Source organism: Zophobas morio, unplaced genomic scaffold, assembly GCF_036711695.1.
Source record: "Zophobas morio isolate AGI-343-1 ecotype UQ-CSIRO unplaced genomic scaffold, CSIRO_AGI_Zmor_V1 ptg000339l, whole genome shotgun sequence".
NCBI classification, from domain to species: domain Eukaryota; kingdom Metazoa; phylum Arthropoda; class Insecta; order Coleoptera; family Tenebrionidae; genus Zophobas; species Zophobas morio.
In genome coordinates this window covers 1-65,071 of record NW_026972443.1, presented here as the reverse complement: position 1 = coordinate 65,071, position 65,071 = coordinate 1, and the positions used below count along the sequence as shown (strand labels likewise).

Genomic DNA, 65,071 nt, shown 5'->3' with positions numbered 1-65,071 from the left:
TTAATGTTCCTATTCATAAAGATATTTATAATTATAATATTTAAAATTTAATTTAAACTCATAAAACAATAAACTTCTAAATAAACATATAAATATAATGTAGTATTTTAGCTCGTGCAAGAATCGATTCTGTTCATCATATTAAGTTTTAAAGCCACTGAAGAGAGTTCAAAAACGTATTTTATTGGTGTTTTGACTAGTAAAAAGTTTGTTTGTAAAAACACAAAAACATTATTACTAGAAAAAAGTCAAATTAGATTTAACTTTGGTTCATTTTATTAAGCTTGTGAGAAGTTAACTTTATTAAACACTGTTTTAATGACATTGAATAAGTAAATAGTGGTGAGAAGTTAAAATGTAACTCATTGCAGTTAACTGTCTTTATTTAGCCTTAAAGTTGAAGTCGTACAGATTTCTCTTACAAAAAGTTTTTTTACTGATATTCCTTAAAATAAATATATGTGTAAAAAAAGATTTCCTTATTTATTTTACAAATACTTTTATAAACCGTGTACTATTTAGTTCAACCATCTATAATCTTGTAGGTTAAACCAAAATTAAAACCTACAACACTAAATATTAAGAAAAGCAGAAGTACTAAATGACCGCTATTGCTTTATGGTTGTGGTTACTTTATATATATCGTTTTCAAGGGACGATAAAATGTGACTTCTATCACAAAGTAAGACAAAGAAAAAAATGTTATACGGAATTAAATAGTTCGCTTCACATCTGCTCCTTCCAAAATTTATAAAGTACAGCCGTCGCATTTTCTTCTCTTCGCCTTGCATTGTTCAACGGTGAAGCTCCTATCTTAAAGGTTCGGAGAGGTCTATGTAGTTCCTATTGCTATTGTCCTACTACGAGTATTAGTAATAATAATAATAAATAGTTAACTAGTTAATCTAGTGATAATTTTTTTCTGTTTGTTGTGAAGCGTACCCGTCAAAAAGTTACTAAAAAAAGGAATTTTTATGGTTATTGCTTATTTGAGCTATGAATTGCAACTATAAATTAAATAAATCTATTTATCAAAGAAAAAGATAGTGTAATATTTACATTTTCGTAGCAAAAGTTTTTATAGGAAAAGACAGGCTGGTCACCAAAAATTTTACAAAAGCCGATTATACGTTGACGTTAGGGCTACTATCAATTCGCCGATAGGTTATTGACTTAGAAGCAATTGAAAATTCTCTAAGGCGTTCTAAATTCAATAAAGATTTTACTCACTAAGCCGGCGATTTTGAAAAAACTTCTTTATTAAGGAGAATTTGGTAAAAATGTAACTATTTAGATAAACGCTTAATCATATACGATCCTGAATTTGTAATTCTAGTTGTTCTAAATTAGACCTAATATCATATAGAAAATTATAAAAACTTAGTTATTACTTTTTTGCTTGTCACGCATTTATATTTAACTAGAGCTCTTAAAGTTTTACATTGCATGGCATTTGACAATGTCAGGTTCTTAATATAATTGTAGGCAAGCTGATCCTTTTAAGAAGCAATTTCTAATATGGGCAGTAGACACACTACATAATTTTTAATCTAGTTATTCGCTTCCTTTTGTTATAAATAATAACTTAGTATTATTATTAAACAAAAAAGTCATACTAGGCAGACATAAATAATAATTTTTTTTTTAAGAGCAAAAGTAGCTTTCACCTCGAGTGCTAGAGAAGACCAAGCTCAATACTTAACGGATATTGCAACACCTCTAAGACCCTTTTTTTACTGGATAGACGCATAGGTTCTTTCTCATAAACCCTACAATATATTTATTCATTTATTGATGGTTCCTGGTGCTCGATCGAATTAAAACTTCGAATACTCGAGCCCCCAACCAGGAGATACCCTACATATAGAGACCTGAAGTTATTAAATAATAATACAAAGCCCCAACCCAGCAACCCTAACATGCAGAGTTTTTTTGCCACTGTATGTTAGCAGAATGTTTCGCATGTTCGTAATGTACCCTAGCATGTTCCTTATTCTAGGGTACAAATCTCTTCTCCGAAGGGCTCGCAAGAGGTGTTTTCCTGGTGAGGGTTGGAGCTTGCCCAGGGTTGGAAATTGTGTGATAGTTGATTCAGTGCGTGTTTGTTTGTAAATCTGGCGAGCAACGCAATAATAAATGATACGTTATCCTTCCCTACCTTTAACAGGCGCTAGAGTTAGACTCTACGCGCGAAGAGTGTGGGTTTTAACAAACAATTTCATTTTCAAATTATATACAAGCACTATGATTCATTCAATTAAAGAAAGAGGTACGTCAGGTTCTTGTGGTTAACTTCGAGGAAGCGTTGCGCAACCCTCCCTTTCAGCAGTAAAGGATGATGGAAAAGGTTTGCAGGGATAAAGAAGAATTAATTTAAAGTTTCGATAGAGGACTGAGTGCTTTAAGGTTCGAGATTAATGTCAAGCGAGGATATTAAAACCTTGCGGGGCGTGATTAAACCAATGACTGCCGGTAGACACTTGAATTTGGTTTTTAAATTTCAGTGAGTTAGTTGACAAACATCACATGGATGTTATAGTGGCATAAATTAATGAATAGCCGAAAACTGTTACAATTCTGGTGATCATAAGATTCTCTGACGATAAAAAGCACCCAAAAGTGAACTTATAAGAATTAAAATATAATATAAGGAAAAAAAAAAACAAAGAACAAACTAATTAACCTTAAACAATAATAATTAACAAAGCTAAGATCTTAGAGCAAGAGTGGAGCTAGAGCACAACTATATCAAAGCTGTGCACAGGCGGAAATAGAACCTAGAAATTGGACACAGAAGCAAAAAATAACTTTATGAGAACACAAGCCACAGAAGCTTTACATAAAAAAAAAAGTAATCAATTCAGCATCCCACGCTCTAAGGTTGGAAGCCTAAAATATCTGTTAAAGCACTAAAAACGCAAATCACAAAATTTTCATGCATTGGCGCAAATGTAACTACTCGGAAGTGAGGTCTAAGAGTTGAATATATAGAAGCCCCTAGAAACCGTATTTTTGGCTTCCCTTTTCTCACTCTCTTGTTGTGTTGGACCTCCGGCTGAATATGATTTGGGACTTTCTGGTGTGTAATAATATACGGGACAGTTTAATAAACTATATATATAGTTTCTTAGTGTTAAATAACATTTATTATACTTATATGTCACTTTTTATACAGTATTATCACTAAGAAAAGTAGTACCACATATTAACATCCAAAGAAAATGATGATAGGAGCGCATGCTAGATTCATAGCAAGAACCCTACTGAAGAGCTGGTGGAAGCGGTAAAGTTGATGACCACCAATCTTGGACGAGCTCGTCCTGAGAACATTGGGGGTTGCTATACATGTGGTCGCAACTACTATGCTCGTTTTTGTTAAAACACGAAAAGAAATAATAAAAGCTTCGAGAAGTATCCTATTTAGTTACTGACTTTAAAACAGGCGCTTGCAAATTAAAAGAAAGGTTGAGTGTCATTTTAGTTAAAGGGAAAAAGCGAATAAACATAGTTAAAGGGCAGAGAAGAGAAATTGATTGGTTCTAGGGCGGGTGGTAGCTTTATTAGCCTCAGCGCATTGCCAAAGTTTAGTTTTGCATTTGTTAGAGCTAAAAAGAAGTTTACAGGTTATTGGAGGCAGTAAGTACTGGACCTCAGATTCGGTTTCAGTTAATTTTCTCTTAAATGGAAAACTATATGGACTCGTAATAAATATTGTATCTTATGAAGTTGCTCTGGGTATGGCTATCTATCTTGCTTGGAGAAGATTTAAAAATTTTTCCTTTCAGGTCGTAAAGTTGCCTAGTAAGGAAGAAAAACACCTGCCAACGGCATGAGGTGATAATAAAGTAGTGAGGCATTACGATAAAGTCCCTCAAGAACGTGATATTGCCGGCTTTCGAGACGTGGAGAGAGAAAAAGATTTGGTCTCACCTGTGGACGTAACAAAAATTTTATCTTTTTAAAAATACAAAACTTGAAATCCAAGAAAATCGACAGTATGGTGAGTAAAATATATAATTTGAGTTGGAATCTTGATGTAAGAAGCATAATATAAATAATATCACTGAGTTATGATGAATAATAATGTGTTGAATTCTTGGATTAATTATGAAAAAAAATATAAGACAAAGGCGTTGGTTATTATGAAAGAGTGCGAGAAGCTCCCTGGAGCAGGTTTTTTTTTTGGAAGATATCAACTTACCGGAAGTGGAATAATATGCAGGTTGTAGTTCGGGAACCTAATATAAAGGGAGCAAGCATTAAAGAGTTAAAAACAAGCCGGAAAGGTATATGCGTATGTGTGATGCTCTTCAGGGTCTCAAAGAGAGATGCCTGGTAGAGAATACCAGAGCGCTGAGTGAGCGTTTTATTAATATAGCGGAGAGTAATAAAAAACAATCCAGCATATTAAATAATGTAAAGGGCATTTACCAGAGAGAATAGATGTACATTCAGGATAGTATTATGCATTTACTATGCCTAATAGCAGGAGAGTACAGTGAAAATTGTCTCCTTTTGGGGTTATGTGTATTTACCCTTCGAATATCAATAGAAGCATGGATGTTTTCACGGCTGGCGTGCAGAACACGTTTACGAAGCTGATTGCTTAGTAACCACAGAATCTAAAGAAGACCACCATTAAGCACTTTGTAAACTCATGAACAGATTTAAAAGATTTAATGTAAGACACGGTTAAAGAAATGCAAGCTCGTCCAAGGTGAAGTGCGATGACTGGGGAGAGAATTTACCAACTTCTGAGTCAATGGGTGAAGTTCAGGCTAAAACCTGTTAATGTTTTAAAACCTTTTAACGCTGGTATTTATAACTTTTTTTTAATTGCTAGTATCTAAACTCTCACACGCTTCTATTTAAACCTTCAATCATTTGGAATTAACTTCACAAAGATATATATATATATAGTACAGATGTACGGGCGGGACTAAGACGAAAGCTGTTTTTTTAGCGAATTTTTCTTATATGCTAACAACTTAGCAATTAAGCAAACTTTAAAAAAAAAGAATTGCCTAAAAATGGCAATTTGCGTTAAAATTATGAACTGAGATCCTTTCTCAGCACAACCATTCAAAAAACATGCTAAAACTCAAATGCGAAGATAAAAATTTACTAATTTTTTGGTTTTTAAACTACTGGAGTAATTACATCTTTTATTGTGCTGTAATCACCGAGCCTCTGGGTAGTAAGGAGATTAATTTAACAAAGTCATAATGTGATTAAATCAGGAAATACGTGTTAAACTTAAAAATTTTGGGTATGAGTTAATTTTTCAGACAGATATAATAAGTGCTATGGGGGTGGGTGGCCTCCTATTTTAAGAATACTGTTGGAAATAATGTTCCGTGTTATTAGTACCCTTTAGATCACTAACTAAGAAATTTTGTTTATTTGCCTATTTGTTTTTAGTGGTTTGAGCTTCAATCGATTAATAAACTCTGCAGACAAAAACGAAAAACTGCAAGGCATATAAGCACGAAATAGGAGAAAAATCCCATCGATTTTTTATTAAGCGTATATGTATATGTATGGACCGCTGAGCAATAAGTACATATTTTTTAGATTAACTGCTCTAATTAATTACCGTCTACAGTCGATCAATCTAAACAGTGCATCATAGTAATATACTAGTGTTTTTTAACCTTCAGGCTTGGTTACCGAGGAATCTTTAAAGCAATTCTGTTGTTATATAATAACTACCATAGAACAGCAATTTCTATCATACAATTTTTATAGTGATTAATCATGTGTCCTGAACCAGGTGCAATACTTATATATTCTTGTGTAGCCCTATAAAAAAATTCATTCATCTCATTTTGCTTCTTCCCTTTGCTTAAGTGTATTTCTCATTTGAGGTCGTTTAATATAGTTATTAAATTATTTAATAAAATTAAAGGGGCCCATATGATCATATTTATTTTATTTATCTAAATTAATACCTTTTTTTAATTTTAAAATTTTTATTTTAGCTTATCGGATTCATGTTAATTTTTCAATAGTCGAGGCAGAAGGAGAGTTTTTAACTTATCTCTTTCATTTCTTTCGATTTTGAAAAAAAAAATTCCACTAATTTTTTAAAAAGACTAAGGTAAAAGTAAAGATCAAAAGAAAAACAGGAAGCAAGCTAATGGGAATATAAAGTCTAAAATCTTGTAAAGTGGTTTTTTAGCTCCTTTCCTTTATAGCAAATAACTTTTCAGGAGGAAGAAAAAGGTGTTACGAAATTGAGTCAGGCCTACTATTTAAAAAGTGATGTTTAAAAAAAGGGATACAACGGAGGTGGCCATCCCTAATAACTTCCAGGTTTAAAAGCTAGCTTTCTTGCCTTAGCTTTCGAACTAAGTTGTGATTGGGTCTACCTGCATAAAGTCCCTGTTTCAAGTGATCCGGCAATTATCTTTAGTCAGAAATTGAAGGCGCACAATATTTTTACCTTCTCCATAACGCTAAAATCTATTTGCCACGTAATTACTCATGTATTCTTTCGAGTGGGACTCATTACTTAATGAGTATAAAAGAAAGTCAACTTAAAACTTTTTTTTTGGGAAACTGGAGCTTTTATACTATACAACTAGAAAATATTGCAGTGTTGAAGAATGTGTAAATCAAATAAGGTTTATTGGTAGCCAGTACAGTGATCTGTCAGGGAAAAGATTTCGGAGATGGACCTGTTGATCGCTTTTTGAGGGGTTTTCAGAAGAGTATAGAGAAGTTATTATTGATGTACAATAGAGTCCTCAAGTTTCCCTTCCTCTCTAGCAGTCGTTGCATCCATTTTAGAAAAGGAGCTTCTGGAGATGTTTAAGGAAGATATGGTGATGAAGGACAGCCCTGTCCTGTGGCAACACCCAAGCTTAATTAGAAGGGAACAAGATTTTGAACTTCTAACATTTTTCTGAAGGCTTCTGGTCTAAATGTTACATTGTTTACTAAGTTCTCACGCCTACATAAATGTCGAATGCTACGTACTCGTTTGAACTTTATTAATAGCTGTGATTGTAAATATAAATTTACTAACGCTTATTTTTATAAGCAGTTTACTAATTGCATAATCTTTTAGAAACAAGCCTTATCGTGATATAGGAATTACGTTTTTTAGTGGACAATAGTCTTCATTTATTTACTGACTTGAGTATATTTACCTCTATAACGTCGGCTTCAACAACGAATATAACAGCCGACAAAGACATCGTATATGCGATCTAGAAAGGCGTTATACTTCCACTAAAATTACAAGCCTATTTTTTGCAGAGACGTTAAATCTAATCTTTTTCCAGTTAATAAGCTTTTAGAAAAGGGGTATACTGTTCAGCTTGAGAGTAATAAACTGGATAAATTAGTGGAAATGATATGAACATACCTTTTCTTTTTTTTCTTAATAAAAAAAAAAAAAAGAGTTTTGGAAATTACAGATTTTTATTGGTTATGCAGTGTCTACAAAAAGCTTGGATATTTGGCATCGTAGGATAGGTCATATTTCTGAGAAAGTCATGTTACCATTGCCAAAAATAAATCAGTTGCTATTCCATAAAAATCAAATCTAGTTGTTCTACCTGTGAGAATTGTCAACTGAGCATGTGTAAGAGAACAGAATTTTTATAGGTTAAGTGTGAGGCTACTAGTGTGTTTAAAACTGTACAAGCTGATATCCTCGGGTCCATCAAACCCGCAGCGCTAATGGGGTTATACGTACCCTATACGTTTATATTTATACAGCGGCCCGTGTAATTATAAACTTTATAGGCGCTAGTAAAACGGTAAGGTGTGGTCCCATAAACCTACACACTGACAGCCAAGAAATTTTTCGTCTTAATTTTTCATGATAAAAAATTGATAAGTAGGGTAGTCACAGTAAGTTACACACACCCCCATATACTCCGGAAAGAGATGGGGTAGGTTAAAGAAATAATTTGACGTTCTCTAACATAGTAGGAGTCATGCCGCTCGACTCTAGTTTACACAAACTGTTATCTGTGAAGCTTTTCAACACTGCTTTTATTCTTAATAATCTTACATCACCTTCATCGCCTTAGTCAATCGCACATTGACTATTGACCAAGAGGTTGCGATATTTTCTTGAGTAGCCTTCCCGATGCCTCTAAAGAAGTTTATACCTTTAGAATAGACAGACAATAAAACTTTTCATGTACTCGGAAGATAAGCGCTGTTCCTAGTTGTAGATAGATATAAATTGAGTACCTTTTCATTAATTCTGCAGATGGTATAAAACTTTCTTAAGAAGTAAATTTAAAAAGGAAATGAAATTTACTTGATTTTTATCTAGCGTTTAGTTTAGCGCAGTCCATTGTTGAGATAGATGGTAACAAAGGCTATTGTATATACAACATTGTTGTATTCCATATAAGTAAGTGTATCATCCACACAACTTTTGTAAAACATTTTATGGACTAAATTTTACTTATTTATTAATTCCATAGTATGCATAGTAAGTATTCAAAGCTGGTGGTGTAATGTATTCCATAGGAACTCTGTAACTGCCGATAGAGTTTGTCTCAAAAAATCAAGACTTTTTCACATTAACATGCATATAAAAATTAGAATGTTCATTTTTTACTTTTTACAAAGTGTTTTACCCTTTTTATATAAGAATACGTATATATAGATTGGAAATTCAAAAAACAGATGGTTTCTCGCCTTCTACTGAAATTTCCTCTAATAAAGGTTTTAGAACTGATTTTTTAAAAAAGGGAAGACACTTTCGAAGCATGCAGTTAGCTGAAAGTGTAGCCATTTTGCGCTTCCTGTCATAAGGTTATTGCAGTATGCTACTAGAGGTGTCTGTACGCTGGCAAGTTTTATAACACCCTCCATGAATTTCAGGATTGCATAATAGCTATAAGTTTTTTTATTATGATAATGAACCGCTATCTTTGCGTGCGTAATATTATAAGGGTCCTTATGAGCTTTAACTTTAAATATTAAGTGCATATCGAAATATGAAACTTGGCTTTTACCAAGCTTAAGTAAAAGCTCTTTAAAATCGATGTCCGGGCCCAATCTTAGTAATAAAAAATTTTAGGTAACTGCTTACTTTAGTTAAAATTGGAGAGATTAAAAGGAGCATTAGAACTGTAATAAGTACTCTTAATCTTTTTTATTACGTAAACGTCAACCAACCACTCAATATTACTTAACAAAGTTCTATTAAATTTTTAATTATGGAGGTGGGACCATTTATATGCACTCTTTCTTTTCAGTAAGAACAATCTCCCGCTGCGCAATAAACGATGATTGGATATGCTGTGAATTTAGATAATAATAAAATGGGCATTCTGCTGCTGGCATCTACGATCCTATGGCAATAAGCGTTCGCACTCTAAGTGCGACAAAATAAAGTTACTGCGCAGGAAGACTAAGGCGCAGTGGTTTGTGCGAAGTGAAGCTCACCTTCGGAACCTCCAGCTAGACCCATCAACCGCCGTCTTCCAGCACAATACCCTTGCCCTTTATGATCAGCTAGACTGGCATTCTAATCTTTTGCTGGCAAGCGAGATCACTTATGCGAACCATGGAACGGGAACGTTATTGCCATTCACGTGACGTGCATAAATCTCTTGTTGGTATTTTCGTAGGTATTTACTTGGGCTTTACTTGGAAACAGGTTTAATGGCTTACTCTTAGCCAATTAAAATGTCTCGTTAAGCTTTCAAGTGCGCAGAAATTTTGTTAATGAATTACATGCATTTAGTTCATGTACGCTTGTAAACACTTCACTCGTCCTAGTTTCTTAGATGCGAGTGTAAAGGAAATTCAATAAACCTATTTTATTTTCTCTTGTCACTCTAGGTATAGGCGCTACAGTTTAACTTTGACTACGCACAGGAGAAACTAGAATTAACACAAATGAAAAATATGAAACTGTCACAGGTCCGAAATTAGAAAGTAGTTTGCTTACGATTACTCCTGTTTAAGATTTCAAGTATTTAAAATTAGTTACTGACACCCAAATTATAAAGCTTTTCTTTGTACAAATAACAATTTTCGTGCTGCCTTTCATGTCTTATATACGGCTAACTTACCTCCGAGTATATTGCAATGTCTAGCTTTTCAACTCTTCTGACCCTTTGTATTAAAAGTTTTGAACCCAGTGATTATTAATAGATCTGTTTGACTGAGCTTTATTCTTTTGTTAAAGGCTGTCTGTTTAAGCCACTTGTTTTCGGTAGTGATACTGGCTTTCGAGTTACCGAAGCAACCCAATTAGTACATTGCAAGGGTTTTTGCTGTTGATGGTATTAAGCTTTAAAAGGACTTTTTATTAGTCATATAATATACAGAAGGCATGGAGTTTAGTAGTCGATAGTCTTTTAGTAATTTTATAAATTCCCCTAAGCAAAGTAATTTTTTCATTGTCTTCGATGTTAAAACCGTTAAAAGGATTTACTTATAATTTCTTTAAATCAAAATTAGTTGCTTTTATGGTCTTTCTTGCTTTTTCAAGATCATTTGTCCAAGTTCGAAAATTTTTTTAGTTAAAAGATGACAATACATTTAAAGCGGTGAAATTTGCTAGAGAGCACAAAAGGCATTATAATAGCTTGATTCAGTACTTTCTTTCTTAATTTCGTTGACAATAGTTTGCTAGGTATGAAGCTTTTTTTTTTGTTTACAGAAAGGGATTTATCTTTAGAGTCTCCGCCATAAACAAGGTAAAACCGATGGGTATTTTAACTAGTAATTCTAGATCTACGCCTGCCTTAATGTACGCATTGGAAAAGTCAAATTGTTAAGATATTATCGCTCGACTTCAATTTTAATTCAAAAAGCTTCCCAGGAATTCAGTTTACTTAGCAGCAGGTAATTAAAAGTTTGACTAAGCTTTGACCATAATTCCTAATAACTTAACTACTATAACATTTGTGTATTTGCCACCTAATTTCGTGTAAATTTGAGCGTAAACTTTTTGCATACTTCCGATAAAATTTTTAACGTTTATTTATTAGTACGTCTCATGCTAAAAATTGAAGTAGAACATATACAAGTATAGAATATCCGAAGAACCAAAGGCGGCATTGGCATTACGTTGAAAGACGACGTCAACAGGTGAAGAGCTTCATTTCGCACAAACCACGGCGCGTTTGTCACCCACGCAGCAATTTGTTCTGTCGCACTTGAAATGTCGACGCTATTGCAGTGGAGTCGTAGGTCCACACAGCAGACCCGTATGTCATATCCAATTGCCGTCTGTTTTGCAGAGAAAACTTATTCTTACCGCATAGTAAAGGGTAAAGCGCCTTAGTTGCTGCTTTAATTTTGCCACCATATAGTCCACGTGCGGCTGCCAGGTAAATTCGTTGTCAATGACGACCCCCAAGTATTTCGTTTGAGAACGCCACGGAATCTTCACCCCTCAAAGGCTAAGGGCGTTAACAAAGGGGCGCGTTTCTTTGTAATTAAAAACGCTTTTCTCTTCATCCCATTTGTAGAAATGCCCCAATTATGACACCAGTCAGCAAGGGCGTCAAGATAGTCCTGTAAATGCTTGCATAGCAAGGCGGAAGACTTCGACGTTGTGTAAACGGTCGTTTCATCGGCGTAGATGGTGATTTGTGTGTTTGGTTCGGACGGCAATGGCACGTCGCTCATGTAAATTGCAAATAAAAGGGGCGAGAGAAGTGGTCCCTGGGGTGGGCCTGCTGTTAGAGATCTCAACGGTGACTGTGCACCCCCCACTCGCAGGCTGAAAGACGCGACTATTTAAATATGACATCAGCACTTTATAAAAGCACGAGGAACGGATAACGAACGCAGTTTGTGCAGAAGACCTTCATGCCAAACTTGTTTACCGTCGGGGATGAAAGCGCCTATCGTCTTCTTAATGTTAAAAGCGAGAGTGGTTCATTCGGTTAAAGCGGAAGAGCTGCTGGGTCGTTGAGTGCCCTTGCCGATCCAAACTAAAACTACTGCAAGCCGTCCTGAGCGTCAAGGACCTCTTTAAGACGGCGCAGTAAAACTGCCTCATCCACTTTGCTGACCATAGGAGGCTGATGGGTCGGTACTTGCTAGTTACTAAGTGTCCTTGGCAGCATCAGAACGGGCGCCGTCTTCCATGGAATAGGAAAGGCGCTAAGTACCATCGCAGGTTTAACTAAGGTACAGATAATGCACCCCTGTTAACGGCGTTTTCGTTAGGTAGCTCTTCGACAATCGCTTGAACCTCTCCAACATTAACTAGTTTGAAGTGGTACGTAGGCATCTGGAAGCTCAGCAAAGGGAGCGCCTCAGTAACAGTTAAGTGAGAAGCTGGCACGTTTTGGGTAGCGAGGAGATTAGCAAAAAACGTTGCTTTGCCTCCATAACTCTCGGTCGCTTATTTCCTTCACGAAGGGGTGGTAGCGGTGAAAGTCCCCTTTTTTGATCCTTTTTAAAAATTATTATGAGGAGCAGCAGCTGCTGCCTGATTCTAATATATGGTGCAGCTTGGTCTCTTATTCATTGTTAAAATGGGTCAATAGCTTCTTTCTTATACATCTGTGCAGTCGATCAAGGGCAATTTTGTCTTTAACGCTCTGGGATCACATGGCCACTCTGATAAGACCTTGACGTGGGCAGGTAAGTACCTTTAGTTCGTCAGACAGGTAGTTGGGGCAGTACATACTTCAAGCATTGTCGTGGCAGTGTGGGCCATATTCAGTGCGCTTTTAAAGAAGGCAACAGCATCATCCAGCAGGGCGGGTATGGACAATACAGCTGGACAAGGAGGGAGAGCGGTTTCTAAAAACTCAGAATATTTGTCCCAATTGGTAAAAAGCGCATAATAGCCCTTGCTGTGCCCTTCTTCTGACCTAAGCCGAGAATAACTAAAAGGTGATCGGAGGACAGCTCGTTTAGGTTCAGTTGCCGTTAAGAAAGGTATATCTTTTAGTATGACGATACCCAGTACATCCATTGTGCCTGTATTCGCCAAGTGATTGGGGTCTAGTGTACACATCCCATGCTCATCAGCATAGGGCTCAAGGTTGTGGTCATTCGAGTATCGACTGTTTCCAGGGGGGTTCTTTCAATTGAAATCCCCGCACAAAACAGCAAAGTCACTCCCAACACTGGCGTCTAGTAGATTAAAATATTTCTTTCGTAGGTCGGCTTCCAGCCAAAAAAGGCTTATAAAGTCCAAGTATATAATATATGTGTTATTACTAAAAAAAAATGCAAACCTGTTAAAAGTAAACTTTTTAAAGCTTTAGGTAATATCTATGTTTATAATGTAAGAAGATTTAGTAAAGTCTATCAAAAAAAACGAGAAGTACACCCACCAACCTTAAACTTAACATATATACATGTATTTATATCGCCCTTTACGACAGGCTACCCAGCCACACCACTCGCCTGCTGGCGAGCGAACTTATTTACCAGCCATGGTACGGGCACGGTATCGCCGCCCACTTGACGCGCATAAGCGCTAGTTTTCACTTTATCGTTTGAATCCATTTTGTATTATGTTTGCGATCACCCCTGACTGAGAACTGAAGTATTTGAAGTATTTTGACTCAACCGAGCACCAGAAGATGTCATTAAAATAAATAAATAAATATGTTACAGGTTAAAACACTTAAAACCATCATACCGCGATCGAGAGTTGGCGTCTTAGCTCAGCGATTAAGATCATTGACACGCACGCATACTCAGGGTAGTGTGTTCGATTGGGTTCGCTTCCCACCGCCGCGGACTCTTTTTTTTGGTCTTGGATGGTAACGTATTTAACCTCGCCCTCATGAATTCTGATACTTTATAAGCACGCGCTCTGCTTGGGCTAAAGGTAAGGCACCCATGATCGGCTAAAGACCCCGGGCATGAGGGTTATGACATGGAGGTATAACAGGTTAACCACCTAAAACTCTCATACCATTATCGAAAGTTGTCGTCGTGGCTCGGCGATTAGGAGCATTGACGCGCAAACTCAAGTCGTGGGTTCTATTCTCACCGACCCAACTCGCTTTTTTGGTCATTGATGGTCGCGTTTTTAATCTCGCCCCCCCCTCATGAATTCTATTAATATCCATCCTCCTTCCCAATCAAGAAAAGACATGCATTGTGTTTAATTTTTATACAATTTGAATGCTTTTTCTAGCTTAAGGGCTCTGTTTTATTCTTTTTTTTGGTATTATTTATAATGACTGTAATAATATTCTTTTTGCAACACCCCAATAAAACGTTACTTCATGTGTTACAAGATCGCGCCGTCGATAAACCCTTAACTTTATATTATTATTTTTATAAACACATACATACCCTCATGTAGATCAATCAAAAAAAAAGTTTATAAAATAGCTGTTTTCACTGTTAAAAGTATTTGTCCCCTTTAATACATTAAAAAAAATATAATAATCCTATGTTAATTTATTGTGCTATGTTAGTGCACGAGATAAACTCTTTTCTACTCACATATATACGTGTTAATAGTAATGAGCGCTCCAAAAGGCCACTACCCCGCTAAAGAAAAGCCTGTCTACGACCAAGCTAAGACTGTTTTTTTTTGTTTTCAATTACTATTATTAGTTCCTAATCCTCCAAAGTGCATTTTACAGATATACTCTATCGCTTACAACAAAGAAGTGATGCAGGAAAGGAAACAAAAAAGATTTTTTGTTAAAACCCCATTAGCTTTACTCAGGGCAGATATAATTTACAAACTTTTCTATATATATTTGGCACTGCGCACTTTTTTAATAAACGTTATGGGTAGCTAATGAGCTAAAAGCAGTTTTTTTCCCTTATTAAAAAACCCTAATTATTTTAGATAATTTTTGATAGGCTCATAAACAGTTACTATGTAATCAGCGCCCCTTACCAAAAACCGAAGAAAAAAAACGAGTGCTACCCTCTTTACTTTATTTTTATTCATTATTGATATAATATAATCTATTTGATTGAAAATCTTTACAGGTTGATTCTTAAAGTATTTTTTTTATTTATTTAATTATTTATAGCATTGACTTAATACAGGCGTGATTTATAACTAATTGCTGCATAACCTACTTTTCCTTTTTTAATAGGGGAGCTTCCCTAACTGTTCCTGTCTTAGCTTGGAACTTTACCATTATTTCAGGGTTAATAAAAAGTTATCATAAGACCGATTGGGTGTACAACAAATCTTTAAATTACTATTATCAAAAATTATACGAAATTGTATATACCCATAAGAAAAGTCAGTTAAGTAAATGTTAAAACTTTATTAACATTTAAAATTGGTCGTAAATTTTATCCAGTCGCATTTAAGCTTAAGTGGTCAATAGGAAAGCAGCGATAGTCTTCCAAATTTTTGGTATCGTTCTCTTTCACGTGATATTGGCTTTTTATATGAGGATAAATGTTTTCTTTATTTTTCCTGGTTTCCATAACATACTCTCTACACTTTTTGTCGACAGTATACCTTTGTATACTATAACTTAGTAGTGCTACGATACATGAAAATATAAAGGTGATATAAGACCACCCAATTTTACATGCTCCCCCATTACCAAACCCCGTATTATTTCCGCACATTTTATTCTCTCCCAATGTTGGTTCCGACCACCACGTCGAATAATATATGGGCGTTTCACGTAAGGAAAAAGGAAATAAGCATGCTCCAACAATTATGGAAACCAAACCTATGGTGCTATGGAATACAGATACATCATAAGAATTACCCTTACTATCAGTGAATGAGTAAAGCAGTACCAATAAACTCATTAATAAAAATATAAACCCAGCTAAAATAAAACACACACTAAAAGCCCATATATTATTTGGTACGTTGTTAAGGAAACCGGTCCACCATAAAATTTTCTGGTTATCGAACTTCGTCTTCGTATGCCATTCCAGGGAAACATAAAGTATTCCAAATGCTATTTTTAGTACGCCATCTAAAACTATTTTGTTAAACTGGCAAATAAACTTTGTATTTGATGTTAAGACTGTTTTGGGAAGTTTGAATTCACTTTTAAAGCTCTTAATGAAATTTTGGGGGGAGGATACAGGGTGTTCCACTGTATGGGCGTTACGTTTTGTATCTTCAACTATTAGATGGACGTTTTCAATTAGTGTAATGAAGTTATTAGTAGAATTAACAATAAAATCGCCAAGTTCCAAGTTTGTAACCTTTTTACTAAAGTTCGTTACTTCATGCACTATCTTTGTAGAATTATAATAATAATCTACGACAAATAATTTAGTTCCGGCTATTCCAAAATAGTGGTCCAGGTTAAGCTTTTCTTTTTTTAAAAAAATAAGGGTTGTTTCTATGTTAGTTTCTTCCTTCTCAATAGTATATATATTTTTTAAAGGTATCAAATTAACTTTTTCGGGATAAAATGTATGATTTTTAGTAACCTTGCCGTCAGTCACAACGGTACTGGTAGAATTCAGAGTTATACCAGTCTGATTCTTACTGACGAACACTTCAACTTCATGAGTAAGCCACGATGTAGTGTAAATACTGACAGTTATTAAAATTACCGTTACAAAAAATAAAGCTAAATTTAAAATTTTTATGGTGTTCTCTTTTAATGTTTTCATTGTTGAGAACATCATGTGTTCTGTATGAAATATATAATAGTAAAACGAGCATGCTTGCTGTATCATACTAAAACTCGTAATCCCTGCAGTTAGGAAAATTACTAATTTTTTACTTTTTCTATAGACAAGTAGGCCACATAAACCATGATTAACCATAATCGCCATGCTCAGAATAACAAAAGATTTAAGTTTCACACTAGTCATAACACTATAAATAGATTTTCTTCCTCTAGGTCGGTTTCCCCACGATAAATCCCAAGTTCGTGCAAGAGAATAACTCGAAAACCAAGGGACAAATGTTGGTAGAAAGAAAAAAAAGGGAATAAAGTTAAATAACATCAGCATAAATACTTCTAAATCATGTAGAAGTGCTAGTAATAAGGGAAAAATCAGTGAAGATAAAAAAATTCCTATGGCAATAAGACTAATCTCTGTGAGCGCAGTTAAATTAACAAGTAATACATAAAAAAATAATAATGTGTTTAAAAAAAGCACACTATTATAAAGCCAACTAACATACTTCACAAAAAAATGTGTTATACAAAAACAGTTATATAAAAACGCATATAAAGCCAAAAAACTTTTTGCAATAAGCTCCGCTTCTTGACTGTCTATGGAATCCAAAATTCCAAAATATAGTAATGTTGCGAAAATCCCTGGTGATACGCTTGTAATGCAATATAATAACCATTGCACTAAAATTTGAATATAAATGACTATTCTAAATTTTTTTGAATGCTTTGAAGCTTTATAAAGAAGCTTTGGTTCCATAAATAATAAGTAAAAATAGCAGTAAAAGGTTCCGTTTGTCCATCTCCTTCTTTGAGCAATAAATAATTTGGATTCCGTTTCCGCTTGGAAATAAAATACTGCAGAGGGTACCCATTGGGTATATTTTCCGGTCATCAACGATGCTGCAAAAGACAAAATTCTATCTTCCGCGAGCATTACATTGCCACTGACCAAACCGTTTTTATCTTTCTCTTTTTTAACAAAATTTATGTAATAATTCAAGCATTCGCCATGTATATCACTGCATCTGAACATTGCGCAGGGACCTGGAAGGACAGGTAGCATTCCACAAAGAGAGAAAGCACCTTGAAATGCTGATATTGATGCCTCGTAGTCATAGGCCTGGGCTGCACGATACCACATAGCTTGTAACCCTTCTGCTTTGAATCCTTGCATTTCTAAGCTCATGACCCTTTGGCGGCCAGTTACGGCAGCCACCTGTTCGTTTTCTTCTAGGTAGTTTAGCAGTCGGTACAAGCAAAGCTTACCAAAGAGTGTTCCACAATCGGTTGTAAATGCATATCGTGCATTACAGTGGGGTAAAAATGCTTTAAAAAACCACTCGTGCGAGTTTAATTTTTTCCTGTTTTGCTTCTTTATAATCACTGCTAACTTTAATGTTTTGCCAGGTGAAATATTTACAGAACCCATATAACCTGTCTTTGTGATTTTGGAAACTATTTTTGTACAGTCATCTTTATCATACGGACCAAAATTTTCGTCAAATTCGTCACCAAATATTTCTGAAATGTATTCTATCATAGAATTAGAAGCTTCGTAATAACCATCCATAACGGCAAGATAATAAAATTCTAAGGAATTATTTTTCTCATTTTTAGCATTTCTATACATGTAGGCGGACTCTTTCTCCTGGGCATAAAGGGAAGCAAGTGTGCGCTTTAACTCAAGCTTCTCTTCATTGTAAAATGTAATCACTACTGCAACTTTTGTCGCTCCAACTATATCTTCAATAGGTAAAAAATACTGTGTTCCCTCGTCTGGGTTTAGATGATTATGATTAAAAGTTTTTATGTAAGTTTTAAATTCCTGCTCATGGTTCTCGGGTTGCAGGATTCTTTGAGACAAGATTCTTTCTTTTCTTATATGGTTTAAAGATTTTCTAACTTTCCTTCGTGTCAAGAGATCAACCTTAAAAGAATCTTGTGAAAGTTTTGATTTAGTACTTTCGTTGAAAGAGGAATTAATGCTGATTAACTCATCTTCCCTTATTATTTTTACTTCTTTAATATATACTATGTTGGGTTCAAAAACTTCCGTTTCTTCGCTATTTTTAAAAACTAATGAGGTTTCACTTGAGTTACTTTTATAGGATCCCTTTATAATCGTAAATAGAGGATATAAAAGTGAAATTATAACCATATAATGCTTTATAATATGTTAAAGTTATACTCATATAATATATTGTTAACCTCCAAGTTCCTTTCGATCATCCCTTCCTTGCTCTTTGTGAACTAAAAGAACGTTTTAAATATATTTTCGCGATTTTTTTCAAAGTTTAAATTATGAAGTTTAAAGAATAGGTGTTATAAATAAGTTACATAATATATTTTTATGACTATTTATTCTTAATTTAAAAAAAAACTATTAAAAATTGTATTATTTGCACAAAAGCTTTTTAAGAATATAAATTATAAAGATGTAATCTTACAGCACTACCATATTTGTAAAAAAAATTTCTAAACCATTAAGAAATTCATATTATTTAAGATGTTTAAAAACGTATTACTAATATACTAGTTTTTTAACATTGTTTTAAATTTCATTATTAATGATATTGTACTATTTATAATTTTCTAAATGATTTATTTTAAGTTGTAGTACTACAAACGGCTTGAGATCTATATAATAGTATTCCTGTGATAGGCTATTAAATTTATCACTAACGTCAAAGATAAAAAATTTCTTATGTTTTCTTAGGTTTATAAACCCTTTTTTCATAACAAACAATATAGGTTTCTTAGGACCTCTAACTCTTTTTGAAATTTTGTTGAATATTTTCTTCATAGGGCGTATATTAACTTTGCTAGTTATCTAAATAGTATAAAAGTAACTACTGACTGACAAGCAAAATTATATTTAGTATACTTTCTCTGGACAGAGTTTCAAAAAAAAATTATATTAAAAAGAAGTAGAAATTGTCGGACGAGATAGAAAATAAACAGATCTTTTAGTAGTAAAGTAAAAAAAATCAAGAAACCAAGTCATAATTATTGTTTTAGTTAACACGTGTTTAAAGTTTGTAATAGAAATGGGGGCTAGGTATTGAGTAAATTCAGCTTTAAATCGTTGTTGGACAAAATAAAAATTTTTTTGTCAAAGATGTATAAAATACTGGCCACAAAAAGAGATGTGTAATGTTATTCAAGAGATTCTGTTAAAAGCCAGAATACAATGTTTTCGAACCAAACTTAGTTAAAGTGATTAATAATAGCAACTTACTAGAAGAGTACAATCCTAAAAGAAACGATTACGTCAAAGTTATTACTTACGAAAATTTTCCAGTATATAAAGTATGGACTTAAGTTTTTAAATATGCAAAGAGGTGCATCCTTTGCATATTAAAATTAATTAATGTATCGCATGCCTTTGTCGTATCTACTGTTAAATGCATTGCTAGGTATTGACCCTCCCGTTATTCATGAATCCTAATAATACAATCAGAATTAGGATCTTTAGATCCTATTAAACTTTTGGTTTACTAGCTATAATTATTATAAACAAAATAATTACAATTAATCAAGTATTACATGAATAACTGGTTAAACGAAACTGCTTTTTACACATATGAGATGTAAACTGCAAAAATTGTTACGCTTTGACGTATGTAAGTTCTTCCGAAAAAACGTAAGCAACGTGGTTGGAATTTTTTGTAACGCAAAGGAGTTTTGTAACCTAGAGTAAGAAGTAGTTGACCTTTAAAACGTAGTATTCATTATTTTTTTTAATAAAGTGTTGTAGCATCCCTTTTTGAGGCATACATTAAGTTATACAATTGAAGAAAAATCGTTCTAATCAGTTATATATAATATCATCTGTGATTGTTATTGCATGCCTTAGACACAACTTACGAGTTCTTAGTAGCAGAAAAATTTCAAGTAGGTCGGATATATGTATATATATAGCCTCGTTTTATTCTTTATTTAGTAACTGGCTTCTATAATGCCTTTTTACAAGTCATAAAATAACTTTTTTCGAGTGTAAATCGCACAGTACTAAAACTAAGGATAGCCAAAAGGTTCGTTATAATAATTAGGATGAAAGAACTTCCAATGTAGCACTCTCCGGTTTTCCATATGCCAGTAGTTTCCCCACACATTGGATAACTTTCTGTATTTAAGTTCATCCACCAGCCTAGATGAAACGTTTTTAATTTTATCCACGAGAAGGGAAACAATAATGTCCCTAAAAAGAGTAAAACCATACCTATCCAACTATATAACGCTGTAATATTGTACACACGACTTTTATTTTTACAAATGAATGAGTAAAATAATGAAAATGAACTTATTGTAAAAACCATGGTCCCTATTAGAAAACAAAGTAAACTTAACGCCCAAATTTTGTTAGGTACGTGGTAAAATATACTTGGCCCCCAAATTACAGTTCTATTTTCATAAGGTTTAGTTGTTAACCACTCAAACGATAGGTAGAGAATGCCATAAGCCATCTTTAGGTCTCCAACGTATACGTAACCAGATACATTCGTAATGTATTTGGTAATGTTTTGTGTTATCAGTATGGATTTGTTAGTAACGTCAATATTTTGTTGCATTTCTTCTATTAAAGATTTACTTGCCTCTTCTTTAAATGAAAACATTCCATCATTAAAGGTTCCTACTATTATATTAAAAGTTGTGCTACTTTTATTCATCAAGTTAACTGAGTTAATATTATGATATAAAAAATTATTTCTAAAAACTGTATAATTTGTTATTTTTTGATTCCATTGTGTGAAATTTAAATAGCTTTCAAGGATAGGGAGTGGTTCTGCTGTTGGTCCTAAAAAACAATCCGCATTAATGTCATTTTTGTTTATGGCAGTTATTATGCTCGTTTGAAAGGTTTCAATTTTAGAGAGGTTGGTTGAATGTATAGTATTTAAAGTACTGACTTCCTTACTAATATAATCCTCTACTTGCTCCACCATACCATTTTTAGCTGATATGAGTGTAGAATTTACGGGTAACTCATTCTCCGTCAACGGGAGGTATATTCTTAGCCTATTTGTCAGCCAAGGTGAGGTTAACAGCCCATAGTACATGGAGAAAATTGTAAGGACGAAAAATAACGAGCAGACCAACTTTAACAGAGGCTTCTTAATTGTCTCTATAGAACTAGTCATTATTTGATCAGTATTAAGTAAAAAAAATTTAAGCGAAATGACTTGTTGGACAAAGCGTACGCATAAAAAAAAACAAAAAGTAAATACTAGCGGTTCCATTTCTTCAAAGTATATAATTACAAAGAAAAGTGCGTAATTCATTACCAAAATTAGGCAACATTTTATAAAGTTGGAAAATCGAAAACTAGGTTTTTGTTTATAAGCATTATTTGTCCATTTTATTATGAATGTTAATACATTTAACCATAAAAATGTTGTCAGAATGTAGAATAACTGTGAAAAAAGGTTAAAAACCAACGATACAAAAGATTCAAAGCTATTTAGAAGTGCTAAAAAAATGGTAACCAGTACAGAGAAGCCCACAGCGAATACTAAAATACCTGAGCTTACAATAGCTATATTTAAAGTTATCAAAAAACCAGTGACCATAGTGTTACAGATAATAGCAATAACAAAGAACCTAAAATAATTTGCAGGAAGAAAGTGTCCAAGATAACATGCTGCGTAGAGAACAACGTAGATGCTTACAATATAATTTGAGTAACTCTGGCCCAAAAAGTAGAGAGAAGCCATGTAGAGCCCTGGAATTAAAAGTTTAATGAATGCCAATACAACTTCTAGCAAAAGTAACATATAAAAACAAAGTTTAATCAATAAGTTCTTTGAACTTCCAAATATTGTCTGTGTTTCCCTCCTTAGGAGGTTTACACAACAGTTTATTGTATTGTTAGCAACCAAGGCCTTTTCCACAAAAAAACTAATGGTAGTCTTTTCCGCTTCGACAAAATAAATGGACGAAGGAACCCACTTAGTAAATTTTCCCATTTTCAAGGCAAGTACTACCGAAAGAGCCCAGAGATCGCTTAAAATAATGTTACTTCTTAAAGTGTTCATCCGAGTTTTATCATTATTAACAAATCGATTGTATAAGCGCAAACATTCATCCGTGACATCTTCTAATCTGTACAGTACACAAGAGCTTACTAAATAAGGAAATATACCGATCTCTGAGAAGCATGCAAGAGTTGTCATTGCATAATCTTCATTACCAAAAATCTGAATGGAGCGGTACCACATCTCTTTAAGGTTTTTGGAGGATATACGCTGCATATAAGGACTCATTGTTCGTTGAAGTCCAAAAACACATGCTATATGCTTTTTTCTCTGAAGATAATCTATAAGATTATAGAGACATACATCGGTGTAAGCTACTTTGCAACTAGTAATAAAAGCGTATTCGCCTATATACCGATCTGAAAACTCTTTAAAAAACCATTCAAATAAGTAAAAATTATCTAGTGGTTCCTCTGTTACAAGTAAACTTAAAAATAATTTTTTTTTCTTAGCAATTCTTACTTTTTGCAAGCACCCAGAGGTTGAGACCAAGGACACCAACTTCACGTTTGTAGTTTTATCCTCTTCATCGGAATAAAAGGTGGATTCAATTCCATATATTCGTAATAAATAATTTATTGTGGAAGCAGAGGCCGTAAAAAAACCATTTATTACAGCAAGGTAAACAAATTCCAGGTCCTGTAAATCCTCATTACACTGATTGCTGGCGAGGTCGGCACAAGCTTGTTCTTGATTATATAAGGACTTCAAGGACCTTTTAAGCAGCTTTTCATCTTGTCCACAAATATAAACAAGGACAATGACACGTTTTACGTTTGCAGAAATAGGCAGAGGAGGCAAAAATTCTAGCTTCAGGTTAGACAAGGGATTCATGTACTAGATTTTTACGCACACCTAAAAGCGCTTTTAGCCTCCTTTTTAATAATACGCGGTTTAGTCTGCTCTCTATAGCTTTTCCAAAATTTTAATTAAAAAAATGGTTTATTATATTACAAAACTTTATTATTGTTACCTAGTTTTTCTTAAATACCCTTTGGCTATAACAATTTTTTAATCGCATATTTTTACCATATCTTAACTTTTTGGCTTTAACGACCCAATCATATTCTTCTAACCTACAGTAAAAAGTTTAAGCTTCGTCTTCTCTACCAAGTAATTTTGTTTATCATCTAATGTTAGCAAGTTTTTAATTTTTTGGATTTAAATTTTATTACATAATTATTCTCAATAATAAATTAAAAAAACCTATAAAATTATAAGTCAACTAAAAACGCTAGGCCGTTGCTATGTGACATGGGTATTTTCTTATATACAATATAAATTTAAATTTATGGACTTGCCTATTGCTTCCCAAAGTGATATTGAAAAACGTTCACACGTTAGAATTTAGTAATATATCTTGAAAAAGAGCTAAACAATTTAATGTTCTACTAGTGGAAAAAATATTTACATAAAAATATCTACTCCATTAGGGCCGGGGTTTTATATACTTTTAAAATAGATCGTCACGACAAAATATTACTAAATTGCAAAGTAAGAATAAAAAGTTGTTAAAGTTTTTTTGATAAAAGCTAAAGATGAATAATTTTAAGTATCGTAGTTTGAACATGTACCCCTAATTAAAGATGTTAACTTACTCATACAGAGAAAGAGCAATCATTTTTTCTATTTAAAAAATAAGCACAATTGTTTAGCATTTCCAGTTTTAAAAGACGAATAAGCCTTGATGTAAAATGTTAAATAGACTAAGAATGTTGTAAGTTTGTATAGCAATGTTTATAAAACAGTCAAGACCAGTCAAGACCCAATCTTGCCAAAGTCCCTCACGAAATTTAATGTTATCTGTCTAGTACATTGAAAAATATACGTAACGTTTATAAAATAGTTTTGACTGGTCTGTACTTGCAGATAAATTATAACTCTCGAGGGCTCAAACGAGATGAGCAATGATGCTTTGAGGCATTCTATACAAGTTAGCAGACTTATTTGTTCTTTGCCTTCAAATAGTGCCAACAGTTGGTGGGGGAAAACTTCCTGTGGGGTCGGTTATCCTAGGCAACCCTAACTGAAACCCCCAACGGTGAAGTATGTTTTTTATTGTAATGATAATAGAGAGCGCTAGTAATTATTGGGTTTATTAATAAAGGGCTCAAAGTTTCCCAACTCATGCTCTTTTCGACTTTCATCTAGCAAAGGCCGCTACTTCATAATACTCGCCATCCTCTACTTACTTTCCCCCCAACGCTCATGACAAGCTCATTAAAAGTTGAAGCCGCCCATGTTGGGAGTGCTCTGAAAACGATATCTGGAAGCAAATAATAAAAAAGGAAAAGGAAAAGAAAAGACATGCATCCATACCCTTCCCTTGCCTGCTGCGGAGCCAGCGCCTCCTCTTCATGCTCCACTTCGAAAAACTTAAGGAGGTCCTGACAGCCGTCTGCGACCTGCGCGCTGAGTTACTACCAACAGGTATGGCACACGCAAACAATAAAAGAAGACCTTCGCGTTCTGCGTCTGCTGCATTATTTTGTTCAATATTTGCACGCCGTTGTTCTCCTCAAAAGTCAAAGCATACGGATTTTGCCCGTCTGGAGTGTTCAGTCGAGTGCCCGCCTGTAGAAACTTCTTAAGTCCTGCCCGAAAGATGCATATTGGTATACGCCACGTGGAAAGCAGACTGTCCACTTGCTCACCCAAAAATATGACACACGTGGTTTTCGGATCGGGATGGTCCTCCAGAACTGTCAATAACCCACCAATGGCGCCTTGTTCCACTAAAGAGTCACAGTTAAAACAATTGCTACCTTACTAATAGCAAAACGTACCAAAATAAGCGATTATCTCTTGGGACTGCGGGCTGGGGCTGTTATTCACGTGCGCAGCATTGGAGACGGCCCACGCTGCACCGCAACGGTAACAAAAGGGCGACTCATAAGCCAGTATGCACCAGAAGGCTCACCCGCCTCTTTGCGCACGCGGTGGTCCTCGTCCCTGAGACAGCGGACCAAGCCGGGCACTACATTGGCCTGGACAGCCGAAAGAACCTGCTCAAATGTCCCTGACAGGACCAGTAAGGCGCGTGAGAGCAGTCGCGTGGGGAAAAGTACCGGCCGTGATATTGGAGAGAGCCCAGCAGGCGTCTTTGCGGACGGACTGCTCGTTGCTCTCGATGAGGCTGTGCAGATGCGAGAGGCAGCCGTAATCGATGAGCCGCTGCGTCTGGATTTCGTCACCGCCGAGGATGTTCCCTGGCATATAGAGTCCGACAGTCGCTCTAGTAAAAAACAATTCGGATCGAGACCCACCCACGGTGCGCAAGACTGGCGAGACAATGTCCTTCGACGGATAAGATAACAGCTGCACCAATCGGGGGGCGACGCCATGTTCAAGCACCGCCTCGATCCCCCTTTCTGTGCCGCAATTAGATACAGCGTGAGCGGTAAAGCACATGCCGCTCACCGAGATCGGATATGAACGTCCACGCCCAGCAGGCGTCAGCAATGGTCGCCTTGTCCCCCGCGTGGACCAACCTTGAGGGCAAGCAATGAGGCTTGTTTCTCTCGAAGAGACTTACTGCAAGAACCGCGCCAGGAGAGGAAGAGCGGGGAGAAGGCGCTGGAGATCGGCGGATGGGTTTTTCCCGCGGCACAAGTTGGAGAGCGTCCACGTAAAAGTGCGCATTAACGTCACATTGGCCTTGAAATCCTCGTCACTTTCAATCCCTTCGTGGGACGCAACTTAAACCAGAAAGAATGACCAAGTAAGAAATATAAAGTCGCAAATAACGGAAGGGCACCCTGCTCGTAGTTGGTGAGGGCCGTCGAAAGGTGCACCATAAGGGGTTCCAGGATTCCGTGGTTCATTGTCAGATCCCGCAATTCCGGGCAGTCACCAGCTATATTCCCTTCAAAAAAGAAAAGATGAGTAGCTGAGTGCAATCCTGTAAAGGATAGCGATACCCAAAGCCCACATAGCCTGTTCAGCGACTTTGAGATTTGAATCATACAGCAGTTTAATGAAGATGGGAATCGAATTGGCATCAACCACACATCTTGTTTGTTCTTGGGTGCCTAAAGCGCGCAGGGGAAAAAGTAAAAAAATTCAAATTATATATTGTTTCTGCTAAAAAAGTCAACCGGAGGCAATGTTTGTGAGCGTCCAGGCCGTTTCGATACGAAGAATTTCATCGTCAGAGTTCATAAGCTGAACAAGACGAGGTATAATGCCTTCAGAGAAAATAAATAATACAATACAAACATATAAAATTAGCAGGCAACCAGTGTCAATCACTTTTTTAAGGGGGGGAACGGTTTTAGACGAAGAAAGTAGTCTTCGTATTTGAGTAGTGCTGTATTGTAAAACGTTAAGATCCTCGGAATAAACCTATTACAAGCAGAATTAACAGAAAGAAGTATTTATTGGCCTTCCAAGAAACCTGCTGGGCTAGCTGGGGTAGATCTTCAATACTTGGAGGAGGATACTTTATCTTAGTTTCAGGAGTTAAATGGGTCAAAGTAGCTCGCTTTTCCAATAAACGTTCTTCTCGTTTTTGTTTGCGGAGCTGAACACTTTCTTGTTTTTTAGTTCTGCGGATAGAATCAACGTCCTTAGCACCTGCCGCCTTATATTCGCGATCCGTCATTTTTTGTACTCAAGTCAACTAATAGCGAAGTTATAATAATTTAATAATATAATAAAATAATAACTGACACTATGTTAGTGGATGTACAATGTTGCAAAAATGTTATAGGCAAATTTAATAAACAATCGAGCGAACTGTAACCAAACAGCAGGAGCGCACCAAAAAAAGCCAAAAGGATATAAAAACAAATTGTACTGACTGACATGTGCTTATTGGAGCGATACTAATATAATTGGGCTCTTAAGCAAATTTTGAGAACATCTTTTTAGGGGAATATCTTAGTGAAATTCTCAAGTGACTCTAGAGAATGGTCGATACTCTCTAAGAAAACATTATTAAACGTACTTCCTTGAACATTAAGAAATAAACTTATGGAATGAAAAGCTCACGTATCCTCGTAATAAGGTGTAACTAGTTAAGCAGTTGTGGACAAGTTATGGGTTAAACTGCAGTCCCACTATATTACGCATCCGTTAAATATTCTTTTATAATTATACTTAAAAAACTTCTTGGTGGCAGTTTTTCAGTATTATAATATATAAATCGTATAAATTAATTAATGAACAGGTTATCTAGCTTAAAAGCCAAGTCTATAAATAAGTTTTCTGTATTCATTAAAAAAATTTTAACGTAATAAAAAGGATATGGATACCATACTTTATACAGCTGGTAAATAGAAACATAAATATCCAAAGTCGTGCTCAGCCCTAAGATTAATGAGAGGCACGGTTATTATTTAAACCAGAGACAGGAGGTCATATAAACTAATACCAAAGGACAAACTATAAATACAAAACTTAAAGGGATTACTTGTTAACATATTAATACTTTGATGGTGAAGGATAGAGCGCAAGGTATAAAATAGGTACCGAAATTTATGAAAAAACCAATATGTACGTTAATAGCTGAACTTAATTTGCACATTTACCCACAACACAATTATTTTTTTTAAAAAAAAGGTAAAAGTTATTGAGCCTATATTAAAATATATACCTTAATACAAACCTAGTAATAGTTCATTTTTGCACTCTGGGTTGCATATACCGAAAATTATTTGTCTCTACGTTAAAGCTGTAGAGATTTTTTGTTATGCAACTTTTTAAGTCTGAGAAGCGTAAATAATATTAAATAATGATAAATGCTCCTCCTTCATTCCTTAACTTTACTTGTTTTCTAAGCATAATATGGACCCTTCATTCGAATATACCATCATGAATTATCCTTTATACTTATACGTGTTACATGGTAGGTGGGCGCTACACTAAATTTTAATAATTACTATGCGAGGTGAATAAGAAAGCCACAGCAAATATTTTAAAGGACAGGTGGGTAACAGACTTGTTTAGGGTGTCTCCGCTTTCATAATAAACTTCTGGCAACGACTAGTAATGCACTTGGTATATTATAAGCTAACTTATTTCATTGTAAAGAAATATAACCATGTCAGTGGAGTTTATTCACGGTTTACGACCTCCATTTTATTTCTGACAGCACTATTTTAAAAAAAACAATCAAAATGGCAAATAGCTTTGCTGTTCTCTCCGTGCGCTCGCTTTAAGAGATAAAAAAGTATTACACCTTCCTGTGCCTTAAAGTTACGAAAAGAAAAACCTAGGCGCCTGCTCACTACAGCATAACATAATTTAAGAACAGTATAAAACAGGAACTAAACTAACTAATATTCCAGCAAATTCTCTAGTTATCGTCGTTTTTATATAACTATGGCATCCCATAAAGTCTGCTATTCTTTTGTGTGCGAATGAGGAAGTGTGGTGCTGTCAAATTAATATTCACGCATTTTAATATACTGCGACATTCTTACCAAGAATAACACGATTTAAGCGATATACAGAGAAAACTTAACATCTTTCACTATGGCGTCTTTAAAATAAAGTCAATTTTATGTTAGGATAATAAGCTTACTAAATAAGATGAAAGTCCTTTTTTCCAAAATTATAATAAATTTTTAATAATAATAATTTTTTTATAAAGACACTATTATATAAAATATAAATTTTTATCTATAACAAGTTTTTTAATACGCTGGGAGCTGCTCAGTATCAAAATACATTTAAACTTACACTGTACAGCATTAACCTATTTCTTTTAATCTAATTGTAGAGTCCAAATAAACGAAAATTGAAGGAAACGAAAACCAGAAGCTCCTTTTATTTAAATGCTTGGCTAAACTTAAGAATTATAGCTGCCAAGTGAGTGCAATGTTACAAGTACTCAATAAAATCTAAAAGCAAAATTCTGTTTTAGGAAGCTTTACAAGCACACTCTTCTAAATTAGCGTTATTATAAGTTTGCGATCCATGAGAATAAGTAAAATATTTGGTTAGAAAGGAATTCTAAAAATAAATAAAGGTGATAAATAATATATATGATGACTTATAGCTCCAAAAGTAACACAAAAAGCTTTGACGAAACCAGGCAAGTACGCTGTTTTGTAAAGGGCAACACTCACTTTTATAAAGGACAAGACCGCAGAATAAATAAAAGTTAAAAAAGAGAATGAGTAGGTGAGGAATAACATTAACACTAATAGATGGTTTAGAAGTTATAACGAGATGTTTAGGAAAATGAGGATCTGTGCGCCAACCACTGGCTCAGGATAAATTAAACCTATGCTGTTTTGGGCTTGGATTGGCTAAAAAAATAGACATACAAAAGAAAGACAAAAATTCTTTATTTATTTCTTTATTTATGTAGTTGGCGTACCACAGTCAAGAATATACGTCTTTTTTTTTTACTGCTTAATCTTTATCCTCTTTGTAGTAAAAAGTCGGAGAGTACTCTCCAGAAGTAGAAAAAGTTGATCTTTTACAGCCATCCATTATGGAGCACATATTAGTTGCATTTTTGGTATTATTTGAGTATGATTATTCAAATTATTTATTATTACTTTTACTGTCATTATTACTAAAATTATTATTACTATTATTATTAAAATTATTATTATTACAATTATTAATAATATTATTGTTAATAGTAGGGAGGAAGTTTTATAAGTATTCTGTTTGTCAGTTAAATTGGGTAGGTCCATCAGATGCTTAGGCCTTCTATAATTGGCGTACCACTGAGGATCGTTAGATTGAGTGCTGGCCCGTTCAAAGCATTTTTCTGCGTTGTTTATAACCATTCCGTGATAAATTCAATCTTACAGCCTCAGTGCAGATGCAATTTCCTTATAAGCCAGAGGGCGTTGGTACAAAATCGAAGAAGATTATTTTGTAGGATTTGGAAGAGTAGATCCAAGCGGAAGACGCATATGTGAGTTTAGGTCTTAACATGCTATTATATAGAAGCAGTTTATTACTAAGATTTAAATTGCTCTTTTTGAATAGTAGAGGGTATTATTTACGGTGAGTTATTCAACAAGAAGTAGTTTAATAAACACCTAGTTCGAGTAGATATTATACTAAGTCCCTACGGTGTATAGCATCTACTACGAAACAAAAGAGGGAACATTATTGTTACCTTTCTTTTATCGTTCTACTTTGGTATAATGATTTAATTACTATTTCTAGAGTGGTAGTTATTTTCTTTATAACAAAATAGAACTTTTTCCAAGGTGAAACAACCTACTTACAAACTTTTCAATCGAGTAGGCAGAAACTAGTAACCTGAAATTAGGAAGTAACCTTGGTTATCGAGCATTAGGTGAATTCATCATACCACAATACTTTGAAGTAAATGTGCAATAGAACCCTATGGAAGTGAAATAGAGCATGCAACCTAATGCTGAGGCGTACCCTTTGGTATTACCTTTGTCTGATAGAAGCTTCCTCTTCTTTTACCCAGTTGCCTCAATCAAGGCGGATTCACTTAAATGACTGGTAAAGAGAAGTGAAATAACAATTATGGGAAGTATTAGCTTTATTTTAACGAATTTTACTTGAGTAAAGTAAGTCTATTAGTTCAGAGATTGATAGACCAAAGAGAAGGGACTCTAATTTGTAGCTAAACTTACTCAGATAAGCTTTTGAAAACTTCGCTAGATTAAAACAACCAAAGCTTGAAAACAGCTATAGTTTAAAGAAAACGTAACAGTTCAGCTTTATAAATAATTGGTAGAAGCAAAATAATTCAAATAAGCTTAGACACTGAAGCTCAAAATTGTCTATAACAATGGTAGTTAGGTAGAACACTTAGAAAAATAGTCTAGGTAAATAGCTGGCTTTAGAAATTAAAGCGGTGGTATTTTACCTTTGCCAGAATAACTCACCGTAGTAAAGCTACTGGAGAATAAAATAGTAAAGTAGCTTGGTTTTTAGCTCCTTATTGAATGACTGAATCTTAGTTAACTTATAAATCCTTCTTATAACCCATGCTAACTGTTAGTAACCTAGTGCTAATTTACTAGCAAAGAGATAAACATATTTTAATAATTTTATATTATTTGAATTTTAATAATTTAATATTTTTATCTTTTATTAGTGCTTCTACCTAAACTCAACTCATCTATTTTACTTAAATTGGCTATATATTATTTACCTAGGTAGAAGCACTAATTGTTATTTTTATAGTTATTTTTGTGATTCTTACGAGGCTCAAAACCTCGGGTATAAGAGATAGGAAACTATCTCGTTATTTTTTTTCGCACGTCCTGTGCGATCACCTAATTTCAACATTTTTGTAACTCACTTTAACATCTTGGCGCGGGACGTGTGCAAGCAACCTTGACTTAACTGTGACTGAAGCAGATAAGTCCTTATTTGTTGTATAGTCTAAACACTTTGGCAACTGCATAGGTTGGCTCCTTAATGGGGAGACTAGGCGCGGTTTTTACTTATGCCTTTGACTGTTTGCTCGAACCTTGTGAGCATACGTTGAGTTACTTACATTCTGCAAGTTCGTAAGGGCTGTGTCAACAACTGCCGTCCCCAGGGACATGTTAGTACAAGCATCCGAAAAAGATCGAACCTGATGTATAAAATTCGTGTCTAGCTTTAATGTTAGTCCTTGCGGTTTCCGGATGGTTTCGATCTACAGCGATCAATAGATTGTCATCCTAAGGTGGAATACAGTTCGGAAGAAATTTTATATTAGGTCGGGTCGTTTCACCCTCTATTCTGCAAATGGGTCAACCTTGACGTTTCTTCAAGCCCCCTACTTAGTCGGATAATGTACATTAAACTTAGGTCTACATGGCTGGTATACGATTATATACTTGAACTCATTGATTGACACGATTGGCTAATTAACCATGAAACCTGATGCAGCGTGACTATGGTATCTTCCTGACTGAAACTCTGAATTGTGAGCTTAACGATACTTAGAAATACGCAGGTTGGAAGAGCTAACTAATTCACACTTGGTTAGAGGCACGCGGATCGAAAGATCTTTTTTTAAAACTCACAAAAACTTAAAGTTAGATAAAGTCTTGAAGCAGGAGCTAAATCCCCTGTATTCGATGGCCTAAAGTTTATCTTACCCGTCTGCATTAAGATTAGTAACTAGAACTGAGAGCTCATTGAATGACTTTATAACTAAATCTAACAACAAACTTGTTGGGTCGCTGCACGTTTGAGTACTAGCATTGCCTACTGACACGTCACATTCTTATGCGGCACGTAGGTAGATCTGTTGATGTTAATTAATACACTATTAAAACAGTTAACGAATACAGCTAAGTTGCATAGCACACTACTAGAATTGAAGGTTAGTACCAAAGTCGAAAGCCGCTATGGCAAGATCTATATAATGAGTGAGGTTTACTATAGATTCCCACCTTAGTTCCGAAAAATGCATACTTAAGCTTGTTCTCTTAGGTGTGTAACAGCATTAGTACTATTGTAATGGTATTGATAACATAACATATGTCGCCGCTCTGGCATAGCTTATTGCTTGGGCTTCGAGGTGTGTTATTGATACTGTTACTTTAGTATTCGTATTATACATATATCCGCGCCGCACCCACATTACTAATAGGTCTAAATTTGTTAGTTAAGTAGTCTAAGTACGCGTCCCACTTGAAGTTGTGGCAGGTAACTACTCCTACAAGAGGAAATCTTTATCAAGTAACCCTAAGTTGCTCTCCGGGCGATGTTTCTTTTTACGCAAGATCAGTAAGCCCCTGAATTTTGTCGGGTTAAGTTTAAGATAATTATATGCGCTCCAGCTTTCAAGGTGTTCTAAGTGACAGCATATTTTTATACCCAATGAGACTGATATTGAACTTGTATAGATCGCAGTGTTACCAGCATACCGCGCAAGGGAAACAGTGTTGACAATCGGAATATCAGAAGAGAAGAATGAACACAGCAGAGGGGGGAAAGGGAACCCTGTAGGGCACCTGCAGGAAGAAAGTACGAATCAAAGGTTAGGGTTTCTATCTTGACTTTAAATTCTCTACTTTTTAAAAGGACTCGATTAATTGGATCAGGTACTAAGGAATGAATATTATAATTTGCCATTTTCAAGATTATTCCTTTGTGCCATACGTTATCAAAGGTTCCTTCGACATCGGAGAGTACAAAAATTGTAGCTTTCTTATAGTTTTAACGATTTGGTAACGAGCTCAGAAAGTCTCGAAATCTGTTGAATGGCGGAATGACCTTTCTGAAAGTCATACTGTACTTTAGGAATTATGGATTCACTCTCCACAGAATTTTGCAACCTTTTAAATTAAGCGCTTCTGCGATTTTTCCGAGCGATAGCGGGCTTATAGGGCGATAATCTTTGCCCAAATTACTGGGGGTGGGGTCTATGGGATCACGATAACATGGGAAAATTTCCAGCGTTCTGGAAACGTTTTTAGAAGAAACATCATATTCCTCAATTTACCAATGTAAGTGAGTGCAATTAATGGAAGATATTTAAGCATTAGATTTGTTATACCATCTGGGCCGCTCGCTTTTTTGGTGGAAAGTGTTCTTATCACTGCAGTAATTTCTTCCAGTGTGGTAAGCGCCGGCAAATCAGCGAGTGTCCGTCTTCAACAGTGTACGGAGTAGTGGGTAAAAAGGAAAAGTTAGTGCAAGTAACACTTTGAGAAGAGGGATTCTGCAAACAGATTAATCTTTTCTAACGGGGAATAAACGGCGTGACCTTCGTAGAGGATTATATATGAGTTTGGGGAGGGTTTATTTTTGTTCTTCAACTCCTTTGCTAATTCCTTTAAAGAATTGTCGGAGGCTTTTAAATTTTTAAGGTTGTCTTAACAAGTTTTGTTGAAAAAAATAAGATCTCTTTTTTAACCCTATAATTCTCTTGGTTTAAAAGGCGTTTGTCATTCGAGGATTTAGTATGTGCATACCTTCTTCTCATACGCCTCCTCTTAGTAATTGTGCGTTTCAACTTTTCCGGTAGTATAAGAGGTGAAACAAGTAGGGTTTTGTGTTTGTTGTTCGATTGTGTGACTCAAGAATTACGGATTCTAATTACGTTACTGCATCATTAAAGTTAAAGATCGACAAAGGAGCCATGAAAAACGAAAGGTTGTCCTCCAAATATCCTTTAAAACTAGACGAATTCGTTATTTTCTTCTCCGTTTGAAGTAATTTTTAGGGGGTGCCCTCAAGAGTGATTAGAACTGGGTTGTGGTCAGAAGAGAGTACCAACAAAGTGGTTGTAGAATTGAAGCACAAAATGTTCTTCATCAGGGCACTATCGAGCATTCGATTATGTAATTGGGACATGAGTTGGGTTACTGGGACCTATCACAAGAACTCATTTTTCTTTTGCAGGTTTTTCTAGAATGAACCCATTTGGGTTCGTACAAGTCTCTTCCAGAATGAATGGTTGCAAATAAGATTTCCGCCAAGAATTACTGAGGTTGAACCAGAGAATATTGTTTAGATTCCCTCCCTTCTAATCTTTTGTCGGGAGGTTTATAGGCTGAAAAAATATGAACCATACCATGGTTATTAAGTTTCAATTTAACTCCTAGGGCCTCAAGACCGGAAGGTTTCTGGAATCCGAGAGGTAGGTGCAGGATGTGTTTTTTTTATGAATAAAGCTACTCCGCCATGTCCAGAATTGAGTCTATCTTTTCTATAGAATGAATAGTTGCAGCGCGTATTTGTCACCCTGATTAAAAGGTGTTTCTGAGGCTAAAATTATGTCATTATCTTAGCTCGGCCAAGCTCTTGAAGATCGTGAAGCCTGGTACTGAGACCATTCAGCATTCCAAGCTATTTTCAAGTTGTGTACGCTAGCGGGTTATAGTCAAATTTTCAAACAGTTCATTAATGGAATTTGCAATTTGAGCACTAAATTCTGTCGTTAATGAGGAAAAAAAGTTACTCAACAATTCATTGACTGAGTTTGAGCCTTTTAAATTCCCCATGATGCCCGGTTCCCCTTTGTGTATTCCAGACCAGCACCTTTAAAATATATAATTCTGGTAGGAACTTTTTGTTCTTCCTTTTCCTTTGCTTCTTTACGAAATGATGCATCTTTAGAGTAGAGAAGACAGCCCTTGTAGTTGATGTGCGTTCTCCTTGGCAATTTGCGCGGCGCGGTTTAGCATATTTGTCTTTTCCGCCACGTTTAAAGGCGTGGTTGTCCCCGCCCAGTACCTGGAACTGTGCCCATATTGTTGGCAGCGGAAACATTGACCAATTCGACTACTATTTTTTAAGGGTTTTACTAAAAATGAAATGTATCCGATGTTTTTTAGGTGATAGATGGTAGTCTCGGTTTTAGGCAACTTAATGATAACTAAAGGTAAAGAAATTTTGTTTTTGTAACTTCGCATGCGAATTACCTCTCCGATAAGAAATTGAGACCTCAACTCAGCCTTGATTACATCAGCACACTTTTTATTAAAAACAATCCGAAACACCACATTAAGATCCTTATCTTCAGGGGGTCGAGATGTGTGGTATTCACATCCGTTTCGGTCCAAGATAGCGGTGAACCCGCGAACTCATTTGTAAATGAGATCAGTGCACGTATGCCATATCTGACATCTTTAGCACAGGATATTTTGATGTTTTCTCATTTAACTAAGTTAACGATATCATCCCATTTTCCTTTATTTCGGATTGTAATAGGGGGAATCATTCCTTTAATAATAATATTATCGTTGTCATTATTGTTAACACTGGTAGCACTGTTAATGTTAGTATTTTAATATTATTATTAAAATTGTTGATATTGTTAATTTTATTGGTCTTGGAATTGGTATTATTGTTATATAATTACTAATATCACTGTGGTCAGCGCTTATATTTCTCATTATTAGTTATATTTTCGGTCACTATCGATACTGCCATCATTGTTGTCATTAACGATATTGTTAATAACATTAATATTAATAGTAGTTGTATTCTAAGAATAAAATTGCATTTCAAAGTTTCTTTGATTGTTACTAACTTATGGAAATAACATTCCATAAGAGAACTTTTATAGATTGTTTACTTTATAAAACTTTAACTACAGGGATTCAGTAGAAGTATCCCAGTTTCGTGTTGCAAGTTATATTAGTAAGTACCAGAGTAATCTGTGATTTTCAAACTTCATTACAGAAACATGACTAACATATGATACCAGGAGAATGAATTATTTATCACGACAGCGACGTTTATTTCACGCTGTACAGTAACAAAGTTAAAATGAGTTCTAGGCTTTTATTACCAAGTCGAGAACAAAATTGTTCTCTAAACTAATTCTATTAACTATAAAGCAACTCATATATAAACAGACGTTCACAACATTATATAATGAGATAACGCTACTAAGTAAAAAACACTAAGCTTTACTGAGTTAGCAAATTTAAAAAAACTAACTATTATGTATAGACCGTAAAGATTGAACATAAAATACTAACACAATAAGCTTAAAAAGTGCCCGAGTAAACTAATAATAAAGTTCTAAAATTCTTGAGGAAATCTGCAACTCCGAAGAGTACACAATAAATTAAAATAAAAAAGCTAAATTACTAGAATTAGTAGGTAAACGTTCGGTTTTAGGATAGGCCGAAAGTAGAATGAGTCTTAAGTACGCTCAGTTATTGTAATATTTATACATGTACATATTGGAAAGAAACGTATTTAGCTGTAAAAGATAAGAGTATATTTAATAAATTAGAGGGAAGAAAGAGTCTTCTCGGCTTCTATACGTAATAAAAAAGTTAAAAGAAACGTTCCCCCCCACCCTTAACATAAAAACATATATAAATGCTAACTTACACAATTTCCTTACTTTTAACAAAACAAAATTGCTGCTACAGGTAAGCTAAATTGTTATTGTGCGGTGGCGATTATAGATTAGATCCCGGATGTTATGTACGACCTGGCATAGGCATTAAAAGTAGACACTAAAAAACCAAATTAAAAAAAAAAAAAATTAGTACTAATAATTATCAGAAAGCCATTAGTACTAAATATAAAAAAAAAGAAGCGCCGATCCCATCTTTAGAGAGGCTTGGGCTTACCCTTGTTAAATTAAAAATCTCTTTTTAGCAGCTATTAAAAACTTAAAAAAATTACATAAAATAAAAAATCTAGTTTTACTTGTCCTTTATCACTAGGTAATTTAAAGGGCTCATGTTAACTACAAAAAATGCATATAGCATCTATTATTGCTTTGAAGAAGTACACCAACATTAATTAAAAAAGAATCCGCTTAAACTTTTTATACATTTTCAAAAAAAAAAGTTAATAATTACATCTAATATCTAACTTTTTATTATAAGAGAAATAATAGTTATAAATCATAAAGGTAGAACTATTGCAGAGAAAGTGAAGTCGTGAAAACTAAGTTCTTTTTTTGTTAAGTATAACGATGGCATGCCGTCCAATTGCTCGATCATAAGTGTCATACAACCAAGGAAATCGTGACATACAAGTTCATCGGTTTTTCAATTTACATTTATTGGCCAAAAAGGTTAGAAAGTTTGATATATAGCCACCTCAGAGGAAGGATTGACTTACAGTTATGGATCTTCACTTAAAGGGTTTATAGCCGTTTATTTTTGAAGCGCTTTGTATACTTATCTTAAAACTAAAGGGGGAAGTTTTTTGCAAATTTTTTTTTGTGTCACCTTTTAGTACTTTTTAAATATTCCAGCACCATTTTGTATTCTTTTTAACATTTTTTTATACTATCGTTTTACACACAGAACGTTGTAAGCCTTATCCTGAGGTAAGTTTATTTTAGTGTAATAGTTATTATATTATTAGCTTCACTTTTCCTTATCACAACTGTAGAAGTTAGTTTTCATAATTGACGAAGTGTTCGCTGTAACTTGCGAATTTGACTATACTGGATCGCTCTTAGCTGTTGGTTGTAAAGATGGGAAAATAGGGGTATGTATACCCTTTAATTAGCTATATGTGTTTAGTATTGATAATTTAGATTTGGGAAGTAGTTACGCGAATGTTTATAGAAAGTCTCCTCGGGCACGTTGCTCCGATCACTAGTCTAAGGTCACTTATATTTATTTTGAACTTTGATTTTCTCAAGATTTGTTAATGAAGCTGGTCGGCCACCCAAAAACGCATCTTGTTGAGCGGAGCAGCCGACTGGCAGGTACCTTTCGTTCTTCCTTCTTTCGTCCTTGTTATATTATTTGAGGTAACGCAAGTTGAGATTAGTAAAGTTTATATTTCTGCTTTGAGCAGATAATCATCTGGGATGTCCAGTCCGGTGAAAAACTCTTCTGTCATGTTTTTGGAAGTTACGTTCTGAACGCCCAGCTTAGCCCTTCGTGCAGGTAGCGCCATCCGCTGTGTCTCTAACAGAATCCACTGCTGACTGTAGAAGTTCAACGTTCGTAGCCAGCGTGCTCGCTGAAAACCCGTTTCTGTGTAGAATGAAGAGTACTAGAGTGCAGGAGGAGCATAATACTCGTGCAGCCCCCACTACCCTCGACGCAGCTGCTAGTATATACGAATTTACTGCGAGCGAAGAGGCTGCCGGCCGGCTTGAAAACTCCATTGTTTCCTTTGACGGTTCCGGAACGCAAGTCTTTGTGGGTTATTACGGAGCGGCTGGACCAACAATACTTTCATTATATATATATATGTGCAACAAGGGACTTCTAGTGGAAGAGTCTTCGTATTCGGAGCGGACAACCAGTGTCTGCTGCGAGTATTTGTCGTCTCGACCAGCGCAGTGAAGAGCATCAAGTTTGCCCAAAACGGGTTTTTCTTAAGGAATAACTTTTGCAATTTTTTTTTTATATTTTTAATTGAGAGCGCGACTTGTTGTTAACTCGAACGACGGAGTTTTACGGGTTTATTCAAGTGCGGATCTGTCTTTAGTGGCTGAATTTGTGGTAAAAAAAGCTTTGATTTCCTTATTTGTTTATGGACGAGTGCTAAGCACTATTCGACTGGTTAGGAAGTCGTCACCAAGTGCCGCTGGAGGGGCGTGTGTATGAGCAGTGATGGCAACTATGTACTTGCAGGTTCCAGTAGTAAAGCACCCGCTGGAAAGTTGCCTGCAAACCTTTTTAAAAGGATCGGCCGAGTCCTCCACTTACAAACTTTTTCTCTGGAACTGCAACTTTAAAACCATCGAAAAAACCCTGGAGGGCACGCCAGAACCCGTGCTCCATGTGGCTGTACGCGTTAGAAAAAAATTTTCGGCGTACTCAAGAGTGAATATCAGTAAAGTTTAACAGTAGGAGAACAATGATTGCTTCGGTCAACACGATTGGCATAGCGCTCGTTTGGTCCAATGAACGTGAGCCGACTTGGGCTGTTTACGATCCGGGTATCGTCGTATCGAGACCGTTTCAACTCCTTTCCTCATATCAGTAAAACAGGCTTCAGCGAGATAGCCGAGAATATCGAATACGTCGAAGAAGAAACTGAATTCGACGTGCTTGAAGGTCCAAGTAACATCAAGATTGCGGTTAGCAGGTTTTGTTAAATTACGGCGGTGCTCAGGAATACCAGAGGAGTGTCCAGGCCTGTCGGAGGATAGTGATGCGTTGATCGACGTGGAAGGCACCAGCGACACAGACGCGTAAGTCTCAGCACCGCCAACTGGGAGAGTTAATAGAATACATATCAAAGCAGCGAGCCGGCAATAATATTGAAGGAAATTTTAAGAACGGCTGAAGAGGAGCAGTGCGGCTTTAATATGTACGTTGCCCACATAAATGAAAGGCTGCTGGCCATGTGAATTCCGACCAGCGTTATACGAATTCTATTCTGGCGTAGTGCTCTTCACTGCGCGTGTGGACCACAATGACTGCAGGGCTCCTCAGCTTAGCAATAAAAAGTATAAAATGAAACTTTTAATAGTCACAGCGGAGATATACCAGCGCGCTTAGCTTTTTCTGTGCATTTTCCGTGAAGTTTAAGAGCCCTTAGCCACTTGTCGGGAATCATGTTTGTTTGGCACTATATATATAGGCACCTTTCCGGTAGTACAGGTACTTTCCTTCGTAGGTAAGCTGAGGGTCCTCCCATTTCCTATCCAATGGATGGCTAATCGAAGCCCCTCGGGTTATTAATAAGTACATGCGTTCTCTGATCTGTTGCCAGTAACTCGCGGAGTTCACGAAGGGTCATGTCCGGGGAACACTCAAAGAGGACAGGCAAGTTTCCGCAAACTTCACAATCTGGCATTCGATTGGTCCTGTAGACGTGCATGTAGATGCCGTCCTGCTTGACTTTCGGTAGAATGTGTGGGACAGTGGGATTTGTCGCTATGGAAACGGACCGTCCCGTTGAACATAAGCTGGGAAGACAGCGGCTCGTAGGCGCCGGTCACCAGCTTGAAAGCTTCGAGGGCACAGATGCCTGCACATGGCATGCTGGATGTCGCTTTATATAAGCTACAGCGTCTACAAATGACCTGATATTGCAGCGTTGGTGGCAGCGACGGCTGGTATGGTGTTTCTGAGGACCACCTGGGCCAATCGGTGATCGATTCCCTTGAAAAACATGTGCGTCATATATAAAAGAGGCGAGCCTCGTTAGCTCTACTTTGAGGTTAAAGGAATTCCCCCTGCAAACTGCTTCCTTCGCTACCCACTCCAGATGGTCGTCGTTGCTGGCATCAAACTCAACATCTGCCACTGAAAAAGTTAGCGCGTTCTATAGCACTGCAGTCACATCCCTGCTTGCCTCCGAACGGCAGTCTCTCTGGCCAGTGGACGTGCCTTGCCCAGAGTACGCAATGTGCCTATCAAAGCGCTGTCATCGGTGGTCTGGTAGAGGGGGCGCTAGTGAGTACTGGCGTTCTCGGTTTTGTGGCGATGGTGCAGAGCTGTACGGCGGTAGTCTCGGGGTACTGCCCTCTCATGCAGCGGAAGCAGTGGGTCTTTGTGGGCACGAGGACTTGGACGGAGCCCTTCAACCCTTCAGAGCTCATATTACACGTTGTTACTAGTGGGGTCAAGCCAGCGTCACACCTTCAGTGCCGCCGTCGATGATGGGGATCACCGTACTCTCGTCCACCTGCAAAGCACAGTAATGCGGAAACTCTAAATCACGCAAACTTTGTAAGAGCGGCCAATCGAACCTTTCCGTCAAGGTCTATACGCACCACGCGATGGACTAAGCTATTAATCCAATCCCGTGCTGTATTGTGCAAGTACACAAAGAAGTTAAAAGTACTACAAAGCTAAATAAGGGCCAGTTATTCATTCAAATTCTCTAATAATAGGTGATTGCAGATTTTGCAAACTAGTAGAGATTTTCGGAGTTGTGTGAGTTTAGTCAAGCAAAGGAGTTGTTAATAAGGTGTGATCTTGACTACTAACAATAAAGGCAATAAAGCTAATAAACTTTTTTTTAGCTACTTTTATATTAGATACCAAGTATATTTTTAGTATTGTTTTGGGGTTAACATTAGATCTTATTAAAAGAGCTTTAGAGTACAAGAAAAAATAGTAGACGTTTATAGTATACCAGAAATGGAATCCAGGCCCAAAAGAATGACGTGGAAGGAAGAATAAAACTCGGCATCAAGGTCTTCTAAACGAGTGTTATAAGCGGTCACGTTAACTCCAGGAACGCGCCAGTTTGTATATTTAGCGGCCACCTAAAAGACATGTTTGTGTACTCTTTACACGGCATATACAAAAATAAGTTAACCTCAGCTTTGAATTTTCCTACGTCCGAAGTTCTAAATAAAAACTGACGGTTAAGATTCGAGAATTCTATAGTATCCATATCAATAACGGAAATATGTCTGAAACCAGAAAGTGCCTCAAAAAATATAATTAACATAAGAAAGTTTAAATTTTTAAGATTATAACTAAATCCTTTAAAAGTTCGCATCCTAAGCCGCCAGCTCCAACTACAAGCACCTTTGCGTGGTTAAGTAGTAAATCTAGATTCTTGTATATTTAGCAAAGTAAGGCAATAAATTAAAAATAATACAGTAGTAAAGAACAAATAAGACGAAGTTTAACAAGCCTCAGAGCTGGGTTCAAAGTTGGGGGACTGAAAAGGGCCCTCTCGAGTTAAAAGTTTATTAATCGACTCAAAACGTAAAGATGCCATCATAATCTTTTATAAGTTATCAGCGCTACCCCAAAGCAAACTTCTTTTGTATACTATTATGCGATAACCTTTTTGTATATTCACGCTTAAGTTTAAACAAACCTTCATCGCGGCCCTCTTCCCTTTTTTGGATGTGACCCGAGGCCTCTACTTTTTACTACGGATTTGCTATAAATATCTTACCTTTATTTACATATTTATTTCTTCCCTCATGGCTTTTACAATGTGTTGAAATTAAATAAATAATTAATTACCATTTTTTTGCTTAATGTCTACCTAACTTACTAGCTATATATACCTGCACTACCTATATATATCTTTTAAGTTAATACTCATTATTATTATTGTTGTAACAGTACTTTATATATATATATTGGTTTCTTCCTAAACGGTTAAAATGTGTTTTTCTTCCTAAAATATAAAACAACAAGTTCTAATTAACAACTTGTTGACTGCCAGCGCGGCTTTGAAAAATAAGAATAATTTTTGAAGACAAAACTTCAACAACTAGAAAAAATGCTTTGAAACTAAAGTATTTACAGATTCTAATGCTATTACTGCACCCCATCTTCTAGACAAGCCTTGATCTTTAAAAGAGGATATTTCGGAAGATAGTATTCATAATACTTATTTCATCAAGTGAAGTAATAATAATAGTAGCAAATTCTTAAAAAATAATAACAGCAGTCATAATAGTAACCAAGATAATACTAATAGTAATATAGATGATAAAAATAATAATAGTTAGAATATTAGTAGTGATCGTTGTAACAGTAAGAACGATATATACTTAAAACTGCCTTCACCATCCCAACCTCCAGAACAACAACCGTTTACCCAGCCAAAATTGGGTAAAGTGGAAACAGACAGACCTCTGAAGAAAAACTCAATATGCGTGCAGCCCGGAAAAAATTTCCCTCATCGTTCTCGTTGATAAGAAAATGTGGCCTACGTTAGTGGAATTTCTAAACACCCAGGGCGCTAAGGTTCCTTCCACGTGTAATCTCCGCTATGGCATCCACCTGTTGCCGTCAACTGACGTGGACTACCGCGGAATAGTAGCACTATTAGGGGAGTGCTCTAGGCAACACTACTGCTACCAGTTACCCGAGGGCAAACCCGTCATGATCGTTCTTCGAGGCCCTTACACCCTTCTACCTATAGTCGACTTTGAAACAGCGCTACGTGGACAGCGATTTCACCCTCCAAATTGCACGGCTATCTAACAACCCGCCCAAACGTTAAGAACCGCATTACAGTCGCGGCTACTGGTCCTTGTACACTTGCTGAAGAAGTAAGGACCTGCAGTCTACGCAAGCAATCTTTTTATCATCTGCAAATAATTGTTGAAACTTCGTAAGAATGACCGCACGGAACGGTGCCATCACGCTGCGTCAAGTGTGGGGAAATTTCATCTAACGATTCAATGTGAGAAATCACTAGAATTGCCCGCCAAATGCGCTAACTGCGGCGAAGCCCACACTGCAAATTACCGAGGTTTGAAAATATCTTCGAAAAGCGTTTCTCCGTTATGGACCCATCAACGGCCCACGAAAACGCAACTAGTACCGACGATCTCTTCGCAGCCCTTTTGGAACAAAACCTCAGGCACCGCTACCCGCTTAACAACAAAGGCCTATTGCTCCGAATCCCGTTGGCGAGATACTAGCACCACTCGCAACTGCTCTTAAAACATTTCTTCTATGATTAGCGACCTGACGACCGCAAATAGTTTCTAGGACCCGTTCAGTACGTCACCTGAAACTCTTGCAGGGGAACGCCAACGATGTTCACTGCAAAAAGGACGAACTGCTGCAGCTATTTCAGAGTGAAGATGTGGATGTCGCAGTATTAAGCGGGATGCACTTGGAAGTAGACGTTCAGTTTGTACTCTGCAACTACACAACATATCGTCTCGACCGTCTTGACAGACGCGACGGTGGAGTAACTGTTCTGGTGGGGCGAAGTCTACCGCACCATCCGATTGCTCTTTCAAACTTAAAGGGTGTGGTGGCCGTGGGGAAACTTTCAGCCTGGTTTACACGAGAAAGACTGACGTGATACCCGTCTATAAACTTCCCGTCGTGACCCTGCTTACAAGTGATCTGGATGAGCTGCTACAACGCTGCTTGCCGTTGTTCTTTGTGGTGACTATCTGCAAACATACTGCTCGGAACAGTCGAGTCAAAAATACGAACGGGAAATGTCTTGAGAATTACGCGGGCCAACATAGCATTCGCGTGCTGGTACCTCGTCGTCCAACGAACATGTCAAAAACGGGCTCTTCAGACGTCCTCGAAATAGCTCTTTTTAAAGACATACACCAGTCGGTATCAACCGCAGAACTGCATGAGCTCTCATCGGACCACCTGCCGTTGAAGTTATCGCAATATCCCTATCCGTCTCCCCCTATGACTCCCTCCCTATTGGGACGCGGTTGATTGTCTTGAGGGCGCACTGACAGCTGCTATCGCAAAGTCGCCTATCGTCCTGGCCGTCGACCGTATTATATGATAAATTTTATTCGTCAACATCGCCGGTTAATACGCCTGGCCGCTACTACACAACACCCCGAGGACTAACGGACTCTAAACCGTCTTTGCCGAACCATTAAAAAGGAGCTGGCCGCCTTTCACAATAATCACTGGGAGGAGAAATTGAAGGCCTTGTCTGTAGCGGTTAAGAAAGGACCGTCATCATTTTGGCGTTTCGTCAAACGTATTAAAAACCGTTCCCCCACCCCACCTCCGCCACTTAATAATGGCGTGATAGCGGCGGAGGGCGACGAACAGAAGGAGACGCTCTTTGCTGACCATCCCATCTGCTCCTTGCGTGTCTCCTACTTGGACAACCTTTGAAGACTAAGGCAAGACACCGCAAGACCCCCGACCATTGTTGACGAAATATCAAACCAAGTTCACCTGATGAAATCACTGATATAGTTTCTGCATTTTCACGACGGAAAAAACCCGGCGACGGCAATACTAACGAACTGCTGAAAAAGCTGCCGCCAGTGGCGATTAACCATCTCTCCGTTTTACAACTTCTGCAATTTCGCTTGGCTCCTTCCCAACGCAATGGAAACCGGCCATTCTCGTGATGCTACCTTAGACTCCACGGGCCCCAAAAATTAACCCCCATCAGCCCCCTTTTAGCGGTTGGCAAAATCGTGGCGCCAGTTCTATTACTCAAGCTGGGAGAGTTTATAGAAGCACACAAAGCGCTTCCTGAATCCAATTTGGATTCCCAGGAGGCAACTTTACGACATATCAACTTTTGCGCTTTGCTGAGAGGACAACTCGGAACTTCAATTTTAAGAGATCCACGACGTCGTCTTTCTCGACTTTTAAAAGAGTCTTTGACCGCGTATGGAACGAGGGGCCCCTACACAAACTACGCACATTAGGTACTCCGTTAGCCCTCTACCACAACTTGCGTTGTTTCTACGAGGATGCGGACTGTACTGCTGCCCTACTACTGACAGCTGGTATTCGGCTAGGTTCTTTGCTCTCGCCCCTACTCTTCGAGCTATTCATGCGAAATACTCCACTCCCTGCGAACCCCGCGTTGCACTCTATGCTTATGACACAGCAGTTGGCGCGTCCTTAGAAAGCCCCTCACTATTACGGCTACACCTACCGCGTTATTCGAAAAAATTTGCCAACTGATGTCGGCAGAGATAGCCATTAATGGACAAAGAGTAAAGCAATCCTCATAAGAAGACGCATCACGCTACCGCAGTCTTTTATTCTAGGTGTTGAGATCCCGTTGGGCTCTCAGGCCAAGTATTTGGCGTCGTCATCGATAGGCGACTAGCTTGGAGGCAACACGTAGAGTTCGTTTAGAGTAAGATCCAAGCAGCATTTCACGCACTCTATTCGCTGCTGTGTGCTAAAAGCACACTATGTGCAATAAACTACGTCTTTATAAAGTATGCTTGCGCCTTAATATGGCCTGCGCATCTAATTCTTGGATATATGAAAAACCGTCGACGGTTACCCTCCTCCCGACGCGGTAAAGCATGCCCCGGCGACTAATGACAGGCGCGTTACGTGACGACCTGGATTTGGAACAACTTGAAGTCTTTTTCTTGAATGCAACTTCAGTTTCTTTTGAACGTATTGCTAAGCATCCAAACCACCAGTGAATTCCAGAACTTACCCACAACGCTGGAAAGGCTCCCGCTTTTGAAGGCCCGCGCGCTGCGTTTCAAGCGCATAATAACAGTTTTATTTATACTTCTATACACATTTGTAGAAAGTTTGTTGTGAGATGACCTGCCGAAACTGAATAAGCTCTAAGCTTAATAATATAAATTATTTTCGAAATCAAGCAATCTGCGCTCGACATTACCGAGTATCCTGCACAATTCATTTATAAAAAAAAAAACTTTTCTTGTGTTGTCTAGTCACAACGCTAAACGTTTGTTAACAGTTATGGCCTTAAGGTTCTTTTGGAAAATAAAAAATATTGGTACTTCTGTTTACTTAGATATTCGCTGTAATGAAATCACTTAAATGCTCTAACAAATTTTTAAGTCTATTAGGTTAAGTTTCTTTAAAAGTTTCGTCTTTCTATTGTTTTTTTTTTTTTTTACTTTGTACACTATTAAAAAACGTTTTGCTTCCAATCAAAAAGTTACTCTAGAAAGTTGAGTTCTCTTTTTACCTAGGGAAATATGCGTATGAAAGGAACCACACTTCCCTGAAGTGTTCAGAATGGCAGTGATAAAGAAAAGATGCACCCTTACATCAATGTTAAAGGCTTAGTCGCTAATCTTACAACGAAAGTGCAACATATTGCACGCAGTCGAATAAAGAGTTTAATTGAAAGAACATTTAATTGGAAAACTGCTTTCTTAATATTATTATAGTTTGCACAGCCTTGACCGTACATACTCTCATATCGTTGAATTTAGTTTGAAAGCAAACAGTTTACTTAAATACTTTGGAAGCTTCCTGTCGATCAAGTTTGTATGACTAGTAAGAAGTTAAAGTTCGTAAGTACATCCGTTTAACAGTTGTTCCAATTATATATTATAGCATTTACGTAAGATGCCCCCTAATAAAGCCCTTTCTATATTAATATGGCACTTTTACTAAAAAAAAAGAAAAGTAAATTCACTGTGAAATTTAAGAATTTAAATTTCACTCAATGAAATAAAATCCTAATAATTTATGTCCCATATTATTAAATTTACTAATTTTCATTTAGAGTTTTCTTCTACTAGAGCTCGTGGGAATTAACCGTAAACACAAAAGGAGTTTAAGGAAGTTGAATGAACTACTGGTCTACCTATGGACGTAGTATATCTCCAACTGGAGGCTATCTAAAAGGATACTTTTAATTTAAAGAAGAACTAAAAAGATTTTTTCCTATTTATTATTATTTACGGCGGATATATTAAGAAATTTATTAACAGCTTTAACAATTGGTCGCGTTCTTAAAAGGTCAACTTGGAACTCTGCCCCAATTAGGATATACGAGATTGATTTTAACAGTTTATCTTATAGAAAACGGTGGAGTTAAATTTTGCAATTTCGGTGTTTGTTGGTCAAACTTTGGTCTTAAAGGAGTAAAGTAAACCTACTTGGACCTTGCAGATTACCAAAAGAGCGGTTATGTATTAAAAAAGGGTTACATCACTAAAACCCTTTATGAATGCAGCATTAACTTTCAGCACTCTACTTCATAAGAAGAATGTAGACGTTTGTAATATATATTTTATGAAAAAATAAATGTTCCAAGTACGGAAAACAATACATCGCTATATTAAAACCCCCGTACTAATTTATGTATTACAGTTAGAAAAAGAAAAGTCAACGATAACGGCTTTTGTCTTGATTAAAAACTGTGGAGACCGAAAACTGATGAAAGGATATTGGTTGAAAATGTCAGTTGCTATACCTTTCGCAATTAAAAAATTATTTAAAAGACTAAATTTGCCATAAAGTCAGTTAGAGGTCAAATCACAAGTGTGATATTTACAAAAGCAGCCCCTTTACACAAAGAAAGATCACTTTCATTCACTAATAATTAGACATGGAAACTTTAATAATACCACATGGCACCGAACTGCATGAGTAGTAATAAACTGTCAAAGGGCTTGAGCATTTAGCTAACAAAAAAAAAGTGGCTTATATTTCCAGAACACAACCGGGGTTGCGATTAAATTATTTCAGGCTCCTAAAGGGTGCAAACTAAAGTGCATAAACTTTTAATACAGAAAAATTGCGAGACATGTATCAAAATAATAACATTTAAAGGAGATGTTGATATCAAAACTAAAGCTGATTATTTTTATCAACATATTTTAGGAAAAACACAGTGTATATGATATTGATCTATACTTTACCTCATTTAAAGGTTTAGCAAGGGCTTTGACGGTTTTGTGCAAATGTGCGCTAATTGTTTGGATCTTGAACTTTGAAGTTAAAGGCGACGCCTGAAAAAGAGAGCAATTTTTCATAACCATTAATTAAAAATATCCAAAGCCCAAAAGGTTTTATTAAAAGTTTTTGGAAGGTATTTAGGTTTGGTTGAGCTTAAAAAAAAAATTTGGCCTTTTAATGGCCTTTTTTAACGTGCATGCAAGTAGAATTTTTTTCGTTGTTTCCAATGTTCTTAATGAAACTTAGAATGCGCCTCAACTTTAGAGTATACTGCGAAGGACCCGAAAGAAGTCTTTTCTTGTGTGCGTTGAAGCTTACGCGGGGGTTGGATGTTGTGTGGCGGTTAATTTTAAGCGCTTGTTCATTGGCGTATCCGGTAAGCAACGCAATAAAATTGTTAGTAACTAACCGTTATTCTTCGCTATCTTTTATAGGCGCTATAGTTAAACACTAAGAGAGAAAAGTGTGAGTTATAGACTAACAAGAAGCAAGAAAATGCTTTCTAAACATATGTTTATTCGCCTTTCCATCAGCATGTTGCTTATATACAGTTAAGTTAAGATCAACAATTTCAATGTTTAAAAATCAGCTCTTTATTTTTGACAAATATATAGTTTTCTAATTAAGTTTTCTCTCTCAAGGTCAAATATTTCTGGTTTTACTAGTAACAATTCTATTTTGCCACTTTAAAGTTTTACAAATACATCTCTCTATTAGCGGGAATAGAGTTAGGCGATCTGTAAATCATAAGTTTAAGACAGAAGGTTAGAATATAGCCAGATATTGTTAGGAGGCTTAGCCTACGTATTTAACTATTAAGCCTCTATCTTTGGGTTTAAAAACATTACTTCAGAAAAGTTCAAGTCTCTCTTCTATTAGGCATTTTCTCGTCTCAAAACTGACCTCTCCTGTATGAAGTACATTGTATCTCGTATTAAACAAAGCCTTTCACGGATATATCTTTGAAGCCATGAGCAATTGTAAGCTATACATTTTAAAAGGACTAGTACAATAACATAAGCTAAACGGTTAAAATCTCTCTTGTCCTACTGTGACGAGATGAACCTTAGATCAATATTTATTCGCCATGGTGGTTCTTAGTTCTGAGAGTATAGTTTGAATACACCCTACGAAATAATGAATACTAATAGAAAATTGCTTTAAAACCTCTTTAACAGTTTTTTTTATAGTGGTTAATATAAGTCAGTTCTTACTCTTCATTATTGTATTTCTACAATTTATATTATATATTTTTGGGGAGCAGTGTACAGGGGGTATTCTGTCTCTATACTTACAAAGCCGCAGTGCGTAGATATGGTTTTCAATTGCAAACTTAACAAAAATTTTATATTATTTTAAGAATTAATATTGAACTTACTGATATATTACTTAACTAAACTTATTGTTTTTGTTAGACGAGGAAGTAATATAAAGTTTAAAGTTCACCTTCACTTTAATTCAACTGCAGTTTATATAGCATGGACTTAGTCTCAGATGGAAAAAAATATTTTGATGGATAATAATTGTTATAAAATGAAGAGTTACTCTAATTTCATATATACATAAATTTTTTGCTCACAGTTTGCAAAACTGTTTAGTATGGAATATCGATTATTACAGAAATCTTATTCAGAAATACTGTGTTAAATATATTTTTTATGGTATATCGTTTAGGAACTTTTCTCTATTGCTATCCGTTACTTATGAAATCATATAAATGTCTCTGTGACTTAACCGTTAAAGCACTGAATTAAGAAAACTAATAAAAAAGTCCAAGGAGTTACGATACGACTACTTAACCCTGGCAGTTAAAGCCGATAAATATATAGAAATTTTAAAAAGGCAAGAAAATTAGTTAAAAGTGTCGAGTTAGCAAGACCGTCACAAATTGAATACCGAAAAAAATTTATTATATATACGCTAGGGGTACGTTAGCCAGCGGTCAATTAAATATTTCTTACCTCAGCTAATTTATAACGTGGTGAAAAATCCTAAATAGTAAAAAACTGAGCTGGGAATCCATGAATTCTAAGGACTAGCTGTTTATATTTTACAGTTAACTTGTGTTACTCTAAACCATACGCTTAGTTTAGCCTAACTCCACTGTTGAGCATGGAGGGTTTGATAATAGAAATCTATCGCGGGGCTTTAACCAATTGCTACCTCTTGCAAAACAAACCTTAAAAAAATATGCGATGCTCAGTTGCAATAAGCCACCAGTAATTTAGTGAAGTAATAAAAAATTTCATCAAGTGTATACTTAATTCTTTACAATATTATAATAAAAAACCAAAAAACTTTGCTTTTCAAACTAAGTCTTTAATATAATATGTATCTATTAACTTTCTTCGTCTTACTCGCGTTGTCCCCCGCTAGAAGGAAAGTTTTGGTAAAACCTATTTACACAAAGAAAAGTCCCCGCTCTTGTATTCATTCCTGCAGTAATGCTTGGTGTTTATAGTGAAAGTGGCGACGAGCTGGAACTTACTTCTGATCCAGTGGAGATTGCATTGATAACTTATACAAGTTGTCTTCAAAAAAATAGTAACTTTTTTTATTATTATTTTCGCAATATATTATACTGGACTTGTATTTCTTTAACTGTTACTTAATAAGTTTGCCCCAAACTATTGTTCTTATTGCAAGAGAACGGCTTTGCATTTTTACAATGTCTTTGCAAAAAAGCTACACCCGGTATTGGTTCAACTCTTGTTTTCTAGTTTTTTTTTCAACTATAACTTTAAGGTACCATCCTTGAGACTTATTTTACCAAGAATGATGGATCTTTGCTCCATCTTTATTTGTGCCTTTTGCCAGATTGTGAGCCTTCTCGGCACGCTGGATACGGCCATCCTTATACCGTACTGCTTTTGCGTTTTAACATACCTCAAAAAGTCCCTCCTTTTTATTTTTATAGATTTACGAACTTCTTAAAAAGGTCAAAACTACTTCTAGTACTTTGCTAGTTTTTCTTATTTTAAGGTACTCTATAGTTTTAAAACATTACTTCGTTTTTTAGATTGTTGATCCACTTTTAGGGATCCACAAAAAGAAACTTTCGCTGCTTGTTGTGCAGTTTCACGGGCTTTTCCTTTATATACTTTATCTAGCTCAAGTTTTTAACTATTTATTACAATTTTTTTTACTCTCAGAGAGTAATTATGTAGAATCACTAGAAGTAGATCTTAAAATATTTATCTCTTCGTCGGTTAGTAGTCATTCTTCTGACGATATATTGCTCGTCTGTAGAAACATACGCAATACTGCAAGACTGGTAGACATGCCACCTAACGTGTGCGTTTGCTATTTTGTCGCTCATAGCAACACCAACAAACATTTGCCTTCGGTAGTTTGAATCCAGCTACTTATCAAAAGTTTATTCGCGAGTGGGTAGAAGGGCTTCCGGGCGTAACCATAGAAGTACTCGAGGGAGAAGAGGTAGCCTGTCTTTGTACTTCCGCCAGCACCTGCCCGTCTATACTCCCGCGTAGTTGAGGGCCCGTGGCTTGGGAGGCCTCTACAGTGTCGGGAAGGCGAGCGCTGACCCGCCGGCTCTGGTGATCCTCTCATATAGCCACGCGTCGGCGGCCAAGCCCGTCTGCCTGGTGGGGAAGGGTTTGCTCTCTTATATAAGCCTTCTAGTCAAACGTGGGCGGTAATGCGAAATTAACAAGGAATCACGTTCGACACGGGCGGTCTCTCTTTGAAGACCAGGACAGGAATGTGCGGTATCCTCTTTTGGAATCATTATATTTAAGATCCCCTGATCACCTGACGAAAGGGATGAAGATGGATATGGGCGGAAGCGCGGGTTGTTTTGGTCATGCGCACCTTACTCTGTCCGCCTTCCGCTTCTTTCAAGGCTGTCTCTAGGAGCGTTCGTTTCTCTGGTGGAATCGGGAAAGCTAAAGACTAGCCTCCACTGCTTGCTATGCATCGCTGTATACTGGCTACTCTACCGCTCTCTGAGGTGGTAACCCCTAGACACTTCCATTACAGGAGAACAGCGTGTCTTCCAAGGCGACCAGGCCGGACGACGTGCATCTCCTCTATAGCGGGAAGTCTGTAGAAGTCAACAATCCGGACGCGGAAGGACGACTGGGTTTGGCTTTGACGCTTTTGCGGACTTTCTTTATCCAACCGACCTTTCTCCTTACGGTAGTACTGGCGGACGGTTTAGCCTATGCGGCGAAGCGCTATGCACCCGGCCTGCTGGTGGACATGGCCACACTCACCGGTTGGCTTATAGAAGGGCTCGACTCTACCACTCGGTGTACACCTCCCTTTTTTCCAGGCGCCCAGGGAACGGCCACGGAAATAAACATGCCGCTATCTACGCCAGCAGCGAGAAAGTCTTACCTTCATTCCATTTCTCCCTCTAATTTGTAAACCGCAATATTCTCTTGCTCAAGATCGAGACGATCGCAGTCGAGAGCGGGAAGGTCAGCGGAGATCTCTGCCATCCGCTACCCTACGCGCCTGAATTTCTGCTGCCCGAGTTCCATTCTGCCGTGGCAGACATGAAGAACAGCCAGAAAAATCGCGATAATGCAGGTGAGTTCCCCTGGGAGTTGTGGGAGTTGTGGGAGTTGTACTGCTGAATCATGCCGAGGGCAGGTTGCGCAGCCCCCGCAGTATTTCTGAGCATGCACATCGAGGACTACTTGAAGGTCCTACCAGCCCACTTCGCTTGATTGGGCGCATAATCATTGGTTAATGAGTCAGAAACATGACACTCATTGGCTGCACATCGATATAGCGAGCTTGTGTATGCGAGACGAGAGAGCGACAGGTGGTTACACCTTCAAGTGCATACTGGCTTCTCTAATATGCCCAGCAACAGGATTCGGCGTTGCCTTGCTTTTCCACGTGGTGATGGCGTATATGAAGGAGACGGGAGAATAGTAGAATAAAGTGTATTAAAAGTGCAGTTGTGTGGACGGTTGGCGGGCGCTTCTCTTTACTCGCCGAAGTGCCACGTGCTTCGTCCTAGCGTCTTTTCTCGCATTACAGAATTCCGTTTTTATAGTACTGATAGTTGTCGTACAGTTTCGTCGAGAAGCTGGACATGCTGTCCTCGATCATGGTGTTGACTTGCCCCTGAGAGAAAAAAGATCACGCTTATGCCACGTGACTGACACGTGGACCTACTATGAGCTGTTTCTCCGTCAACGACACTTTGAAGCGGTCCTTGAGGGCTTTTATGCAGGCCTCTCCCCCGTAGAAGCAGGGCAGATTGGATCCTCTCTGCATGATTTCCGCCAAGAGGACGACCTTGTCCATGTGCCTCCTGGCAGCAATGAAGCCCTGAAGCATGAGGCTTCGGAAATAATGGTACATATCGCTCTCGACGCCGCCCATGACCTTCGAGGCAAAACGATCCCGCTCATATGAAGACCTGCACGCAATACACACAATCTGTACCTCCACAAAGTCGAGGCTCATTTTAAAGGACGCTGTTTCAAAACCCAAATTCCGCGGGGAGCTCCCAAGGAAAAACCCAAAGTCGATGTGCACCACATGCCCCGCGTGCGTTATAAGTATATTTCCATTGTGCCTACCAACCAATGAGCGAGGTGGCATTAGTTATCAGGAATGGATGTTCTCCACCTGTCCTTGACCTTCAGAAAGTAGCATATTAGCGAGTAGCCGGCTAGGCTCTCGACAAAGTTCTGCTGAGCTAGCAAGTATGGCCCTGTCCGCTGCTGGCCAAACTTCTACGAGAATCGGTGTAAGTCAGCGTGAGGAAAGCACGAACGGTGCAAACCTCCTCGAAGTAGTCATTCAGACTGCGAGAGCCCATCTGCTTCTTAATGGAGTGCAGCGAGATTGCGTTCTTGATGGTCTCGATAAGCCCGCCGTTGCTACCTGTGGCCACTATGCGGTACGGATGCAGCCAGAGCGCCAAATGCTCTTCCTCCCAGATATGCTTGAATTTGAGGATCATCTGGGCGGCCAGCACTTCCTGTCTGAGATCGTCTCCTGCCGAATGGATAACAGTTGCATACTACAATGCTGGAGATGTGCAAAAACTGCGCACCGCTTTTAACGATCATCGATCGGACATCCCAGCCGTCTGCCTGCCCATAAGGCGAGTTACAACGTATCCGGTCGACTTTTTCTTGGCGAGAATAATCGTGAAAGTAAAGCAAATAACAAAGCAGACAGAGAACACAGAGTCACCGTTCCACGGCTCTTTAAGCAGACGGGAGGGATGTTCGAGCTGAGGTCCTGTTTGACTCGAAGGGCCCTCATCTGCGCGAGAGGGCACTTCGAAGAGCTCCGACGGCCCTTCTGAAGCAGAAGAAAGCGGATCATCGCACTCGACTACCTCGACGAGGATAAGAAACGGCGCCTGTTTCCACGAGAGTTTGTTAACATATTGGAGAGCATAAGGCTTGCTGGTACTCGGTCTTTGGAGTCTAAAATAACGGCCTCTTCTGGAGGGATTCTAACCACGTGGTGTTGGTGACCCCTGTCATCGAGGGCTAGGGGGAAGGACACGCGGGTGGGCCGCGCAGGCAAGGAGAGATTTAGAGAGCGCAGCTTCATCGAAACCAAGGGTCGTGAAAAAATAATTGGATAATTTTTAACCAATAGTACTTCGGAATACAAATGCTCTTGCCACGTGTCTCTACATTTTATATTCAGTAATTTGATGCCGATTCCCACTAGTGCATCTAGCCAAAAGGAGAGGTCGACACAAGGCAAGTCGAAATAGAAATAAGCGACAACTTATAAAAGCGAGCTGAGCGCGTAGGTGCGTCTGAACAGTGGCCTTGCACTCCTGCGTAGTGTGCTACCAACGAACAGCCCTTCGACCAAATACCGCGTTACCTGCGAATAGGCGAGGATGCCTAGCGAGTGGGGGACGGGAAGGACATGCGCCGAACTGGTCTTCCGATGCCGCAGACACTCAGAGGACGGGAGAGGGTCGGGCGACTCCTGATCGCTGGAGGGCACAAGCGTGGGCAGGCGAGGTTGAGAGCCACTGGAGCACGCGGACGGGAGAAAAGCGCGGAAGCTTGCTGGTTCCAGTAAGATGGCCTGCTTGAACACACTTCCTTAGAAGTTTGATAACACAAACTTTATTTATTTTTTATTTTGTAACGTTGTAAGGACTTTACTTATAATAAAACGGCTTAATAAAACTAAAAATGTGTGCTTGCGCGCGGCACACGACCTGGTTCAGCCACCCGTCTTTGTAAGAAACTATAATGCATACTAGTGCAGGAAAACTACCACAAAAATGGCTTGAAGTAAGCTGTTGACATCGTTATTAGCACACATATTTCTAGTTGGATACTACACACACGTACATTTAAAGTTTCACTTTTTAACCTAAAATTTGTTATTAGTCAATGTAAATATAATTTTATGTAAATGAACGTGTTATAATATTTATTTATAATAACGATATAACAATATTTAAAGCTTTTTCTTAAGACCCAAAAAGGTTTGCAAAAGTTTTATTATTTCCTGTTCTTAATAAAAAATCTTATAAAATTTTAAGTTTGTTAAAATTGATTTCAAATGTAATAATTAAAAATTTTCTTTTGAAATTTGGAAATAAACAAAAAACTAATAAATAAATAAAAAAGTTGATTTGCGTAACTTGACGGGTTTATGATAAAACGGCACAAATAGTTAAAGAATTGCAAACAAGGTATCAAGGTACTAAATGGCAAAGCGCACCTGTTTAAGCCAGCGGGCATAACTGGATACCGAAGAGTCAGCATACTTACCCAACTGCGACTCTAAAAAGCAGATTACCTTTTATGGAAGAGGAATTTCACTTTTAAGGTTTTTGTATGAAAATAATAAGTAATGATAAAGTTTATGGTATAAATATTATAGTGATTTTTATAGTTTAGTAAGCTCTTTGCAACACAGACTGACTTCTATACAAAAAAAGGTAAACAATTGACGTGTACCTTGAAGATGTAGAAGGAAATTAAAATAGTCATAAAGTTTAATAGTATAACCGTTATGGTATATATAGAGGATACATAGAAAGAGTGGTATTACTATAAATTGCGGAACGAAATTTAATTTATAAAAAAAAAGTTATAAAAATCGCTTAAAACAAAACAAACTATTGGCCAATAACAAACCAAAAGAAGTACCAAACAGGCGAAACTGAAGTGGTGCGAGCAAGCAAACAGAAGAAACCGCTCGAGAGCGCCGTCTGGCGAGTGCCATAAGCAGCACATGTGGCTGCAAAAAATAGTGGGATGCGTAAATCTTTTAGGCGGTGATAAATGTATATTTGAACATATTATCAGACTCTACTTATCATACAAAAAAGTAACAAATTTGAGTAAACTAGAGAAAATCTAGTCATTGTTATATATAAGTTGGTATAAAAAGATTCCAACACGAGCTGTGGAATGTAGAAATTGAGCTTGGAAAACGGCATGTTCTACTCAGAAACAAAATAATCACCACCAAGACTAAGTTGGAAAGAATAAAACTAATACAAACAACTCGTTGACTAAATAGTCTTTAACGCCGGGATCGGGATACTGCCAAAGATAGGCAACGGCCAGCGAGACATCAAAAAAATCACTTCGAAAAAGTCTTTTTTATATAAAGTTTATACAAAAAAGATAAAAGTTTATGGTTAATATTTATCAATTTTTACCTTAACAGCCAAGAAATCTGAAAAACAGCAGCGTCATAGTAAATTCACAAGAAGAAGTAATAATTAGTTAACAAATCAAGTGCGAAGGAATATAAACACATTCAAGTAGTAACTAACTTAGTAATTTATAACTTTCCTTTAAAAAGTGGTCTTTTCATTGTTTTATAGTAAAAATTTATTACCAGAAATTTAAGGTGAATTTTAAACAATTAAAATTTTAAAAAATTGCAATTATATATATATAAAATTATTAAATACGTTATTCACAATTAAAAAGGATGTAAAATCAATACATCGATTTTTAAATTTCTAAAATCTAAATTTTTATATAAATCAAAAGAAAAGGGAGAGAATAATAGTAAGAAACAATAAAAACCCAAGTTTATTATTCACTTAAAAAAAATCCAAATTTAAGTGAACTGTTATAAAAATAGTTTGTTCGAGTAAAAAATTTCTGAAAAAGTGCAAAGTTAAAAGACATTAACTTTTAAGTAAAAAAAAAAAAATGATAAACTGAATATTTAAGGTAAAAAATATCAAAGTAAATTAACCTCCATTCCTTGGTAAACAAAGCGCCCAAAAAAAGCTACTTAAATTAATATACACCAGAAAAACTACTAACTTCGTCAGAAAAGGTTTTTAAATTAAAAAATTAACAAATTTATGTATTAACAACAAACAAAAATATGAAAAATAAGTAATGTGTTAATTATATTTTACGGAAAGAAAAGTTAAAATAAAAACAAAGACATAATATTGTAAAAGATCCACAAATTGGAAAAGGAAAAATTTAGAATTATGAATAAGTGTAGAAGTAATAAATAAATATAAAAATACAGATAGTGTTTTAAAAAGTTATCTGCAACGCAAAGTTCTTACGTTTCCCTCCAAAGACTGATTCCTCCTGTTAACTTTATTAGATGAGGATTTATTATTTACAACTTCTTCTTCCATATTTCCTAAAGATACTGGTACGTTACCATTTTGATTATCTTCAGTACTCTGCTCTTTCATTTCCTGGGTTATAGCCGCTGCTTTACGTCATCATTTAAAGAACTCCCCTAATTCGAAACGCCCCTAACCCCTAAAGTTGCTTACATACCTTTAGGATAAGCTGTTAGCTGAACCCTAACCCTCTTTAGAACACACGCTTTTACCTTAAACAGTATTTCAACATATGTTAAAAAGTTTTTGACTATTATATCGTATATCAAAATAGCAGATAGCATACTTCTTCATACAAAGGCAGCTACTTAGAAAGCTACAACCAACAAGTTGCTAAAAAGCAATTTTTCTGAATTATGAAATTTTAATTCAAGTTATATTTGTTTTTAAAACCTTTGGCGTGCCCTTACAATAAAACTATTCCTGATGGATTCCCTCTAGGCGAGTGCGTTGTTTTTAAATTTTTATGTAAGCACTTTTTGCGCGTTCACCTACCACAACATTTTTTTAACAGTTAAAGTCGTTTTTACATTCCACGTTCCCGCAAACTTCATTCGCTACTTTTTGGTGCTCCGTATTTATATTTAATCAGTTATTGGAGTAAAAAAAGCTTACATCGCCTGCTTTTCTTCCTTAACTACCTATTGCTTAGCTTCTTTCATCATTGCCTTCGTGCCAACGTCTTCGGTGGACTATGCAATTTCCGATACTTAATAAATAAGTTTGTCGAGTCAACGCAGACCTAAGAAGGGTAGAGTGTACTATAGGAAGACTTTAACGTATTAAAAACAATTACAGTTGTTAATGATGAAAAGATTGCTGCCTACGACGTACACAAACGTTTTTCTAGACTATTAAATTATTTGTAAACTAGGAGTTTACTACTAGAACTTAAACTAAAGTTTCAAATTTAAGTTGTGTAGGTTTTACCTTGGTGCCATATCTTTTCCCGCCGAGACTTAAAGGAACGGTGGAAAAAGCTTTTATCACTGCTTTGAAATTATTTTATACAAGTACAAAGAAAGCCCTTAACTTGCTTTCGTTGCTAACCCTCCTTGACTGCTCATAGAATAGTAATTATTTAAATAATCACCTATCATGCCGTCTTCTTAACTCAGTGATCTTATAGTTCTCCATTAACAAACAGCGAGTATGAAAGATTAATGCCATCAGATTTTTCAAAAGGAGAATAAACAAAAAAGGTTAATTAATTATACTCTTTGTGAGTACATAATATAACGATATTAGCTTCTTTCTTCTTATAACTTGCCCATGGACTGATACGCAAACATTGGAATTGACTAATTCGAGGGGACCTGGAGCCTTATTTAAACCCCTTATAGATTAAGATGGGATAAGGTTTAAGCGATAAAGGTGTGCTGCGTATCGGCTGTAGTTGCCAGTAATAAATACAGCAATTAATTAAATCAACAAGATTTGGATTTGTTTTCCAATACTTATTACCTTATTTTGTTGTTTCGTCTTACCATACACTGTAAGTGCATATTTTAACCATTATATGATAATTATAAATAGCTTAATCTCCTATAACCTTTTCTAACCAGTGAAATGTCTATTAGAAAATTACTTAGTATAATTATAACAAGATTTAGATATAAAAGTAGTCAAAATGGTTTTTCCTTATAAAATTAAGCATAAACGACCCTGTTATTTTGAGTTTTCGTAAGCAACTGCTCGTCCGTCTCAAAAGAAAAATACGAATACTTAATTCATGTGCTTTGAAGGTTTTATTCTTCAGTAGTTAAGACAGTTTACGATGATATAGTAAGTTAGAGAAGACTAACATATTTTATTTATCTTAGTACTTAACTATTTTAAAGCCAATAACTTTAACATTTTTTTTATTAAAAAATTTAATTCTACTATTTTAAGATTTATAACTTTTTTAGCTTATCAAAATTTATTAGGTTAATAGATTACTTGGAAAAACAAAGGTTTACCCTTTTTTTAGGATATGCAAAAAACAAAATATAAATGGATGTTGGCTTGCATTAAAATAATTTTATAAAAAATTTACATTTAACACAAGAGCTTACTGGAAAAATATTAAAATTCATTAATTCAAAATACCAAATTACACTTTTAATGGGTCACGTAATGTTAGATACCATATTTTTAGAATGCTAGGCATACTTTATTACATACTCAAGAGCCCTGGGCCAAATTTTGCAGAGCGGGTAACGATTCCCTAAGATCCTTCGCAAGCCTTATGAACCACTGTACAACACTAAATTTTTAGAATATCTGCACAAAACTAACATATTTTTCAGAGAGGGCAGCTTGACTATACAATGCTATGCTACCTGGTCTTAGGCCTATGACTACTGTACATAAAAATTCTAATAAGCGGAAGAGCTGTTCCGTAAAAAAAAAATATAGGTAGAAGTCATTAAAATATGTTTTAGTTTGCTAACAACCCACACAAGTGATCACCAACCTTCTAGGTAAATTAAAAAATAAAAAAAAACGTGTCGCGACATACTCGAACATGAGAATTTTTTGTATGTTATCGCTAGCATCTAGAGGCCCATTTTTATAACCATATAGTTTATATATTTACTTATTTAAGCACATTCATTGATATTAAAAAAAAACTGATGCAAAGCAAGTACCTTAATACATAAAAGGAGGACACTCTAGAACATAATAGGAGATAAGGAGAATATATCTAAAACCAGAGCAAAATCTTTTCTATATCTCTCTGACTCTTTTTTTTTGGTTATAATAACCATCAACCATGGCGACTTTTTGAGCTTAGTTAAATAAAATTACCTTTAGTAATGCATTTATAAACCGCGGGAGTAAGAAACCCATGACCTCATATATAGAAACTGGGTGGCTTAACTTAGTGTTACAAGGATAATCATTATAAGAATCTATTATTAAGATTTTATATATAATATAGAGTAAGATTTTTATAATTAAGTTCAGAACTCTCTCGGTGATGGTTTTTAGTGGTTTTTAGTGGTTTTCCACCACCCTAGGCCAAAACGGCAGGAACCTGGGCCCGATATTTTCCGCTTTTATTCCAGTACTTCGAGACGGTCATTATGGCTCTCTAAAGAGCGTACACTGGTGGGCATCCGCGTTCCAACCCTCCGCAAAAGAGGGAACTCAGATTAAGCGACTTAAAATCTGAAGAAGACTGACTGTAGCATGCCAGTACTAAAAAAAAATTTAAAGTTCAAAAGTTTTTAAAAATGTACTTTTTTACTTAGTAGATTATTTTGATTGATTTAATTTAATTTAAAGGGTAATTAGTAGAGAATGGTCCCTGAACAGGTGGAGTGTTTTAAACTGTTAAATTATAAGCATATATGTAAATAACTTTGATTTAATTCATTTAAACTCCTGCTTTTTTATTAAAAGGACCTTTTTTTCTCGTGCCCCACTTCCATTTCTCTAAACAGCAAGCCTCTTATTAAAATATAAACCACATTTTGGGCCGCACAAGGCAAGATTAATATGCCCTTGCGTCCGTAATATTCTTATATATATTTGAACTATTATTTACTATGTTAATGTTAAATGACCCCATCTATTTATTCTAAGACTTGTTAAGTTTTATTTGTCTCCTCTAGTAAAGTTTCTTCTTAACTAATAAATATTATTTAACTATATTTCTATAAGATATATCGATTTCCTCAAAAGTTTTTTTTCATATATAGTATAAAGTAAACCAGCATAAGCTGGTAGACAAGAATTTAGCGAGAATTAGTAAGGAAGCTAAACCTACTTTATAGTTGCTATTATCAAGCTTATCACTTAAAATTAAAACCCTATTACTAATAAATATATAAAATACAAGTTTCCTCAAAAGTGGCATATCGCTTTGATCTTACGGATATAGTAAGCTTATCAGTAATAAATGACTTGCTTTGTTAGTTTAGTGTGATCTAAAATTTACCTTAAATTAAATATCTCAGTATTTTTTAAAAGTGGAACTTATCCTAAAGGAAAGTAAAACTTAAATATGTAGTGGAGTATTGGCACACCACCATGGTTGAAAGCGATATTCAGTTAATTTTTACAATAATTAGGGATAATATAAAAAATTGTTAGTTGAGGGGCTTAGCTGTAAGTTCTACGAATTGGAACAAATTCATTAGTAAATTATTTTTTAATGCACCTGTTAAACATTAAAAAAGTTATTGTGGAAAAATTTTTCCATGAGTTTATTAACCTGCTTTATTAAAGAGCGGTTGTTAAAGAATTTTATTTATTAAAAGTTATAACTACAATATTAAACTGACTGCGATGATTTATAGTATAGTATTTTTGTTGACATTAGCGACTGCCAAAGTTTTTATAAAAATGCTCTTAATTTCGGCTTGGCCTGTGGCATTAATTTTTATTGACCGGGAGCTTTACAAAATACTCAACAAGTCCCTTTTTTAAGGATAAAAATCGGTAGGGTAGTAAATGATTAACTGATTTTTATGCATAAGCGTCGCTTTAGAAGCTAAGTGGTTATTCTAACGAACGTATTGTACTGCGTATTTGTAGCATCCTTAACCTAATTTAAAGTCAAGAATATTGATACAGTCGACTTCGACTATAATGAACTCCGGGCACCAGCTATTTTTGTTCGGTAAAACCGAGCTAGTCAAAAAACGGTATATACTGCAAAAATAGAAAGACGATTGAAATGGTTTTTTTTTTCAATATAAGCATGTTTTTTATTGCCCATCCTTTCAAAAAATACATAAAAATAAGTTTTTGAAAAATAATTGGTTATCGACTTCTGTGTCAAACCACTGTTGACAAACGTTATTTCTATTTGAGAAAAGGACCGAGACCAAAGGGTTATTTTCTCTTAAACCAAGGGCTCGTTTTTAGTCTGTTTGTTATAGGGGTGAACCACCCTTCAGCTGTAATACAACAAAGTTAGCAAGTTATTCTAGTTCGGAGAGAGTTCTCATCTATTTTAAAAAGGAAACTATCCTCTATAATGCTCTCTACAGTGGAAAATATGGATTCATTTCAAGTTATAGCAGGTACGACTGTAATATGTCAAAACGATGAAATAAATTAATAATATAAATAATACGGTCAAGAGAGAGCCTTCCCTCTAGAGGCCCAAGTTTTCTACAACTGAAACATATAAACTTGGACTTTACACTTTATTGCAGTTAAAATATATTTTGAAGTCAATTTAAACATCTAGTAATGCTGTTAACGGTTTCTTCATAGTTATACGAGTTCTTTGATATTTAGGGCAAAAGAAGTAAAAACTGTATTCTGCTCCTTTAAAGTTTAGTAATAACCACTTTGTACAATGTAATAAAGGTTAATCCCATTGTCGGCCATTACAGTAATTTTTTATACAAAAAATTGTCCCTGCACCTGCACGCTAGTGTATTACCAACTCTATAAAACTGTAAATATTAACGGCTTAATATCGAAAAATATACGGTTCCTAATGCGTTTCCGATTACGCCCTGAGTGCGCATAGCACGAGCCACTATTGTTGAACGTTGGCAAACTAAGCGGACTCTTTAAAACTTTAACATTTACGTTGTTAATGGTTCTTATTATAAAGCAAGCAATTTTGGACACGCTCTCTAAAAGACAGAAACCTCATATTTCTTTAGGAATATCCAGCTAATAACTTAATTCTTAAAACGTTTAAATTTTAAATTAATATTTATCTCAAGCTTTATAGCAGTTTGTAGAATTGAGTCCCTATTCTATGCATTAACAGTTGTGTGTGTCAATTAAGTTACACTGAAAAATAAAAACAAAAAATTAGCGCTGCACTTCTTAACAGTAACAGATTAATATTTTAAATATTAATTTATTAAAATTGCACGTATAAGGAATGGATTCCAGTGATGTGCGATTACAAAGTAGCAAACAAAGTGCGCTTTTAATAGTTCTTTATGTCTCATTACCAGTTTATAGTTAAATAGCGCTCCACCGCGTATTGGAGTTCTAAGGCGTCTGGTTTAACAGAAGGGGCACAGTCAATGAGCACGGCGCGCAAGAAAACAATATTAGCGAAGGCGTTGAAACAGTAAGCTACGCGACTGAGAGACTTTGGGCGCACAAAAGGGAGAAGGCGAGCGTGAAGGAGTCTCCCGACGTTTCGCAAGTCAGCTTGGATACCAGCGAGTTGCTCGGCGAGTGTGCTTTCAGGAATAGTCCGTCCGCTGTTGACTGTGTCACAGATGCGAACTACAGTCTCAAAAGCGCTGCGAAGCCCCTTATCCAATTCGAGCCACCAGTCCTCCTTCAGCTTTCCGTCGAGCGTGAGAAAGTGTGCTTTTACCTACACCAAATAGTCACAAAATGTCGAGCTACAACAAAAAACAAATAGGCCATACTAAGGTCTTAATAATATTATTTTCGATTTTGTTGGCTGTCTTCGCATCAAAAACGTTCGTTAGCATAGTTTTAAGGCACTTGATAAGTTTTTTAAAGTCCTCGTCGACGGACATCCGGGCGACTTTTTTTCCTATGCCTGTC

At 36.3% G+C, this 65,071-nt stretch overlaps 7 protein-coding genes across 16 annotated transcripts; 2 read left to right on the top strand and 5 right to left on the bottom strand.

Annotated features, from left to right (window-relative positions):
* Window positions 1-24,675: 24,675 nt before the first annotated feature.
* On the bottom strand, window positions 24,676-27,324 carry LOC135120097 (uncharacterized). The gene is made up of 16 exons (XM_064044439.1): window positions 27,251-27,324; window positions 26,976-27,200; window positions 26,818-26,923; window positions 26,677-26,766; window positions 26,500-26,610; window positions 26,337-26,444; window positions 26,124-26,277; window positions 26,000-26,070; window positions 25,846-25,950; window positions 25,648-25,788; window positions 25,500-25,598; window positions 25,366-25,440; window positions 25,234-25,314; window positions 25,040-25,173; window positions 24,899-24,984; window positions 24,676-24,845 (listed from the first exon to the last, which is right to left on the bottom strand). Exons 2-16 carry the CDS (start codon window positions 27,180-27,182, stop codon window positions 24,800-24,802), a joined length of 1,614 nt encoding a protein of 537 aa, XP_063900509.1. The 5' UTR covers window positions 27,183-27,200; window positions 27,251-27,324; the 3' UTR covers window positions 24,676-24,799.
* A 10,750-nt stretch (window positions 27,325-38,074) lies between these two features.
* Window positions 38,075-40,393, top strand: LOC135120101 (retinoblastoma-binding protein 5 homolog). Its single transcript, XM_064044450.1, has 15 exons — window positions 38,075-38,091; window positions 38,257-38,279; window positions 38,345-38,443; window positions 38,493-38,563; window positions 38,615-38,666; window positions 38,759-38,850; window positions 38,901-39,112; window positions 39,172-39,280; window positions 39,333-39,414; window positions 39,480-39,546; window positions 39,599-39,702; window positions 39,755-39,854; window positions 39,907-39,972; window positions 40,031-40,109; window positions 40,160-40,393. The coding sequence occupies exons 4-15, from the start codon at window positions 38,514-38,516 to the stop codon at window positions 40,266-40,268; spliced, it is 1,122 nt and encodes a 373-aa protein (XP_063900520.1). The 5' UTR covers window positions 38,075-38,091; window positions 38,257-38,279; window positions 38,345-38,443; window positions 38,493-38,513; the 3' UTR covers window positions 40,269-40,393.
* Window positions 40,173-41,194, bottom strand: LOC135120102 (NEDD8-activating enzyme E1 catalytic subunit-like). 2 transcript variants are annotated; one of them, XR_010278500.1, is made up of 5 exons: window positions 40,947-41,194; window positions 40,812-40,891; window positions 40,506-40,753; window positions 40,408-40,454; window positions 40,173-40,353 (listed from the first exon to the last, which is right to left on the bottom strand). XR_010278500.1 is itself a non-coding variant. In XM_064044451.1 (3 exons), exons 1-3 carry the CDS (start codon window positions 41,044-41,046, stop codon window positions 40,577-40,579), a joined length of 357 nt encoding a protein of 118 aa, XP_063900521.1. In that variant the 5' UTR covers window positions 41,047-41,194; the 3' UTR covers window positions 40,332-40,576. The 2 variants fall into 2 exon arrangements, 1 of the variants encoding a protein (XP_063900521.1); XM_064044451.1 differs by having other exon boundaries at window positions 40,332-40,753.
* LOC135120104 (NEDD8-activating enzyme E1 catalytic subunit-like) lies at window positions 41,157-42,700 on the bottom strand. The gene is made up of 9 exons (XM_064044455.1): window positions 42,670-42,700; window positions 42,515-42,607; window positions 42,355-42,435; window positions 42,191-42,304; window positions 42,005-42,137; window positions 41,616-41,674; window positions 41,506-41,551; window positions 41,328-41,452; window positions 41,157-41,276 (listed from the first exon to the last, which is right to left on the bottom strand). The coding sequence occupies exons 2-9, from the start codon at window positions 42,602-42,604 to the stop codon at window positions 41,157-41,159; spliced, it is 768 nt and encodes a 255-aa protein (XP_063900525.1). The 5' UTR covers window positions 42,605-42,607; window positions 42,670-42,700.
* An 8,583-nt stretch (window positions 42,701-51,283) lies between these two features.
* LOC135120099 (probable aminopeptidase NPEPL1) lies at window positions 51,284-54,218 on the top strand. 4 transcript variants are annotated; one of them, XM_064044447.1, is made up of 19 exons: window positions 51,284-51,382; window positions 51,436-51,537; window positions 51,610-51,687; window positions 51,739-51,854; window positions 51,911-51,975; window positions 52,032-52,108; window positions 52,161-52,287; window positions 52,344-52,431; window positions 52,485-52,608; window positions 52,668-52,721; window positions 52,775-52,813; window positions 52,867-52,934; window positions 52,993-53,095; window positions 53,156-53,230; window positions 53,288-53,345; window positions 53,406-53,547; window positions 53,611-53,663; window positions 53,719-53,785; window positions 53,837-54,218. In XM_064044447.1, exons 2-16 carry the CDS (start codon window positions 51,438-51,440, stop codon window positions 53,515-53,517), a joined length of 1,284 nt encoding a protein of 427 aa, XP_063900517.1. In that variant the 5' UTR covers window positions 51,284-51,382; window positions 51,436-51,437; the 3' UTR covers window positions 53,518-53,547; window positions 53,611-53,663; window positions 53,719-53,785; window positions 53,837-54,218. The 4 variants fall into 4 exon arrangements, with proteins under 4 accessions (XP_063900517.1, XP_063900518.1, XP_063900516.1 ...); XM_064044448.1 differs by having other exon boundaries at window positions 52,775-52,804; window positions 53,406-53,663; XM_064044446.1 differs by having other exon boundaries at window positions 53,406-53,663.
* LOC135120098 (phosphatidylinositol 4-kinase beta-like) lies at window positions 53,925-58,707 on the bottom strand. 5 transcript variants are annotated; one of them, XM_064044441.1, is made up of 17 exons: window positions 58,517-58,707; window positions 57,638-57,654; window positions 57,474-57,573; window positions 57,372-57,415; window positions 57,120-57,210; window positions 56,689-56,766; window positions 55,831-56,040; window positions 55,729-55,780; window positions 55,588-55,673; window positions 55,402-55,539; window positions 55,177-55,348; window positions 55,034-55,114; window positions 54,761-54,975; window positions 54,604-54,710; window positions 54,418-54,550; window positions 54,145-54,357; window positions 53,925-54,093 (listed from the first exon to the last, which is right to left on the bottom strand). In XM_064044441.1, exons 1-17 carry the CDS (start codon window positions 58,649-58,651, stop codon window positions 54,001-54,003), a joined length of 1,965 nt encoding a protein of 654 aa, XP_063900511.1. In that variant the 5' UTR covers window positions 58,652-58,707; the 3' UTR covers window positions 53,925-54,000. The 5 variants fall into 5 exon arrangements, with proteins under 5 accessions (XP_063900511.1, XP_063900512.1, XP_063900514.1 ...); XM_064044442.1 differs by having other exon boundaries at window positions 55,597-55,673; XM_064044444.1 differs by having other exon boundaries at window positions 58,475-58,535.
* Window positions 58,708-64,384: 5,677 nt separating this feature from the next.
* On the bottom strand, window positions 64,385-65,065 carry LOC135120103 (uncharacterized). Of its 2 annotated transcripts, XM_064044452.1 has the most exons (3): window positions 64,930-65,065; window positions 64,642-64,874; window positions 64,385-64,546 (listed from the first exon to the last, which is right to left on the bottom strand). In XM_064044452.1, the coding sequence occupies exons 1-3, from the start codon at window positions 65,041-65,043 to the stop codon at window positions 64,396-64,398; spliced, it is 498 nt and encodes a 165-aa protein (XP_063900522.1). In that variant the 5' UTR covers window positions 65,044-65,065; the 3' UTR covers window positions 64,385-64,395. The 2 variants fall into 2 exon arrangements, with proteins under 2 accessions (XP_063900522.1, XP_063900524.1); XM_064044454.1 differs by having other exon boundaries at window positions 64,385-64,874.
* Between the last annotated feature and the right edge of the window lie 6 nt (window positions 65,066-65,071).

Bases quoted from the DNA above. Each gene is read 5' to 3' on its own strand.
- LOC135120102 (XM_064044451.1), bottom strand. From the start codon at position 41,046: ATGACGCACATGTTTTTCAAGGGAATCGATCACCGATTGGCCCAGGTG. The intron at 40,892-40,946 runs GTCATTTGTAGA...TGCCATGTGCAG, and splicing joins CACCAACGCTGCAATATCAG to GCATCTGTGCCCTCGAAGCT. The intron at 40,754-40,811 runs GTCCGTTTCCAT...AAAGTCAAGCAG, and splicing joins AGCTTATGTTCAACGGGACG to GACGGCATCTACATGCACGT.
- LOC135120099 (XM_064044447.1), top strand. From the start codon at position 51,438: ATGCTTGGTGTTTATAGTGAAAGTGGCGACGAGCTGGAACTTACTTCT. The intron at 52,609-52,667 runs GTTTGCTCTCTT...GAAATTAACAAG, and splicing joins CGTCTGCCTGGTGGGGAAGG to GAATCACGTTCGACACGGGC. The intron at 53,346-53,405 runs GTCTTACCTTCA...CTCTTGCTCAAG, and splicing joins TCTACGCCAGCAGCGAGAAA to ATCGAGACGATCGCAGTCGA.
- LOC135120098 (XM_064044441.1), bottom strand. From the start codon at position 58,651: ATGAAAGAGCAGAGTACTGAAGATAATCAAAATGGTAACGTACCAGTA. The intron at 57,211-57,371 runs GTTGGAATCTTT...TATTTTTTGCAG, and splicing joins TTCTACATTCCACAGCTCGT to CCACATGTGCTGCTTATGGC. The intron at 56,041-56,688 runs GTGCGCTTTGCC...GTGTTCAAGCAG, and splicing joins ATGCCCGCTGGCTTAAACAG to GCCATCTTACTGGAACCAGC.
- LOC135120097 (XM_064044439.1), bottom strand. From the start codon at position 27,182: ATGACGGATCGCGAATATAAGGCGGCAGGTGCTAAGGACGTTGATTCT. The intron at 26,767-26,817 runs GTTGCCTGCTAA...TTTTCTCTGAAG, and splicing joins TAAAAAAGTGATTGACACTG to GCATTATACCTCGTCTTGTT. The intron at 25,951-25,999 runs GTGAGCGGCATG...ATTGCGGCACAG, and splicing joins GACGTTCATATCCGATCTCG to AAAGGGGGATCGAGGCGGTG.
- LOC135120104 (XM_064044455.1), bottom strand. From the start codon at position 42,604: ATGATGGCATCTTTACGTTTTGAGTCGATTAATAAACTTTTAACTCGA. The intron at 41,675-42,004 runs GTATACTATAAA...TGCACAATACAG, and splicing joins GGGCCTGGATTCCATTTCTG to CACGGGATTGGATTAATAGC. The intron at 41,552-41,615 runs GTTCGATTGGCC...TGTGCTTTGCAG, and splicing joins GTATAGACCTTGACGGAAAG to GTGGACGAGAGTACGGTGAT.
- LOC135120103 (XM_064044452.1), bottom strand. From the start codon at position 65,043: ATGTCCGTCGACGAGGACTTTAAAAAACTTATCAAGTGCCTTAAAACT. The intron at 64,875-64,929 runs GTATGGCCTATT...TATTTGGTGTAG, and splicing joins ATAATATTATTAAGACCTTA to GTAAAAGCACACTTTCTCAC. The intron at 64,547-64,641 runs GTCTCTCAGTCG...CTGTTAAACCAG, and splicing joins CTCCCTTTTGTGCGCCCAAA to ACGCCTTAGAACTCCAATAC.
- LOC135120101 (XM_064044450.1), top strand. From the start codon at position 38,514: ATGTTTATAGAAAGTCTCCTCGGGCACGTTGCTCCGATCACTAGTCTA. The intron at 39,703-39,754 runs GTACGCGTTAGA...ATATCAGTAAAG, and splicing joins AACCCGTGCTCCATGTGGCT to TTTAACAGTAGGAGAACAAT. The intron at 39,855-39,906 runs GTATCGTCGTAT...TCAGTAAAACAG, and splicing joins TTGGGCTGTTTACGATCCGG to GCTTCAGCGAGATAGCCGAG.